At 28.4% G+C, this 71,724-nt stretch overlaps 11 protein-coding genes and 3 pseudogenes across 11 annotated transcripts; 3 read left to right on the top strand and 11 right to left on the bottom strand.

Annotated features, from left to right (window-relative positions):
• Window positions 1-5,518: 5,518 nt before the first annotated feature.
• Window positions 5,519-5,932, top strand: LOC145828755 (histone H3.3A-like). Its single transcript, XM_082936506.1, has one exon. The coding sequence runs from the start codon at window positions 5,519-5,521 to the stop codon at window positions 5,930-5,932; it is 414 nt and encodes a 137-aa protein (XP_082792632.1).
• Window positions 5,933-11,580: 5,648 nt separating this feature from the next.
• Window positions 11,581-11,937, top strand: LOC145828754 (histone H2B 7-like). Its single transcript, XM_082936505.1, has one exon. The coding sequence runs from the start codon at window positions 11,581-11,583 to the stop codon at window positions 11,935-11,937; it is 357 nt and encodes a 118-aa protein (XP_082792631.1).
• Window positions 11,938-12,360: 423 nt separating this feature from the next.
• Window positions 12,361-12,715, top strand: LOC145849669 (histone H2A-like; annotated as a pseudogene).
• A 6,707-nt stretch (window positions 12,716-19,422) lies between these two features.
• Window positions 19,423-19,836, bottom strand: LOC145828752 (histone H3.3A-like). Its single transcript, XM_082936504.1, has one exon. The coding sequence runs from the start codon at window positions 19,834-19,836 to the stop codon at window positions 19,423-19,425; it is 414 nt and encodes a 137-aa protein (XP_082792630.1).
• Window positions 19,837-25,076: 5,240 nt separating this feature from the next.
• On the bottom strand, window positions 25,077-26,765 carry LOC145828751 (histone H3.3A-like). The gene is made up of 2 exons (XM_082936503.1): window positions 26,675-26,765; window positions 25,077-25,447 (listed from the first exon to the last, which is right to left on the bottom strand). The coding sequence occupies exons 1-2, from the start codon at window positions 26,763-26,765 to the stop codon at window positions 25,077-25,079; spliced, it is 462 nt and encodes a 153-aa protein (XP_082792629.1).
• Window positions 26,766-28,244: 1,479 nt separating this feature from the next.
• On the bottom strand, window positions 28,245-28,655 carry LOC145849665 (histone H3, embryonic-like). Its single transcript, XM_082954674.1, has one exon. It carries the CDS (start codon window positions 28,653-28,655, stop codon window positions 28,245-28,247), a length of 411 nt encoding a protein of 136 aa, XP_082810800.1.
• A 4,626-nt stretch (window positions 28,656-33,281) lies between these two features.
• LOC145828750 (histone H3.3A-like) lies at window positions 33,282-33,695 on the bottom strand. The gene has a single exon (XM_082936502.1). It carries the CDS (start codon window positions 33,693-33,695, stop codon window positions 33,282-33,284), a length of 414 nt encoding a protein of 137 aa, XP_082792628.1.
• Window positions 33,696-39,456: 5,761 nt separating this feature from the next.
• On the bottom strand, window positions 39,457-39,870 carry LOC145828749 (histone H3.3A-like). Its single transcript, XM_082936501.1, has one exon. It carries the CDS (start codon window positions 39,868-39,870, stop codon window positions 39,457-39,459), a length of 414 nt encoding a protein of 137 aa, XP_082792627.1.
• A 5,228-nt stretch (window positions 39,871-45,098) lies between these two features.
• Window positions 45,099-46,703, bottom strand: LOC145828748 (histone H3.3A-like; annotated as a pseudogene).
• Window positions 46,704-48,180: 1,477 nt separating this feature from the next.
• On the bottom strand, window positions 48,181-48,591 carry LOC145849666 (histone H3, embryonic-like). The gene has a single exon (XM_082954675.1). It carries the CDS (start codon window positions 48,589-48,591, stop codon window positions 48,181-48,183), a length of 411 nt encoding a protein of 136 aa, XP_082810801.1.
• Window positions 48,592-53,189: 4,598 nt separating this feature from the next.
• LOC145828747 (histone H3.3A-like) lies at window positions 53,190-53,603 on the bottom strand. The gene has a single exon (XM_082936500.1). It carries the CDS (start codon window positions 53,601-53,603, stop codon window positions 53,190-53,192), a length of 414 nt encoding a protein of 137 aa, XP_082792626.1.
• A 3,885-nt stretch (window positions 53,604-57,488) lies between these two features.
• Window positions 57,489-57,902, bottom strand: LOC145828746 (histone H3.3A-like). The gene has a single exon (XM_082936499.1). It carries the CDS (start codon window positions 57,900-57,902, stop codon window positions 57,489-57,491), a length of 414 nt encoding a protein of 137 aa, XP_082792625.1.
• A 5,217-nt stretch (window positions 57,903-63,119) lies between these two features.
• LOC145828745 (histone H3.3A-like) lies at window positions 63,120-63,533 on the bottom strand. The gene has a single exon (XM_082936497.1). It carries the CDS (start codon window positions 63,531-63,533, stop codon window positions 63,120-63,122), a length of 414 nt encoding a protein of 137 aa, XP_082792623.1.
• Window positions 63,534-66,426: 2,893 nt separating this feature from the next.
• LOC145828744 (histone H3.3 type 1-like) lies at window positions 66,427-67,692 on the bottom strand (annotated as a pseudogene).
• Window positions 67,693-71,724: the final 4,032 nt, after the last annotated feature.

The raw sequence follows: 71,724 nt of genomic DNA, 5'->3' as shown, positions 1-71,724 counted from the left end.
TTTAGGGCAACCTATTTAAAAGTAATAGTTTTTGACTGTGCATTGTAATTTCAAAATCACCTTATACAGCTCTACTTTACATTTAGTTTGAAATGTTTTTTCACATACTTTACTAAAAAACTTTATTGTAGTTTAAAAAAGCTGTTTAAAAAAGTTCTTTGTAATATACTTATCTAGGTAACATATTTGTTATATTTTAAGTACTTAATAATTTGTGTCACTCTTTTTAAATTAAAACAATCATTTGATTTAATAGAAGAGAAGGTTTACAATTGTGAATTAGTAGTAATGATTTACAAATGCTTTTAAAAGAAAACATACCTAAAAGTATTTAATATAATGACCATATAATTTATAACTTTTAATTAACGTCTAACTTTGTAATAATAGATATATTTATTTCATACGTTTTTAACTAAAAGAAAAAGAGCAGCGAAAAAAATTAATTTGAGTTATATAAGTTTATATAAAACTAAAAGATAGTAAATAGAATAATGTATTTGATTAAATAAGGTAGCTTCAAAATAAATTTTTATTTAAGTTTGTCGTTTGGAAAAACACTGTATTAATAAAAAAATGTTCATCATTTTGAAATATATTTTTAACCGTACTAAACTCACTTGCAAATATTTTTTTAAGTTAATTACAGAAATGTGAAAAGTATATTGTTATGAAAAGCATTAGTTCAGACAAAAATTAATTTAATTTATTTTAACAAACTTGAATTGCTACTACTTATTACAAATTATTTAAGTAAAAAAATTAAAATTAAAAATTAAATTATTTTAGAAAACTAATTCTTTCAAACTTTCTTCTTATTATAGTTGTAAAAAATTCTAAAAGATATTGTTTATAATTTTACATTTTCAAAATCATGAATAAAAAGAGTTATAATAATTTTATACTCAGTTTTAGCAAAGGTTTTAATTTAATAAGTTTAACTTTTTGTTCTGTTGTTCTTTTAAATTTTGGAGCAATTTTACCTACAAATTCCTACGCTAGAAAATTTATCAATAGTTAGTTTTATAAAAACCAAACAGTTTCTAAACGAATAAATGTGTAAAATTTTCTTCTAAAAAGAATTTGACTATAAAATTTTTTGTTGATAGTTCTGAAAAGGGTAAACATTTTCATAGTGAATTTAATCCATAGAACAAAAGTTTATTAGACTAATATTTTTTACATAGCATTTTAAAGTAATTTTCTTATGTGCTGCTAACTAGTTACAGCATTTATTTAACTAAGGAAAATTTTATAAACTCTTTAGAATAGGTTAGATTAATACTTTTGTATTTTATATTTAATCTCTAATGGTTTGACACATACCACGTGGTGGCGCATGCATTATTGGGTCGATAACGTCCGTAACGGTAAAAATTTTGTAAACGCTTTTTTAAAACTATATATTAAATATTATTAGTCAGAACTAGCAAGATGGTAGACACAAAGAAATCCGCCCCAGCAAAACCTGAACACTCAACCTACAAGGTGATGATCGTCGCAACTGTCACAGTTTCGCAGGGGAGTTTCAGCCTAAGCCATGGCAAAGCAGTTTCGTTTACTTTATTTTACTTTGAGAAGTTAAGTTTTATGTCAGGTTATTAAAAATTCGGAGATCTACTATTCAACTGATAGATACTTTGAGGTTAGTCTGACTTGAATATTTGCTGAGTCAGCAAATAAAAAAAAGTTTTTTAGTTTTTTAAAAAGTTATACCCTTATCTATAAGCCACCTTACCTTAGCATACTAAAAAGTAATCAAAAACTAAAGTTCTAAGCTTTAAAATCAAAAATAATGTGAAAAAATGCTTATTTTTTGCTGACTCATCAAATATAAAAATCAGACTGACCTTTAAGTACAACTAGCTCTATTCTTTATTACTTGGTAATACATGAAATATAAATATATAAACACATACTTGAGTAAAAAGAAATACAATATATGACAAGACTGCTTTGTGGGTATGATAATTCAATTTTAATCAACATAAAAATAAAAATGCAACACTCATTGCTAACTAAAAAAATATTTTAAAAGAAAAACTCTGTAAAATATAAAATTTAAATGTTAAAACTAAGAGCAGGATTGGAAACAATTTTGTTTAGAATTTGGTAACAAACAACGTTATTAAAAAAGTTTTTAATAGTAATTCCGCTGACTTTATTCAGTGTTAAAGACAAAAAGGCTTACTTTTCAAAATTAAAACACTTTCAGTTAAAAAATCTTCCACAACAATTTTATTTCGTTTTAAAAAATTCCACTAACTCAGCTTATTTTTTATAATCGCATAATACAATTTAAGAATATTTCATAAGATATTGATACTTAATTTTACACATTTTTGAAATTAATTTATTAATGAAAAAAGGATAAGTTATACAAGTTAAAAAGTTTAAGCTAGCTAAGGCTTATATTTAACCATTTTTACAATGTTAATTAACTATTAAAGATTAGCCAACGTTTAATTTTTATACTGTACACTTAGCTTAATAATACAAATATTTCGCTGTATAGATTTTGTAATTTTTTCTTAATAAGTAAACTTATGTCAAATCAAAGTGTCATAAAACAAAATTTAAAAAAAATAATTGATTATATTTTTAATTTTCTGTATTAAAAGCTTTAATTAGAGTACTTAAAATAAAAAAACTTTAAGGACAAAATTTGTTCTCTGTTGAAATTACCCCATGTTAAGTTTAGGCGCTTAAAAGTTTCTTTATATCAATTTAAAGCGATGAAATTGCCTAAAAACTTTTTTAATTTGTAATAATGGATTTACTTGTTTCCTAGTTTTTGTAGCTAAACAAAAAAAAAGAGCAGTTAAACAATTTATTAAAAACTTGTAAGTTTATATGAGACAAAGATAGTAAAAATAATAATGATTTTGATTAAGTAAGTAAGCTTCAAAATAAGTTTCTTTTTAAGTTTGTCGTTTAGATGAACATTATATTAGTAAAAAATGTTCATCGTTTTAAAATTATTTTTACCGTTTTTAACTAATTTGAAAATCTTTTTCAAGTTAAACATAGAAATTTAAAAAAGTATATACTTACGAAAAGCATTTTTTAATGACGAAATTTACTTTTTTTCTTAAAACAACTTTTTATTTACTCTATTACGTTTCACCAATTATTAAAAGTAAAAAACTAAGTCTTTTAGAGCATTAATTCTTTTAAAGTTTATTTTCATTATATTTTTAAAAAGTTTGGACAGACAATTCGATGGTTTTTTATATAATTTCTAAAATTCATAAATTATAAAAGTTTTAACAATTTTATAATCAGTTTTAGCAAAAGTTTAAATTTAGTTAGTTTAAGTTTGTTGTTCTGTTACCCAATTAAACTTTAGATTAATTTTTCTTAAAACTTTCAATAGCCAGAAATGTATTAAAAGTTAATTCTATTAAAAACAAAACAGTTTCTAAACGCCGCATCCGTGATGAACGTGCCTAGAGCACATAGATTCTGGTGTTAAAACACCGCCCCGGTTCTTTTAAGGGCTACCTATTAATAAAAAACAGTTATTTACTATTCATTGTAGTTTCATTAGAACGTTTTACAGCTCTACTTTATATTCTGTTAAAAATGTTTATTCACATATTGTACTACTAAGTAAGTAACTGTTTTAATGTTTGTAACTCGTTAAGGATTAATTAACAAGAGGCAGCTAAAGATAATTTTTGTTAAAGATTCTTTATTAGTTAAAGTTTGAATCAAAATCACAAAACAAAGCTTTATTTAGACTAAAACAAATAAAAAAACCTTGTATAACTTAACTTTTTAAAATTATAACGTACTTAAAAAAACTTACTTAAACTGCGACTGGTTTGTAGAGAAGAAACTAAACTAACATAATTTCTGCAAAGTTATAAAAATGTATATATTAAAAAATTATTAACAAATTATAATAGTTGTTGTAAATTATATCAACAAGATGTATATAAACATAGTTTGTTGAACGACAAAAAATACACTCAATTTATTTGATCCTTTAACCTTGTGCACAAAGAACCTTTTGGTTACCGAATCCTACAGCACTCAGATACTTTTTAAAGTCTTGTCTAGTTAGATAAGTTTATTGAACACGAAAAAATATAATATAATCAAGGACCTTGTGTATAGGAAGATATTACGGTTATTAAGCTACCCAACATTTGTTGTTAACCCATACTTATTTACTAACCCATGTCCATCCAGTGGCATTAGCTTCTTTTGTTCATATTTTATTTCAACGCAGTGAATATAAAATATACATGCCCTTAGTTTTTTGATATTGTTACTTTAAATGTACGCAAGCTATACACAAAACGATTAAATATTTTTCTCAAAGTAATTTGTTACATTCTTAACATTTTCAAAGAATCTATATTGCTTGGCCTCTTTTCTGATTTAAATAATTAAAAGTTTGTTCATATTCTTATTTAAGATTTTATTTAAAGCACTAAATTTTTGGGTTAAACTAAACAAAATTGATGAAACGTTAACAATGAAAGTTTTACTTAAACTTATATAATAGTTACAGTCGGTACATAGATAAAGTATGCACTACACCTCGACTTAAATGGAATAAATAATTCTTTAAAGTAAAGGTTTTATTGTTTTTAATCTCACTAGAAAAATTATTGAATGCTTTTTTAGGTGATAGAATTTTAATAAACTGAATCAAAATATCAATGTTGTTGAAAAAAAACTTAACACTTAATATAGTATAAACTAAAAAGATCGTACTAACAAAAAATTCAAAAGGGAGTTACTAGCTAAAATACTGTTAGGAAAAAAGTAAAATTTGTTTTAAAATTTCAAAGTATGCATCTTTCGAATTATGATGAATTGTATACTTTTTATACAGATAATATAAGAACAGCTTTAGAAAACTACACCAGCTTTCATAGAGCCAACTCAAAGGACTTAATTTGCATGATTAGATGTACTGTTTTTTTTTTAACTTGAAAATATTTAACAAACTTTATATTAAATATACAAATTTCACCCAAATTTGTTTAATTATTCTTTTTAAAATCAAGTGTATTTACATCTTAAAAGGCAAGTGTTTATATTTTCGTAAACAATCTTTTTTGTAATAAACAATAAAACATAGAATTTTATGCACAATTTAAAATTATCAGTATTTCTCACAAAAAAATAAGTTGTTCTTTATAATAGTTAAAAAATCAACTTAAATCTAATACAGTAATAAAATTGTGTTTAAACCCTAATATGAAACTTAAACTCACTTATACATGAAAGACAGACATTTTTTTTATTCATTCTTTATTTATTTTAAAAGTATATGCACGCTAAAATCAAGACTTTTGTTAAAACTTATAAAAATAGTTGAAAAACATGAACACTTGAAAAACAAACTCCAATTTTTCTCAGCCCTCGTTATTATGTTATTAACTAAAGCTATGAACTTTGAATAAAAAAAAGTACTAAAATGGTCTTTTCCACGTCCGTAACGCATGTACTTTAAACGTTATACAAATCAGTTTTAAGTGTACCTACATAACAATCAACAATGGCCCGCACAAAACAAACCGCCCGCAAATCCACTGGAGGAAAAGCACCTCGCAAGCGAATTGCCACCAAGTCTGCACGCAAGAGTGCACCAAACACCGGAGGCGTCAAGAAGCCACATCGTTACCGTCCAGGTACCGTGGCTCTTCGTGAGATCCGTCGCTACCAGAAGTCCACCGAGCTTTTGATCCGCAAGCTGCCATTCCAACGTCTTGTGCGTGAAATCGCTCAAGATTACAAGACTGACTTGCGTTTCCAGAGTGCAGCTATCGGCGCTTTGCAAGAAGCTTCCGAAGCTTACTTGGTCGGACTCTTCGAGGATACCAACCTGTGCGCCATCCATGCCAAAAGAGTGACCATCATGCCAAAGGATATCCAATTGGCTCGCCGCATCCGCGGTGAACGTGGTGCTTAGAGCACACAAACTCTAGTGTTAAAACAACGCCCCACTCGGCCCTTTTAAGGGCCACCTATTAATAAATAATAACTGTTGAATATGAATTGTTTAATTCATTAGAACCTTATACAGCTCTGTTTTATATTTGGTCAAAAGATGTTTGTTCAAATACTTAACTACATAACTTTATTGTAGTTTAATTAGTAATTCATAAAATATTTTGTAATGTACTAATCTAGGTTGTATACTTAGTGTAATGAAAATTTTAGATTTTAAACTCTTGCCCCTTTACTAGCCAACTGGTTTGTCAGTCAATTAGAGAGAGAGCTGCCTAACAAAACTGCAAGGCCTAAAATGTATTGCAGATATGTTGATGACATTTTCCTCATTTTCAAAAATAAAGATCAAATACATCAGTTTGATAAAAAACTCAACAATATGCATAAAGACATAAAATTTGTTATCCAGACTTGCCAAGAAGATGAACTACCATATCTCGATACACAGGTGACAATAAAAATAACAAGTTTATAACATCAATCTTCAGCAAACAAACAAGCACGGGCGTGCTCATGAACTTTAACTCGTGTGTACCGCAGTCGTGGAAGAGAAATTTAGTAAAAAACCTGAATTGAAGAATCAAAAATCTCGTCTTAGAAGATCTACAAAATGACTAGTGGCAAAAGGTAAAAGAGCTTTTGATAAAAAACTCATTTCCGGCCAAGTTTATCGATGAACAGATACAAAAGAAAGACAACTTTGAGACAGAATTCATTGAAAATAAAGATGTTAAGAAACAATACATTACAATACCATATGTTAAAAAGACGTCAGAGAAATTCTCCAGGAACATAAAAGCAGTACTTGAAGGCATCGGGGTAAAAGTACGTATTGCTTATAGATCAGAAAACTTTAGATAATTTTTTCTTAAAACTTTCAATAGCCAGAAATATATCAATAGTTAATTATATTAAAAACAAAACAGTTTCTAAACGAATAAATGTATACAATTATCTTTCAAAAAGGTTAATAGTGTATAAATTTTATTGATGGTTCTGAAAAAGGATAAAAAAAATTCAGAGTGAATTAAACCCATAGAACAGACGTTTATTAAATTAGTATTTTTTACACAGCATTTTAAGGTATTTTCTTTTTTGCGACAAAATAGGTACATCATTTATTTAGCTAAAACAAATTATATAAACTCTTTAAAAAAGGTTAAATTATAGTTTGTGTATTTTATCTACAACCTCTAATAATTTGACGCATACCACGTGGTGGCGCATGCATATTTACATCGATAACGTCTGTAACACTAAGAATTTGTATAAAGTTTTTTAAAACTGTCTATTACATTATTATCAGTCAAAACTAAAAAAAATGGTAGCCGACAAGAAACCCGCCCCAGCAAAACCTGAACACCCAATCTACAAGGTTCTGATCATCGCAGCTGTCTATGAATTGAAGTCTCGTAAGGGAGTTTCAGCTTAAGCAATGGCCAAGCACGCTGGAGCCAACTTCAAAGATGGCTTTAAAATCAACTTGAAAGTCGCATTAAAGAAACTTGTTGACGATGGTACCGTGTGTCATAATGAGTGGTGTTGGTGCATCTGGTTCTTTGAAACTTGGAAAGGTTGAGGCAGCAAAAATGCAGCACCAAAGAAGGCCGCACCCAAAAAGAAAGCAGTAGCTAAAGAACCTGCCAAGATAAAAGCAGCTAGAAAGGTTGCACCAATCAATTTTTATAAAGATTTATCCTACCATAAGAGTGACCATCATGCCTAAGGATATCCAATTGGCTCGCCGCATCAGTGATGAACGTGCCTAGAGCACATAGATTCTGGTGTTAAAACACCGCCCAGGTTCTTTTAAGGGCTACCTATCAATAAAAAATAGTTATTTACTATTCATTATAGTTTCATTAGAACGTTTTACAGCTCTACTTTATATTCCGTTAAAAATGTTTATTCACATACTGTACTACTAAGTAAGTAATTATTTTAATGTTTGTATCTCGTTACGAATTAATTAACAAGAGGCAACTAAAGATAATTTTTATTAAAGATTCTTTATTAGTTAAAGTTTGAAACAAAATCACAAAACAAAGCTTTATATAGACTAAAACAAATAAAAAAACCTTGTATAACTTAACTTTTTAAAATTATAACGTACTTAAAAAAACTTACTTAAACTGCGACTGATTTGTAGAGAAGAAACTAAACTAACATAATTTCTGCAAAGTTATAAAATTGTCTATATTAAAAAATTATTAACAAATTATAACAGTTGTTGTAAATTATATCAACAAGATATATATAAATATAGTTTGTTGAACGACAAACAATACACTCAATTTATTTAGTCCTAGGACCTCGTGCACAAAGAACCTTTTGGTTACCGAATCCTACAGCACTCAGATACTTTTTAAAGTCTTGTCTAGATAGATAAGTTTATTGAACACGAAAAAATATAGTTTAATCAAGGACCTTGTGTATAGAAAGATATTTTGGTTGTTTAGCTACCCAACATTTATTGTTAAGACATACCTATTTTTTAATCCATGTCCATCCAGTGGCATTAGCTTCTTTTGTTCATATTTCGTTTCAACGTAGTGAATATAAAATATACATGCCCTTACTTTTTTAACATTGTTACTTTAAATATACGCAAGCTATACACAAAGATTAAATATTATTCTCAAAGTAATTTGTTACATTCTTAACATTTTCAAAGAATCTATATTTCTTGGCCTCTTTTCTGATTTAAATAATTAAAAGTTTGTTCATTTTCTTATTTAAGATTTTGTTTAAAGCACTAAATTTTTGGGTTAAACTAAACAAAATTGATGAAACGTTAACAATGAAAGTTTTACTTAAACTTATATAATAATTACAGTCGGTACATCGATAAGGTATGCACTACACCTCGACTTAAATGGAATAAATAATTCTTAAAAGTAAAAGTTTTATTGTTTTTAATCTCACTAGAAAAATTATTGAATGCTTTATTAGGGGATAGAATTTTAATAAACTGAATTATAATATCAATGTTGTTGAAAAAAAACTTAACTCTTATTCTAAAAAATATACTTACTTAATATAGCATAAACTAAAGAGATCGTACTAACAAAAAATTCAAAAAGGAGTTAGTAGCTAAAATACTGTTAGGAAAAAGTAAAATTTGTTTTAAAATTTCAAAGTATGCACCTTTCGAGTTTTGATGAATTGTATACTTTTTATATATAAAATACAAGTCAAAACTAGGATAATGGTAGCCGACAAGAAACCCGCCCCAGAAAAACCTGAATATCCAACCTACAAGGTGATGATCATCGCAGCTGTCACTGAATTTAAATCTTGCAGGGGAGTTTCAGCCAAAGCCATGACCAAGCACGTCGAAGCAAACAACATAGTCAAAGATGTCTTCAAAACCCACTTCAAAGTTTCATTGAAAAACTTGTTGCCGACGGTACCGTCGTCAGAATGAGTGGTGTTGGTGCATCTAGTTCTTTCAAACTTGGAAAGGTTCAGGCAGCACAAAAGAAAGCAGTAGCTTAAAAAGCTGCTAAAAAGGCTGCAACAAAGAAGATGGTAGCCAAGAAGGTTGTGAAGAAGCCAGCAGTAAAAAAAGCCGCCCAAAGGTAAATTAGTTATATACTAACGTCTGATTTAAACATATTTAAGGATATAGATGCTTATTAAAACAAGGTTTATTATTTTCATTTTTATACGTAATTAAGAAAGCCGTAAGTAAAACAAAAGTATATGCCTGTTTGTAAACAAGGACAACCTCTAACCAAGAAGCACTTAAGTTTCTGTAAGTATATGTTTTAAAATAACGGAATCGGTTTTAGCTGTGAAGGTTAAATAATTTAATTGTACGTTATACATTGCTACCGATCTTATAAAAGCAATAACAACTAAAATAAAAAAGGCTTGAAATTGTAAAAAAAAGTCTTCATTAAGGCTATAGAAAAACCATAAATATAAATCAACTTTTATATAAAAATCTTAACCAAATTTTTAACTTAATTTTTCATTACATACAACTTAAATATTTTGAAACAAAAACAAACAAAAGCATCTAAATATAGTTCAATTCTAAAACAAAGATAAGTATAACTAAGCTGAACTATTTTTATTTCTATTAAACATCAACATCTTTTAAGCATTGAAATTATTATAATATCGATAATTATTTTAGAAAACCAAAAAATAATAAGTCTAAAGTTAGCAAAACTTTCAACATTCTTTAAATAACATTTTTATTTTTCAGCTGATTAAATTCAAATTTATTTTTACTCATTAAAATATTTGAGTAATTATACTTTTTTGTTGTTGTTTATAATGCGACTAAGTAACTAATTGCATTTAAACCAAGCTGTTTTTAAAATAAAAAAAAGTTTAAATTACAATAAAAAAGCATTAGTATACTTTGTTTTAGGATTATTGACGAGAGTTATCAAATTTTAATTAAAAGTAAAGTTTAATCTATAGACTTTTAAAAAGGTTTCAATACAATTTTAATGACAAAGCGTGTAATGTGCTGTTTAAAGGAGACTTTAAAAATGTACAGAACCTAATATATTAGTTTTTGAGTTTTATATGTATTGATGAAATCACAGTTAGTATAAGTATTTTGTTTTAATTAGATTATATTTTTCAAAAATACATTTTAAGCTTTACTTTGAAATTTATTTATTCGAAATTACACCTAATTGTATTTAAGACAAAAGAATAAAACTTTTAAACATGACAAAATACATTTTAATTATTAATTATTACTTTTCGAAGTCAGTTTTTAGAATAAAAGCTAAATGGTACGTACATAAATAAAACTTAAACAAACATCTATAAGAACCGTAAATTTTGAGATATACAAGCTTAACTGAAAAAAAATGCTATATTTTAGTATTAGTGGGTCGTTGTTTTGTAATATAAAGATTTATGCAAAAGTGGAAAAAGGAAAAGAGAAAAAGTGAGTTTATTTTGTTCACAGAGTTTTTGCCTTTTTCTGAAGTTAACTTATAAACTTGTGTGCTTAAGTTGAAAGCATTCTTAAACTTTGTTTTTTGAAAGTAATTCAGCAAATGTTTACTACTATTGCAGGAAATATAGGAATTTATTTTAGTTGTTAAATAGTATATAAACAAACATTTATTTTATAACCATTTTTGTAACTACTGTTTAAAACTGTTTGATTTTAATTTAAGTAAATAAAAGAACAAAACACATTTTTGATAACTAAACTTTTTTTTTGAGTTTTAATTGACGTTTTGTTTTCTTAATAAAGACGAAAATAAATATCAACAAGTAAAGTTTTTTCAAAAAATAGTTATAAAAATTTAAATAAAGTTAGTATAATGAAAAATAAAAATAAAAAAATTGTTGATATTTTACAAATCTGAATACTTTTTATTTTAATTATTAAAAATGTTATTGAAATAAGTATAATATATATTTTGCTTAGTAAGTTTTTTATACTTCTTTTTCTATTTCAAAATTTAAGCATAAAAAAAAGAGATTAGTTATAGATAAAAAAAGCTGCATAAAAAAAAAATGAGAGAACTGAAAAAATTCACTAGTGGGCGTTATAATTTACCGTTAGCCGAAGTTCGTAACTATGTAATATATTAAGAAACTTCACGTTAACTATATTCATTCACCATGGCTGCATCCAAAGGCAGTAAGAAAGCAGTAAAGAACGTCCCAGCTGACGGTAAGAAGAAGCGCAGGGCTCGCCGCAAGGAAAGCTTCAGCATCTACGTGTACAAAGTGCTCAAGCAAGTACACCCCGACACTGGAATTTCCAGCAAGGCCATGAGCATCATGAACTCTTTCGTCAACGACATTTTCGAGCGCATTGCCGCTGAAGCTTCACGTTTGGCTCACTACAGCAAGCGTTCAACCATCAGCAGTCGCGAAATTCAAACTGCTGTTCGTCTGTTGTTGCCCGGTGAGTTGGCTAAACACGCCGTCTCTGAAGGTACCAAAGCAGTCACCAAGTACACCAGCTCAAAATAAACGGTTTGATTCAAACCAGGCTCTTTTAAGAGCCACCTAACAATATTATTTAAATATGTTCAACGAATAAAATTTGGTACTTGTATTAGAATTTTTATAACAAAAAAAATTTAATAGTAAAATGATTTCTGTTAAGAAATAAAGAATTAAAATTTGAGAATTTCTTTTTGTAAAAAACTTGTATAGTGTCAATGAAAATTGTTCTTTATTTATAATTTATTAAATTGCGCTTTATTTTTTCTGCATTGTTCAACTTTTGCAAAGTAAACCTAATAAAGTACCTTTATAAATAGAATTTTTTGAAAATCTATTAAACACAGTATTAACCACTTGTGGGCGATAAAGCAATTACATTAGCCGAGGTTCGTAACTACTAGTATTTATAAAAATTTTTCCTGCAAGTTTATCATTCAACATAGCATCATGTCAGGACGCAGAAAGGGAGCAAAATCTAAATCTAAGCCAAAGAGCCGTTCATCGCGCGCTTCAGATTCCAGTCGGTCGTATTCACCGTCTGCTGAGAAACGGTAACTACAGCGAACGTGTTGGAGCCGGAGCACCAGTCTACTTGTCCGCAGTATTGGAATACTCGAGTGCTGAAGGAAATGCTGCGCGTGACAACAAGAAGTCTCGTATCATTCCCCGTCACCTTCAACTTGCCATCCGCAACGACGAAGAGTTGAACAAACTGTTGGGAGGAGTTACAATCGCTCAAGGAGGTGTGTTGCCAAACATCAAATCTGTCCTCTTGCCACAGAAGACCGGAAAGAAAGCATAAGTTAGTCAAAAACACCAGGTCCATATAAGGGCCACTCTGAAAATTATACATTGAAACAGACTTATAAATCGCTGTACAGTGACCACTCGCTTATTTACGCACATTGTGTCAACAGAAAAATGCGTAAAGATACGAGAGATCGTAAAGATACGGGAGGTATCAAATATACTTATTATAATGGCTGTTTTTGATATTGCTTATAGTTAAAATCATACTAGAAACTTTCCACTTTAAACAATTTGTTTACTTCATGTAAAAATATAAAAACAAAAGATAAAACTATACAAATATAAAAAAAAAGGATTTAGATTTATATAAAAACTTTAAAATTTAAAAAAAGATTTTATCTCCATCTTTATTTATATGTGACTTATTTGATACTAAACATTTATAATCTATTCTACTTTGCAAATTCAATTTATAATTAAGCATTTGTTTACAATTAAGAAATGGTGTGGTGTTTATATTGAAATTAGTTTCTATAGCCTTTTACAAAAATATGCATTTTGTGCTGTAACGGATTTCTTCTTTGGAGCAAAAATATATGATTTATAACAAAATATTTAAGAATTTTAATTTAATTTCTTGTTGTTAATTAAATTTTTGATATACTGAGGTAAAATTTTTATCAACTAGTTAAGGAATATAAGTTTACAAAGTCTTAAGATATAGAGAGGTGAGTTAGCATTTAAAAAACACACTTTGAATTAAAAGTATACAACAAACCTAATTTGTGCAATATTAAAATAAAATATAGTTTTAATTTTTTAGAATTCTCAAATGCGTGATTAAACGAGAGTACGTAACGTCATGAGTATGTAAATATGCGAGAGGTTACTGTATTGTAGTGATGATTTTTCAATGAATCTTTGAAGTGGGTTTTGAAGACATCTTTGACTATGTTGTTTGCTTCGACGTGCTTGGCCATGGCTTTGGCTGAAACTCCCTTGCAAGATATTAATTCAGTGACAGCTGCGATGATCATAACCTTGTAGGTTTGATGTTCAGATTTCGCTTGGGCGGGTTTCTAGTCGGCTACCAATTTTCTAGTTTTGACTGATAATAAATTAATAGACAGTTTTAAAAAATTTTATACAAATTCTTAGTGTTACGGACGTTATCGATGTAAATATGCATGCACCACCATGTGGTATGTGTCAGTTCATTAGAGGTTGTAGATAAAATACACAAACTATAACTTAACCTTTTTTAAAGGGTTTATAAAATTTGTTTTAGATAAATAAATGATGTACCTAGTTTGTCGCAAAAAAGAAAATACTTTAAAATGCTGTGAAAAAATACTAATTTAATAAATGTATGTTCTAAGGGTTTAATTCACTCTGAAATTTTTTTATCCTTTTTCAGAACCAACAACAAAATTTTATATACTATTAACCTTTTTAAAAGATAATTATATACATTTATTCGTGTAGAAACTGTTTTTTTTTAATAGAATTAATTAATGATACTTTTCTAACTATTGAAAAATTAAGAAAAAAATATCTAAAGTTTTCTGATCTATAAGCAATACGTACTTTTACCCCGATGCCTTCAAGTACTGCTTTTATGTTCCTGAAGAATTTTTCTGACGTCTTTTTAACATATGGTATTGTAATGTATTGTTTTTTAACATCTTTATTTTCAATTAATTCTGTCTCAAAGTTGTCTTTCTTTTGTATTTGTTCATCGATAAACTTGGCCGGAAATGAGTTTTTTATCAAAAGCTCTTTTACCTTTTGCCACTTGTCATTTTGTAGATCTTCTAAGACGAGATTTTTGATTCTGCAATTAAGGTTTTTTACTAAATTTCTCTTACACGACTGCGGTACACACGAGTTAAAGTTCATGAGCACGCCCGTGCTTGTTGGTTTCTGAAAATTGATGTTATAAACGTGTTGCTTTTTATTGTCACCTGTGTATCGAGATATGGTAGTTTATCTTCTTGGCAAGTCTGGATAACAAATTTTATGTTTTTATGCATATTGTTAAGTTTTTTATCAAACTGATGTATTTGATCTTTATTTTGGAAAATGAGGAAAATGTCCTCAACATGTCTGCAATACATTTTAGGCCTTGCAGTTTTGTTAAGCAGCTCTCTCTCTAATTGACTGACAAACCAGTTGGCTAGTAAAGGGGCAAGAGTTTAAAATCTAAAATTTTCATTACAACAAGTATAAAACCTAGATTAGTACATTACAAAGTATTTTATGACAAACTAATTAAACTACAATAAAGTAGTGTAGTTAAGTATTTGAACAAACATCTTTTGACCAAATATAAAACATAGCTGTATAAGGTTCTAATGAATTAAACAATTCATATTCAACAATTATTATTTATTAACAGGTGGCCCTTAAAAGGGCCGAGTGGGGCGATGTTTTAACACCAGAGTTTGTGTGCTCTAAGCACCATGTTCACCGCGGATGCGGCGAGCCAATTGGATATCCTTTGGCATGATGGTCACTCTTTTGGCATGGATGGCGCACAGGTTGGTATCCTCGAAGAGTCCGACCAAGTAAGCTTCGGAAGCTTCTTGCAAAGCGCCGATAGCTGCACTCTGGAAACGCAAGTCGGTCTTGTAATCTTGAGCGATTTCACGCACAAGACGTTGGAATGGCAGCTTGCGGATCAAAAGCTCGGTGGACTTCTGGTAACGACGGATCTCACGAAGAGCCACGGTACCTGGGCGGTAACGATGTGGCTTCTTGACGCCTCCGGTGTTTGGTGCACTCTTGCGTGCAGACTTGGTGGCAATTCGCTTGTGGGGAGCTTTTCCTCCAGTGGATTTGCGGGCGGTTTGTTTTGTGCGGGCCATTGTTGATTGTTATGTAGGTACACTTAAAACTGATTTGTATAACGTTTAAAGTACATGCGTTACGGACGTGGAAAAGACCATTTTAGTACTTTTTTTATTCAAAGTTCATAACTTTAGTTAATAACATAATAACGAGGGCTGAGAAAAATTGGAGTTTGTTTTTTAAGTATTCATGTTTTTCAATTATTTTTACAAGTTTTAACAAAAGTCGCGATTTTAGCATGCATATACTTTTAAAATAAATAAAGAATGAATTAAAAAAATGTCTGTCTTTCATATATAAGTGAGTTTAAGTTTCACATTAGGGTTTAAACATAACTTTATAACTGTTTTAGATTTAAGTTGTTTTTTTAAGTATTATAAAGAACAACTTATTTTATTGTGAGAAATACTGATAATTTTAAATTATGCATAAAATTCTATGTTTTATTGTTTATTACAAAAAAGATTGTTTACGAAAATATAAACACTTGCCTTTTAAGATGCAAATACACTTGATTTTAAAAAGAAGAGTTAAACAAATTTGGGTGAAATTTGTATATTTAATATAAAGTTTGTTAAACATTTTCAAGTTAAAAAAAAACAGTACATCTAATCATGCAAATTAAGTCCTTTGAGTTGGCTCTATGAAAGCTGATGTAGTTTTCTAAAGCTATTTTTATATTTTATATATAAAAAGTATACAATTCATCAAAACTCGAAAGGTGCATACTTTAAAACTTTAAAAACCAATTTTACTTTTACCTAACAGTATTTTAGCTAGTAACTCCTTTTTAAATTTTTTGTTAGTACGATCTTTTTAGTTTATACTATATTAAGTAAGTATATTTTTTAGAACAAGTGTTAAGTTTTTTTTCAACAACATTGATATTTTGATTCAGTTTATTAAAATTCTATCCCCTAATAAAGCATTCAATAATTTTTATAGTGAGATTAAAAACAATAAAACTTTTACTTTTAAGAACTATTTATTCCATTCAAATCGAGGTGTAGTGCATACCTTATCGATGTACCGACTGTAATTGTTATATAAGTTTAAGTAAAACTTTCATTGTTAACGTTTTATAAATTTTGTTTAGTTTAATCCAAAAATTTAGTGCTCTAAATAAAATCTTAAATAAGAAAGTGAACAAATTTTTAATTATTCAAATCAGAAAAGCAGCCAAGCAATATAGATTCTTTGAAAATGTTAAGAATGTAACAATTTACTTTGAGAAAAATATTTAATCGTTTTGTGTATAGCTTGCGTATATTTAAAGTAACAATGTTAAAAAAGTAAGGGCATGTATATTTTATATTCACTACACTGAAAAGAAATATGAACAAAATAAGCTAAAGCCACTGGATGGACATGGGTTTAAAAATAAGTATGTGTTAACAATAAATGTTGGGTAGCTAAAAAACCAAAATATCTTTCTATACACAAGGTCCTTAATTAAACTATATTTTTTAGTGTTCAATAAACTTATCTATCTAGACAAGACTTTAAAAAGTATCTGAGTGCTGTAGGATTCGGTAACCAAAAGGTTCTTTGTGCACAAGGTCCTAGGACCAAATAAATTGAGTGTATTTTTTGTCGTTCAACAAACTATGTTATATATATCTTGTTGATGTAATTTACAACAACTATTATAGTTTGTTAACAATTTTTTAATATATACATTTTTATAACTTTGCAGAAATTATGTTAGTTTAGTTTCTTCTCTACAAACCAGTCGCAGTTTAAGTAAGTTTTTTTAAGTACGTTATAATTTTAAAAAGTTAAGTTATACAAGGTTTTTTTATTTGTTTTAGTCTATATAAAGCTTTGTTTTGTAATTTTGTTTCAAATTTTAACTAATAAAGAATCTTTAATAAAAATTATCATTAGTTGCCTCTTGTTTATTAATCCGTAACGAGATACAAACATTAAAACAGTTACTTACTTAGTAGTACAGTATGTGAATAAACATTTTTAACGGAATATAAAGTAGAGCTGTAAAACGTTCTAATGAAACTACAATAAACAGTAAAAAACTATTATTTTCAATAGGTAGCCCTTAAAAGAACCTGGGCGGTGTTTTAACACAAGAATCTATGTGCTCTAGGCACGTTCACCACGGAAGCGGCGAGCCAATTGGATATCCTTTGGCATGATGGTCACTCTTATGGTAGGATAAACTTTTATAAAAATTAATTGGTGCAACCTTTCTAGCAGCTTTTTTCTTGGCAGGTTCTTTAGCTACTGCTTTCTTTTTGGGTGCGGCCTACTTTGGTACAACGTTTTTGCTGCCTCAAACTTTCCAAGTTTGAAGGAACCAGATGCACCAACACCACTCATTCTGACACACGGTACCGTCGTCAACAAGTTTCTTTAATGCGACTTTCAAGTTGGATTTGAAGCCATCTTTGAAGTTGGCTCCAACGTGCTTGGCCATTGCTTAAGCTTAAACTTCTTTACGAGACTTCAATTCATAGACAGCTGCGATGATCATCACCTTGTAGGTTGGGTGTTCAGGTTTTGCTGGGGCGGGTTTCTTGTCGGCTACCATTTTTTCTAGTTTTGACTGATAATAATGTAATAGACATTTTTTTAAAACTTTATACAAATTCTTAGTGTTACGGACGTTATCGATGTAAATATGCATGCGCCACCACGTGGTATGCGTCAAATCATTAGAGGTTGTAGATAAAATACACAAACTATAATTTAATCTATTTCAAAGAGTTTATAAAATTTGTTTTAGCTAAATAAATGATGTACCTAGATTGTCGCAAAAAAGAAAATACTTTAAAATGCTGTGAAAAAATACTAATTTAATAAATGTATGTTCTAAGGGTTTAATTCACTCTGAAATTTTTTTATCCTTTTTCAGAACCAACAACAAAATTTTATATACTATTAACCTTTTTAAAAGATAATTATATACATTTATTCGTGTAGAAACTGTTTTTTTTTAATAGAATTAATTATTGATACTTTTCTAACTATTGAAAAATTAGGAAAAAATTATCTAAAGTTTTCTGATCTATATGCAATACATACTTTTACCCCGATGCCTTCAAGTACTGCTTTTATGTTCCTGAAGAATTTTTCTGACGTCTTTTTAACATATGGTATTGTAATGTATTGTTTTTTAACATCTTTATTTTCAATTAATTCTGTCTCAAAGTTGTCTTTCTTTTGTATTTGTTCATCGATAAACTTGGCCGGAAATGAGTTTTTTATCAAAAGCTCTTTTACCTTTTGCCACTTGTCATTTTGTAGATCTTCTAAGACGAGATTTTTGATTCTGCAATTAAGGTTTTTTACTAAATTTCTCTTACACGACTGCGGTACACACGAGTTAAAGTTCATGAGCACGCCCGTGCTTGTTGGTTTTCTGAAGATTGATGTTATAAACGTGTTGCTTTTTATTGTCACCTGTGTATCGAGATATGGTAGTTTATCTTCTTGGCAAGTCTGGATAACAAATTTTATGTTTTTATGCATATTGTTAAGTTTTTTATCAAACTGATGTATTTGATCTTTATTTTGGAAAATGAGGAAAATGTCCTCAACATGTCTGCAATACATTTTAGGCCTTGCAGTTTTGTTAAGCAGCTCTCTCTCTAATTGACTGACAAACCAGTTGGCTAGTAAAGGGGCAAGAGTTTAAAATCTAAAATTTTCATTACAACAAGTATAAAACCTAGATTAGTACATTACAAAGTATTTTATGACAAACTAATTAAACTACAATAAAGTAGTGTAGTTAAGTATTTGAACAAACATCTTTTGACCAAATATAAAACATAGCTGTATAAGGTTCTAATGAATTAAACAATTCATATTCAACAATTATTATTTATTAACAGGTGGCCCTTAAAAGGGCCGAGTGGGGCGATGTTTTAACACCAGAGTTTGTGTGCTCTAAGCACCACGTTCACCGCGGATGCGGCGAGCCAATTGGATATCCTTTGGCATGATGGTCACTCTTTTGGCATGGATGGCGCACAGGTTGGTATCCTCGAAGAGTCCGACCAAGTAAGCTTCGGAAGCTTCTTGCAAAGCGCCGATAGCTGCACTCTGGAAACGCAAGTCGGTCTTGTAATCTTGAGCGATTTCACGCACAAGACGTTGGAATGGCAGCTTGCGGATCAAAAGCTCGGTGGACTTCTGGTAACGACGGATCTCACGAAGAGCCACGGTACCTGGGCGGTAACGATGTGGCTTCTTGACGCCTCCGGTGTTTGGTGCACTCTTGCGTGCAGACTTGGTGGCAATTCGCTTGTGGGGAGCTTTTCCTCCAGTGGATTTGCGGGCGGTTTGTTTTGTGCGGGCCATTGTTGATTGTTATGTAGGTACACTTAAAACTGATTTGTATAACGTTTAAAGTACATGCGTTACGGACGTGGAAAAGACCATTTTAGTACTTTTTTTATTCAAAGTTCATAACTTTAGTTAATAACATAATAACGAGGGCTGAGAAAAATTGGAGTTTGTTTTTTAAGTATTCATGTTTTTCAATTATTTTTACAAGTTTTAACAAAAGTCTCGATTTTAGCATGCATATACTTTTAAAATAAATAAAGAATGAATTAAAAAAATGTCTGTCTTTCATATATAAGTGAGTTTAAGTTTCACATTAGGGTTTAAACATAACTTTATAACTGTTTTAGATTTAAGTTGTTTTTTTAAGTATTATAAAGAACAACTTATTTTATTGTGAGAAATACTGATAATTTTAAATTATGCATAAAATTCTATGTTTTATTGTTTATTACAAAAAAGATTGTTTACGAAAATATAAACACTTGCCTTTTAAGATGCAAATACACTTGATTTTAAAAAGAAGAGTTAAACAAATTTGGGTGAAATTTGTATATTTAATATAAAGTTTGTTAAACATTTTCAAGTTAAAAAAAAACAGTACATCTAATCATGCAAATTAAGTCCTTTGAGTTGGCTCTATGAAAGCTGATGTAGTTTTCTAAAGCTATTTTTATATTTTATATATAAAAAGTATACAATTCATCAAAACTCGAAAGGTGCATACTTTAAAACTTTAAAAACCAATTTTACTTTTACCTAACAGTATTTTAGCTAGTAACTCCTTTTTAAATTTTTTGTTAGTACGATCTTTTTAGTTTATACTATATTAAGTAAGTATATTTTTTAGAACAAGTGTTAAGTTTTTTTTCAACAACATTGATATTTTGATTCAGTTTATTAAAATTCTATCCCCTAATAAAGCATTCAATAATTTTTATAGTGAGATTAAAAACAATAAAACTTTTACTTTTAAGAACTATTTATTCCATTCAAATCGAGGTGTAGTGCATACCTTATCGATGTACCGACTGTAATTGTTATATAAGTTTAAGTAAAACTTTCATTGTTAACGTTTTATAAATTTTGTTTAGTTTAATCCAAAAATTTAGTGCTCTAAATAAAATCTTAAATAAGAAAGTGAACAAATTTTTAATTATTCAAATCAGAAAAGCAGCCAAGCAATATAGATTCTTTGAAAATGTTAAGAATGTAACAATTTACTTTGAGAAAAATATTTAATCGTTTTGTGTATAGCTTGCGTATATTTAAAGTAACAATGTTAAAAAAGTAAGGGCATGTATATTTTATATTCACTACACTGAAAAGAAATATGAACAAAATAAGCTAAAGCCACTGGATGGACATGGGTTTAAAAATAAGTATGTGTTAACAATAAATGTTGGGTAGCTAAAAAACCAAAATATCTTTCTATACACAAGGTCCTTAATTAAACTATATTTTTTAGTGTTCAATAAACTTATCTATCTAGACAAGACTTTAAAAAGTATCTGAGTGCTGTAGGATTCGGTAACCAAAAGGTTCTTTGTGCACAAGGTCCTAGGACCAAATAAATTGAGTGTATTTTTTGTCGTTCAACAAACTATGTTATATATATCTAGTTGATGTAATTTACAACAACTATTATAGTTTGTTAACAATTTTTTAATATATACATTTTTATAACTTTGCAGAAATTATGTTAGTTTAGTTTCTTCTCTACAAACCAGTCGCAGTTTAAGTAAGTTTTTTTAAGTACGTTATAATTTTAAAAAGTTAAGTTATACAAGGTTTTTTATTTGTTTTAGTCTATATAAAGCTTTGTTTTGTAATTTTGTTTCAAATTTTAACTAATAAAGAATCTTTAATAAAAATTATCATTAGTTGCCTCTTGTTTATTAATCCGTAACGAGATACAAACATTAAAACAGTTACTTACTTAGTAGTACAGTATGTGAATAAACATTTTTAACGGAATATAAAGTAGAGCTGTAAAACGTTCTAATGAAACTACAATAAACAGTAAAAAACTATTATTTTCAATAGGTAGCCCTTAAAAGAACCTGGGCGGTGTTTTAACACAAGAATCTATGTGCTCTAGGCACGTTCACCACGGAAGCGGCGAGCCAATTGGATATCCTTTGGCATGATGGTCACTCTTATGGTAGGATAAACTTTTATAAAAATTAATTGGTGCAACCTTTCTAGCAGCTTTTTTCTTGGCAGGTTCTTTAGCTACTGCTTTCTTTTTGGGTGCGGCCTTCTTTGGTACAACGTTTTTGCTGCCTCAAACTTTCCAAGTTTGAAGGAACCAGATGCACCAACACCACTCATTCTGACACACGGTACCGTCGTCAACAAGTTTCTTTAATGCGACTTTCAAGTTGGATTTGAAGCCATCTTTGAAGTTGGCTCCAACGTGCTTGGCCATTGCTTAAGCTTAAACTTCTTTACGAGACTTCAATTCATAGACAGCTGCGATGATCATCACCTTGTAGGTTGGGTGTTCAGGTTTTGCTGGGGCGGGTTTCTTGTCGGCTACCATTTTTTCTAGTTTTGACTGATAATAATGTAATAGACATTTTTTTAAAACTTTATACAAATTCTTAGTGTTACGGACGTTATCGATGTAAATATGCATGCGCCACCACGTGGTATGCGTCAAATCATTAGAGGTTGTAGATAAAATACACAAACTATAATTTAATCTATTTTAAAGAGTTTATAAAATTTGTTTTAGCTAAATAAATGATGTACCTAGATTGTCGCAAAAAAAAATACTTTAAATGCTGTGTAAAAAATACTTATTTAATAAACGTCTGTTCTATGGGTTTAATTCACTCTGAAATTATTTTATCCTTTTTCAGAACCATCAATAAAATTTATACACTATTAACCTTTTTGAAAGATAATTATATACATTTATTCGTTTAGAAACTGTTTTGTTTTTAATAGAATTAACTATTGATACATTTCTGGCTATTGAAAGTTTTAAGAAAAATTAATCTAAAGTTTAAGTGGGTAACAGAACAACAAACTTAAACTCACTAGATTTAAATTATTGCTAAAACTGATTATAAAACTGTTAAAACTTTTTTTAATTTATGAATTTTAGAAATTATATAAAAAACCATCGAATTGTCTGTCCAAACATTTTAAAAATATAATGAAAATAACCTTTGAAAGAATTAATGTTCTAAAAGACTTAGTTTTTTACTTTTAATAATTGGTGAAAAGTAATAGAGTAAATAAAAATTTGTTTTAAGAAATAAAATAAACTTGTTCATTAAAAAAATACTTTTCGTAAGTATATACTTTTTTAAATTTCTATGTTTAACTTGAAAAAGATTTTCAAATTAGTTAAAAACGGTAAAAATAATTTTAAAACGATGAACATTTTTTACTAATATAATGTTTATCTAAACGACAAACTTAAAAAGAAATTTATTTTGAAGCTTACTTACTTAATCAAAATCATTACTATTTTTATTATCTTTGTCACATATAAACTTACAAGTTTTAAATAAATTGTTTAACTGCTCTTTTTTTTTGTTTAGCTACAAAAACTAGGTAACAAGTAAATCCGTTATAATAAATTAAAATAGTTTTTAGGCAATTTCATCGCTTTAAATTAATATAAAGAAACTTTTAAGCGCCTAAAGTTAACATGGGGAAAAATCAACAGAGAACAAATTTTGTCCTTAAAGTTTTTTTATTTAAAGTACTCTAATTAAAGCTTTTAATACAGAATAAAAAAACCATAATCAACTATTTTTTTTAAATTTTGGTCAATGATACTTTGATTGACATACGTTTAGTTATTAAGAAGAAATGACAAAATCTACACAGCTAAGTATTTTTATTATTAAGCTAAGTGTAAACTATAAAAATTAAACGTTGGCTTATCTTTAATAGTTATTTAACATTGTAAAAATGCTAGCTTAAACTTTTTAATTTGTATAACTTATCCTTTTTTCATTAATAAGTTATTTTCAAAAATGTGTAAAATTAAGTATCAATATCCTATGAAATATTCTGAAATTGTATTATGCGATTATAAAATATAAGCTGAGTTAGTGGAATTCTTTAAAACAAAATAAAATTGTTGTGGAAAGTTTTTCTAACTAAAAGCTTTTTATTTTGAAAAGTAAGCCCTATTGTGTTAAACACTGAATAAAGTCAGCGGTTTTACGTTTAAAAACTTTTTTAATTACGTTGTTTGTTATTAAATTCAAAACAAAACTGCTTTCAATCGTGCTCTTAGTTTTAACTTTTAAATATTAAATTTTACAAAGTTTTTCTTCTAAAATATTTTTTTAATTAGCAATGAGTGTTGAACTTTTATTTTTATGTTGATTAAAATTGATTAGCTATTAATAATAGTTTATTAAAAAGTTTTTTTTTTTCATTAATAAATCATCCATGTTGACTTTTTAAATGACAAATACTTTTATGTTGCATCGAAAAAACAGTGTAAAAAATTAGGATTATAATTAATATAATAAAAAATAGTTTATTTTCCCAAACAACTGCAACCTTTTCTCAATTTGTTTTGAAGTAAGCACAAATTAGCACAAGAAACATGTTCAGTTGAAACATCAATAGGGTATGCAATTTAAGCCAAGGTAAAAGTGTTTTACAAAAATGTGCAACTTACAATTTTTGAGTAAATTATATTTTTTCTATCATTATCTTGGCTAATATCTACTTTGTAAATCTTTTCATAAGCCTAATCTTTTTAGCTTATTTTAAGTAAATACATTTTTTAGAAAAAAAAGTTTAAAGTTTGTTTCATTAATATGAATATTATACTTCTGTTCATTTAAATTCATTATAGTAAAAACTATTATATCATATCATTACTATCAATTCACAATTGAAAACCTTTTTTTTTATTCAATTAAAAAACTGTTTTAATATAAAATCAGTAACAAAAATAATAATACAAATGTATAAGTATTATTATCTTAAATATTTAACAGATTACAAGTATACAACCTAAATTAGTACATTACAAAGAAATTTATGAATAACTGATTCAACTACAATAAAGTTTTGTAGTAAAGTGTTTGAATAAACATCTTTTAACCAAATACAAAACAGAGCTGTATAAGGTTCTAATGAATTATACAATTCATATTCAACAATTATTATTTATTAATAGGTGGCCCTTAAAAGGGCCGAGTGGGGCGTTGTTTTAACACCAGAATTTGTGTGCTCTAAGCACCACGTTCACTGCGGATGCGGCGAGCCAACTAAATATCCTTTTGCATGATGGTCACTCTTTTGGCATGGATGGCGCACAGGTTGGTATCCTCGAAGAGTCCGACCAAGTAGGCTTCGGAAGCTTCTTGCAAAGCTCCGATAGCTGCACTCTGGAAACGCAAGTCGGTCTTGTAATCTTGAGCGATTTCACGCACAAGACGTTGGAATGGCAGCTTGCGGATCAAAAGCTCAGTGGACTTCTGGTAACGACGGATCTCACGAAGAGCCACGGTACCTGGGCGGTAACGATGTGGCTTCTTGACGCCTCCGGTGTTTGGTGCACTCTTGCGTGCTGCCTTGGTGGCAATTTGCTTGTGGGGAGCTTTTCCTCCAGTTGATTTGCGGGCAATTGTTGATTGTTCTGTAGGTTCTCATGAAACTGATTTGTATAAAGTTTAAAATACATGTGTTACGGACGTGGAAAAGACACATTTTAGCACTTTTTTGATTCAAAGTTCTTAACCTTAGTTAATAATTTTTTAACAAGGCTAAGAAAAGTTAGAGTTGTTTTTCAAGTATTCATGTTTTACAACTTTTTTAACTAGTTTTATAAGTTTTAGCCAAAGATTTAACAAAAGTATTAGTTTTGGCGTCCTCATAAATTAAAAAAAAAAATAGAGAGTGAATTAAAAATAGTTGTCTATCTACATCAGGGTTTCCCAAAGTCGGCCAAGTGGTTCCCTTGGAGGCCATAGGCTTCAAAGGGGTCAAGGAAGGGGGGTATGACTAGTAAATGGGCCAAAAGGTCTTTTTAATATTTTGAAAGTCATCGAAAATTACCTGAGGTTTTTGCAACATCAGGTTTACAATATGGATTTCGCCCTAAATTATATAAAAAATGCGTTTTGTTTCTATAAAAACGTTTTGTGCTTAGGTAAGATACTTTTAATTGAATTAAAAATTCTGCTAAATTAAAAAAAACTTAATGTTTACATAAGTTCACATGTATTTTGTGCTAAAAAAACTTCTTTTTAATTAATATAAGAAACGTTCGTACATCTAAAAATTTTATTTAAAATAAAGTTAAGCATCAGCTTCTTAGTTTTTAAATTTGAAAAAGCTCAACTTTTAAGGTATTGTGAATATTAACTTTATACAGAAACCTTATATTTTTATCAAAATTGCAACTCCTTTTTGAATTATCATGCCAACAAAGCATTCTTGTCATATATTGTATTTCTTTTTACTCAAGTATGTGTTTATATATTTATATTTCATGTATTACCAAGTAATAAAGAGTAGAGCTAATTGTACTTAAAGGTCAGTCTGATTTTTATATTTGATGAATCAGCAAAAAATAAGCTTTTTTTCATATTATTTTTGATTTTAAAACTTAGAACTTTAATTTCTGATTACTTTTTAGTATGCTTAGATAAGTTGGGTTAGAGATAAGGGTATGATTTTAAAAAAAAAACTAAAACAACTTTTTTTAAGTTGCTGACTCAGCAAATACTCAAGTCGGACTAACCTCAAAGTATCTATCAATTGAATAGTAGATCTCCGAATTTTTAATAACCTGACACAAAACTTAACTTCTCAAATTAAAATAACGTAAACAAAACTGCCTTGCCATGGCTTAGGCTGAAACTCCCTTGCGAAACTGTGACAGTTGCGACGATCATCGCCTTGTAGGTTGAGTGTTCAGGTTTTGCTGGGGCGGATTTCTTTGTGTCTACCATCTTGCTAGTTCTGACTAATAATAGTTAATATATAGTTTTAAAAAAACGTTTACAAAATTTTTACCGTTACGGACGTTATCGACTCAAAATTGCATGCGCCACCACGTGGTATGTGTCAAACCATTAGAGATTAAATATAAAATACAAAAGTATTAATCTAACCTATTCTAAAGAGTTTATAAAATTTGCCTTAGTTAATTAAATGCTGTAACTAGTTAGCAGCACATAAGAAAACTACTTTAAAATGCTATGTAAAAAATATTAGTCTAATAAACTTTTGTTCTATGGATTAAATTCACTATGAAAATGTTTACCCTTTTTCAGAACTATCAACAAAAAGTTTTATAGTCAAATTCTTTTAAGAAGAACATTTTACACATTTATTCGTTTAGAAACTGTTTGGTTTTTTTAAAACTAACTATTGATAAATTTTCTAGCGTAGGAATTTTTAGGCAAAGTTGCTCCAAAATTTAAAAGGTCAACAGAACAAAAAATTAAACTTATTAAATTTAAACCTTTGCTAAAACTGAGTATAAAATTAATAAAACTCTTTTCATTCATGATTTTGAAAATGTAAAATTATAAACAATATCTGTTAGAACTTTTTATAACTATACTAAGAAAAAAGTTTGAAAGAATTAGTTTTGTAAAATATTTAGTTTATTACATTTAATTTTTTTACTTAGATTATTTATAATACGTAGTAGCAATCCAAATTTGTTATAAGATATAAAATTAATTTTTGTCTGAACAAATGCTTCTCATAACTATATACTTTTTCACATTTTTGGAATTAACTAAAAAAAATATTTGCAAGTGAGTTTATTACGGTTAAAAATAAGTATCAAAATGATGCACATTTTTTACAAACATAGTGTTTACCTAAACGACAAACTTAAATAGAAATTTATTTGGAAGCTACCTTATTTAATCAAAAACATTATTCTTTTTACTATTTTTTAGTTTCATAAAAACTTATATAACTCAAATTAATTTTTATAACTGTTCAATTTTTTGTTTAGTTAAAAAAAAGTATGACATAAATATATCTATTATTACAAATTTAGACGTTAATTAAAAGTTATAAATTCTATGGCCATTATATTGAATAGTTTTAGGTATATTTTCTTTCAAAAGCAGTTGTCAATCATTACTACTAATTCAAAATTGTAAACCTTGTCTTCTATTTAATTATACGATTGTTTTATTTTAGAAATAGTGACAAAAAATTTTAAAAACTTAGAATATTACAAGTATATGATCTAGATAAGTATATTAGAAAAAAACCTTTTTAAACAGCTTTTTTAAACTACAATAAAGTTTTGTAGTAAAGTATGTGAATAAACATTTTTAAACTTAATGTAAAGTAGAGCTGTATAAGGTGATTTTGAAATTACAATGCACAGTCAAAAATTATAACTTATTAATAGGTGGCCATCAAAAGGGCCGGTGTTTGAAACACCATAAGTTATGTGCTTTTTAAGCACGTTCACCACGGATGCGGCAAGCCAGCTGGATATCTTTTGGTGTGATGGTCACTCTCTTGGCATGGATGGCGCACAGGTTGGTGTCCTCGAAGAGTTTAACCAAGTAGGCTTCGGATGCTTCTTGAAGTGCCATGACTGCACTGCTTTGAAAACGCAAGCCAATCTTGTAATATTGAGCGATCTCACGCACAAAACGTTGAAATGGCAGTTTGCGGATCAAAAGCTTAGTGGACTTCTGGTAACGACGGATATCACGAAGAGCAACGGTGCCTGGTCGGTAACGATGGGGCTTCTTGATACCTACACTTACTGGTACAGTCCTGCGTGCAGTTTTGTAGTCAGGTTGCTCGCGGGGACCTTTTCCTCCAGTTGATTTGCGGGCGGTTGGTTTTGTGCGGGCCATTGTTGATTGTTCTGACGATTGTTCTTGAATGTCTATTGAGTGTTCTTAAAACTGATTTGTTTAACGTTTAAAGTACATGCGTTACGGACGTGGAGAAGACCATTTTAGCACTGTTTTGATTCAAAGTTCATAACTTTAGTTCATAATTTTTTAACAAGGGCTGAGAAAAGTTTGAGTTGTTTTTAAAGTGTTCGTTTTTTACAACATTTTTAAATAGATTTATAAGTTCCATCCATAGATTTAACTAAACTTTTAATTTAAGCGGGCACATACTTTTGAAACAAACAAAGAATGAATAAAAAAAAGTTGTCTATCTACATCAGGGTTTTTCAAAAAGGTCAAGTGGTTTTTTTGGAGGTCAAAGGCTTCAAAGTTGTCAAAGAAGGGGGCATGACTAGTAAAGAGGCCATAAGGCCTTTTTAATATTTTGGAAGTCATCAAAAGTTACGTAAGATTTTTGCAACATCAGGTTTACAATTTTAATTTTGCCCTAGACTTATATTAAAAATGCGTTTTGATTCTAAAAAAACGTTTAGTGCTTAGGTAAGACTTTTTATATAATTTATATTTTATATTATGTATTATTATTTTGTATTATACTTATTTGGTATATTGTTTCACTTTTTACTCAAGTATATGTGTTTATATATTTATTTTTCATGTATTACCAAGTAATAAAGAATAGTGCTAGTTCTACTTAAAGGTCAGTCTAATATCCATATTTGATGAGTAAGCAAAAAAAAAAAGCTTTTTTTCATGTTATTTTTGATTTTAAATATTAGAACTTTAATTTTTGATTACTTTTTATCATTAAAATTGTTATTTAAAGAATAATGAAAGTTTCGCTGACTTTAGACTTGTTATTTTTTAGTGTTCTAAAGTAACAATCGATATTTAGTAGTTTAAATGTTTTAAAGACGTTGATGTTTAATAAAAAACAAAAATAGTTAAGCTTGGCTACTATACTTATTTATGTTTTAGAATTGAACTATTTTTAGATGCTTTTGTTTGGTTTTGTTTCGAAATATTCAAATTATATGTAATAAAAATTTAAGTTAAAAGTTTGATTAAGATTTTTATATAAAAGTCGATTTCATATTTATCATTTTTCTTTAGTTTTCTATGACCTTAATGAAGAATTATCTTTACAATTTCAAGCCTTTTTTATTTTAGTTATTATTGCTTCTATAAGATCGGTAGTAATGTATGACTAACAATAAGATTATTTAATCTTCACAGCTAAAACTAATTTCATTATTTTAAAACATATACTTACAGAAACTTAAGTGCTTCTTGGTTAAAGGTTGTCCTTGTTTACAAACAGGCATATACTTTTGTTTTTCTTTCGGCTTTCTTAATAACGTATAAGAATGCAATTAATAAACCTCGTTTTAATAAGCATCTAGATCATTAAATATCTTTGAAGCAGACGATCGATTTATGTTGTAAAGTGGCATTAAAAAATTCCTGTTAGTAGATGACTAATTTATTATTTCTTTTGGGCGGCTTTCTTTATTGCTAGCTTCTTTACAACCTTCTTGGCTTTGTCAGGAAACTTCTTGGCTACCTTCTTCTTTGCTGCAACCTTTCTAGCAGCTGTTTTCTAGGCAGGTATCTTAGCTACTGCTTTCTTTTTAGGTGCGGCCTTCTTTAGTGCTGCATTTTTGCTGTTTCAACCTTTCCATATTTGAAGGAACCAGATGCACCAACACCACTCATTCTGACGACTGTACCGTCGTCAACAAGTTTCTTTAATGCGACTTTTAAGTGGGTTTTGAAGCCATCTTTGAAGTTGGCTCCAACGTGCTTGGCCATTGCTTAAGCTTAAACTCCCTTGCGAGACTTCAACTCAGTGATAGCTGCGATGATCATCACCTTGTAGGTTGGGTGTTCAGGTTTTACTCAGGCGGGTATCTTGTCGGCTACCATTTTCCTAGTTTTGACTGATAATAATGTAATAGACAGTTTTAAAAAACTTTATACAAATTCTTAGTGTTACGGACGTTATCGATGTAAATATGCTAGCACCACCACGTGGTATGTGTCAGTTCATTAGAGGTTGTAAATTAAATACATAACATTTAATTTAACCTTTTTTAAAGGGTTTATAAAATTTGTTTTAGCTAAATAAATGATGTACCTAGATTGTCGCAAAAAAGAAAATACCTTAAAATGCTGTGTAAAAATATTAATTTATCAAATTTTTGAATATGGATTAAATTCACTATGAAATCTTTTAACCTTTTTTCGAACCATCAACAAAATTTTATATACTATTAACCTTTTTAAAAGATAATTATATACATTTATTCGTTTAGAAACTGTTTTGTTTTTAATAGAATTAACTATTGATACATTTTCTAGATATAGAAAGTTTTAAGAACAATTAATCTAAAGTTTAAATGGTTAACAGAATAACAAACTTAAACTCACTAAATTTAAACTTTTGCTAAAACTGAGTATAAAATTATTAAAACGTTTTTAATATATGAATTTTAGAAATTATATAAAAAAACATCGAATTGTCTGTAAAAACTTTTTAAAGATAGAAAAAAAAAAAACTATAATAAGAATAAAGTTTTAAAGAATTAATGCTCTCAAAGACTTAGTTTTTTACTTTTAATAATTGGTGAAAAGTAATAGAGTAAATAAAAATTTGTTTTAAGTAATAAAATAAATTTTGTCATTAAAAATTGCTTTTTGTAAGTATATACTTTTTTAAACTTCTATGTTTAATTTAAAAAGATTTTCAATCAAGTTAAAAACGGTTAAAAATAATTTTAAAACGATAATTATTTTTACTAATATAATGTTTATCTATACAACAAACTTAAAAAGAGTTTTATTTTGAAGCTTACTTACTTATTTAAAATCATTATTATTTTTACTATTTTTGTCTCATATAAACTTACAAGTTTCAAAAAAAATTTTTAACTTCTTTTTTTATTTTTAACTATAAAAACTAGGAAACAAGTAAATCCATTATAACAAATTAAACATAGTTTTTAGGTAATATCATCGCTTTAAATTAATATAAAGAAACTTTTAATCGCCTAAAATAAACATGGGGTAAAATCAACAGAAAACAAATTTTGTCCTTAAAGTGTTATTATTTTAAGTACTCTAATTAAAGCTTTTAATACAGAAAATTAAAAATATTATCAAATATTTTATTTTTATTTTGGTCAATGACACTTTGATTTGACAAAAGTTTACTAATTTAGAAAAAATGACAAAATCTATACAGAGAGTATTTTTATTCTTAAGCTAAGTGTAAAGTATAAAAATTAAACGTTGGCTAATCTTTAATAGTTAATTAACATTGTAAAAATGGTTAAATATAAGCCTAAGCTAGCTTAAAACTTTTAACTTGTATAACTTATCCCTTTTTCATTAATAAATAAATTTCAAAAATGTATAAAATTAAGTATCAATATCATATGAAATATTCTGAAATTGTATTATGCGATCATAAAATATAAGCTCAGTTAGTGGAATTGTTTAAAACGAAATAAAATTGTTGTGAATTTTTTTTTAACTAAAAGTGTTTTTATCTTGAGTTGTAAGCCCTTTTGTGTTAAACACTGAATAAAGTCAGCGGTTTTACGTTTAAAAATATTTTAAATAACGTTGTTTGTTACCAAATTCTAAACAAAATTGGTTTTAATTGTGCTCTTAGTTTTAACATTTAAATTTTACAGAGTTTTCTTTTTAAATAATTTTTTTAAGTTGCAATAAGTGTTGAATTTTTATTTTTAGGTTGATTAAGATTGTTTAGCTATTAATAATAGTTTATTAAAACGTTTTGTTTTCATTAATAAATTAACCATGTTAAAATTTTGAATAACAAATACCTTTATGTTGCATCGAAAAAACAGTGTAAAAATTTAGTATTATAACTAGTCTAGTAAAAAATAGTTTATTTACCTAAACAAGTGCAACCTTTTCTCAATTTGTTTTTAAGTAAGCACAAATTAGCACAAGAAACATGTTCAGTTGAAACATTGTTAGGCTATTCGATTTAAGCCGAGGTAAAAGTGTTTTACGAAAAATGCGCACCTTACATTTTCGGAGTAAATTATATTTTTTCCTATCAGTATCTTGGCTAATATCTACTTTGTAAATTTTTTATCAGCAAAATATTTTTAGCTTGTTTTAAGTAAGTAGATTTTTTAGAAAAAAATTTTCAAGTTTGTTTCATTAATATAATTATTGTACTTCTGTTCATTTAAGTTCATTATAGTTATAACTATTATATTATACCATTAATATTTTTTGACAATTGAAAACCTTCATTTTTATTCAATTGAAAAACTTTTTTTAATTAAAAATTAGTAACATAAATAATAATACACCTAAATAAGTACTATTATCGTAATTACTTAACACATTACAAGTATACAACCTTGATTAGTGCATTACAAAGAATTTTATGAATAACTAATTCAACTACAATAAAGTTGTGTAGTAAAGTGTTTGAATAAACATATTTTAACCAAATATAAAACAGAGCTGTATAAGGTTCTAATGAATTATACAATTCATATTTTACAATTATTATTTATTAATAGGTGGTCCTTAAAAGGGCCGAGTGGGGCGTTGTTTTAACACCAGAGTTTGTGTGCTCTAAGCACCACGTTCACCACGGATGCGGCGAGCCAATTGGATATCCTTTGGCATGATGGTCACTCTTTTGGCATGGATGGCGCACAGGTTGGTATCCTCGAAGAGTCCGACCAAGTAAGCTTCGGAAGCTTCTTGCAAAGCTCCGATAGCTGCACTCTGGAAACGCAAGTCGGTCTTGTAATCTTGAGCGATTTCACGCACAAGACGTTGGAATGGCAGCTTGCGGATCAAAAGCTCAGTGGACTTCTGGTAACGACGGATCTCACGAAGAGCAACGGTACCTGGGCGGTAAAGATGTGGCTTCTTGACACCTCCGGTGTTTGGTGCAATTTTGCGTGCAGACTTGGTGGCAATTCGCTTGTGGGGAGCTTTTCCTCCAGTGGATTTGCGGGCGGTTTGTTTTATGCGGGCCATTGTTGATTGTTATGTAGGTTTACTTAAAACTGATTTGTATAACGTTTAAAGTACATGCGTTACGGACCTGGAAAAGACTATTTTAGGAATTTTTTTATTCAAAGTTCATAACTTTAGTTAATAACATAATAACGAGGGCTGAGAAAAATTGGAGTTTGTTTTTTAAGTATTCATGTTTTTCAATTATTTTTACAAGTTTTAACAAAAGTCTTAATTTTAGTGTGCATATACTTTTAAAATAAATAAAGAATGAATAAAAAAAATGTCTGTCTTACATGTATAAGTGAGTTAGTTTTTCAAATTAGGGTTTAAACATAACTTTATAACTGTTTTAAATTTAAGTGTTTTTTTTTAAGTATTATAAAGAAAAACTTAATTTTTTTGTGAAAAATACTGATGATTTTAACTTTGCATAAAATTATATGTTTTATTGTTTATTACAAAAAAGATTGTTTACGAAAATATAAACACTTACCTTTTAAGATGCAAACACACATGATTTAAAAAAGAATAACTAAAAACATTTGGGTGAATTTTGTATATTTAGATATAAAGTTTATTAAATGTTTTCAAGTTAAAAAAATAACAATACGTCTGATCATACAAATTAAGCCCTTTGAGATGGCTTTATAAAAGCTGATATAGTTTTCTAAAGCTGTTTTTATATTTTATATATAAAAAGTATACAATTCATCAAAACTCGAAAGGTGCATACTTTACAATTTTGAAACAAATTTTACTTTTTTTCCCAACTGTATTTTAGCTAGGAACTCCTTTTTAAATTTTTTGTTAGTACGATTTTTTCAGTTTATACTATATAAAGTAAGTATATTTTTTAGAATAAGTGTTAAATTTATTTTCGACAACATTGATATTATAATTCAGTTTATTAAAATTCTGTCCCCTAATAAAGCATTCAATAACTTTTCTAGTGAGATTAAAAACAATAAAACTTTTACTTTAAAGAATTATTTATTCCAATCAAATCGAGGTGTAGTGCATACCTTATCGATGTACGAACAGTAATTATTATATAAGTTTAATCAAAACTTTCATTGTAAACGTTTTATAAATTTTGTTTAGTTTTATCCAAAAGTTTAGTGCTTTAGATAAAATCTTAAATAAGAAAGTAAACAAACTTTTAATTATTCAAATCGGAAAAGAAGCTATTCAATATAGATTCTTTAAAAATGTTAAATATGTGACAATTTACTTTCATAAAAATCTTTATTCATTTTATGTATAGCTTGCGTAAATTTAAAGTAACAATGTTAAAAAACTAAGGGCATGTATATCTTAAATTCACTACGTTGAAAAGAATATGCACAAAATAAGCTACTGCCACTGGATGGACATGGGTTAAAAAATAAGTATGTGTTAACAACAAATATTGGGTAGCTTGACAACCAAAATATCTTCCTATACACAAGGTCTTTGATTAAATTACATTTTTTCGTGTTCAATAAACTTGTCCTTCTAGACAAGACTTTAAAAAGTATCCGAGTGGTGTACGACTCGGTAACCAAAAGGTTCTTTGTGCACGATGTCCTAGGACCAAATAATTGAGTGTATTTTTTGTCGTTCAACAAACTGTGTTATATATATCTTGTTGATTTAATTTACAACAACTATTATAGTTTGTTAACAATTTTTTTATATTTATATTTTTATAATTTTGCAGAAATTATGTTAGTTTAGTTTCTTCTCTACAAACCAGTCGTAGTTTAAGTATGTTTTTTCAAGTACGTTATAATTTTAAAAAGTTAAGTAATACAAAGTTTTTTTATTTGTTATAGTCTATATAAAGCTTTGTTTTGTGATTTTGTTTCAAACTTTAACTAATAAAGAATCTTTAATAAAAATTATCATTAGTTGCCTCTTGTTAATTAATCCGTAACGAGATACAAACATTAAAACAGTTACTTACTTAGTAGTACAGTATGTGAATAAACATTTTAACGGAATATAAAGTAGAGCTGTAAAACGTTCTAATGAAACTACAATGAATAGTAAATAACTATTTTTTATTGATAGGTGGCCCTTAAAAGAACCTGGGCGGTGTTTTAACACCAGAATCTAAGAGCTCTAGCCACGTTCATCACGGATGCGGCGAGCCAATTGGATATCCTTTGGCATGATGGTCGCTCTTATGGTAGGATAAATCTTTATAAAAATTGTTTGATGCAACCTTTCTAGCAGCTTTTTTCTTGGCAGGTTCTTTAGCTACTGCTTTTTTTTTGGGTGCGGCCTTCTTTGGTGCTGCATTTTTGCTGCCTAAACCTTTCCAAGTTTCAAAGAACCAGATGCACCAACACCACTCATTCTGACACACGGTACCATCGTCAACAAGTTTCTTTAATGCGACTTTCAAGTTGATTTTGAAGCCATCTTTGAAGTTGGCTCCAACGTGCTTGGCCATTGCTTAAGCTAAAACTCCCTTACGAGACTTCAATTCATAGACAGCTGCGATGATCATCACCTTGTAGGTTGGGTGTTCAGGTTTTGCTTGGGCGGGTTTCTTGTCGGTTACCAACAGACAGGGTAATAGACAGTTTTAAAAAACTTTATACAAATTCTTAGTGTTACGGACGTTATCGATGTAAATATACATGCGCCGACACGTGGTATGCGTCAAATCATTAGAGGTTGTAGATAAAATACACAAACTATAATTTAACCTTTTTTAAAGATTTTCTAAAATTTGTTTTATCTAAATAAATGATGTACCTAGATTGTTGGAAAAAAGAAAATACCTTAAAATGCTGTGTAAAAAATACCAATTTAATAAAAAATCTGTTCTATGGGTTAAATTCACTGTGAAAAATTTTTACGCTTTTTCAGAACCATCAACAAAATCATCAACAAGATTCCTGAGTGCAGCTATCGGCGCTTTGCAAGAAGCTTCCGAAGCTTACTTGGTTGGACTTTTCGAGGATACCAACCTGTGCGCCATTCATGCTAAAAGAGTGACCATCATGCCAAAGGATATCCAATTGGCTCGCCGCATCCGCGGTGAACGTGGTGCTTAGAGCACACAAACTCTGGTGTTAAAACACCGCCCCACTCGGCCCTTTTAAGGGCCACCTATTAATAAATAATAATTGTTGAATATGAATTGTATAATTCATTAAAACCTTATACAGCTCTGTTTTATATTTGGTCTAAAGATGTTTATTCAAATACTTAACTACACAACTTTATTGTAGTTGAATTAGTTATTCATAAAATACTTTATAATGTACTAATCTAGGTTTTATACTTGTTGTAATGAAAGTTCTAAATTTTAAACTACTGCTCCTTTACTAGCCAACTGGTTTGTCAGTCAATTAGAGACAGAGCTGCTTAACAAAACTGCAAGGCCTAAAATGTATTGCAGATATGTTGACGACATTTTCCTCATTTTCCAAAATAAAGAACAAATACCCAGTTTGATGAAAAACTCAACAATATGCATAAAGACATAAAATTTGTTATCCAGACTCGCCAAGAAGGTAAACTACCATAACTCGATACACAGGTGACAATAAAAAACAACAAGTTTATAACCTCAATATTCAGAAAACCAACAAGCACGGGCGTGCTCATGAATTTTAACTCGTGTGTACCGCAGTCATGGAAGAGAAATTTAGTAAAAAACCTTAGTTACAGAATCAAAAATCACGTCTCAGAAGATCTACAAAATGAAGAGTGGCAAAAGGTAAAAGAGCTGATGATGAAAAACTCATTTCCGGCCAAGTTTATCGATGAACAAATACAAAAAAAATACAACTTTGAGACAGAATTAATTGAAAATAAAGATGATAAGAAACAATTCATTACAATGCCATATGTTAAAAAGATGTCAGAGAAATTCTCCAGGAACATAAAAACAGTATTTGAAGGCATCGGGGTAAAAGTACGTATTGCTTATAGGTCAGAAAAAGTAGGGAAATATTTCTCACCAAGGATTCAATAAGTCGCTTGTATCAAAACTGTATAGCCTATAAATTTACGTGTCCAGGTGATCTGAACAACCAGTATAATGGTGAGACAGAAAGACAACTTTTCGTAAGAATTAAAGAACATGTAACTCAAACAAACAGTGCGGTATTTAAAAATATTGAAAATTGTGTATTTTGTACTAATTGTAAAAACATTTATAATTATTTTGAAGTTATTAAAACGTGCAGTTCGTATAATGAATTATTATCTTCAGAAGCTCTACTAATTAAAAAACTCCAGCCAAGTTTAAATAATCAGCTTGGTCCTGATAAAGGATCAAGAGTAACTATTAATATACTTAAATAATCTATTTTGTCTTAATTGTTTATAAAAATACATTTTTGTTAATTACTTTTCGTTTTAATTAGTTTTGTTTTTTACAAATAATTTAATTTCACTCTATTTATTTTGTGTTTGTTTAGCTAGGGAGTGTATAAAATTTTTGATAAGGGAATTTGGATATTCCGAAAGCGCTTAAGTTTTTAATAAAGTTTATAATGAAAATATTTGTTTGTTTTATTGTAATATGGTACTTAATTACATTGAAAGGTCTTAATATATCTGTATTATATTATACCATTAATATTTATTCACAATTGAAAACCTTCTTTTTTATTCAATTAGAAAACTGTTTTGATTAATAATTAGTAACGAAAATAATAATACAAATATATAAGTACAGTAGACTACCGCTTAAGTACGCAAATTGAACCCGACCAAAAAGTGCGTACTTAGCACGGGTAGTGCGTACTTTTTGACGACATGGTATAAAATGAAATTTAGTTGTTTGTTTTCTTTCTTACAACTAGCCACCAAATAATTAAGCCAAATAAACAAGTCTTTTTATTTTAAATAACATTTAATACATAATTCTAATCTGCAAAACCTTTTAATAGATTTTAAAATGATTTTTTTTCTATAAAAAATTTTTATATAATTAATAAATATATTTATTATATATTTTTTAATAGTTAAAAAGTGTTTGATTTTTGTTTTATTTGAAAGAAAAACGTTTCAGGACTGTTTTTGTAAGAAAGTTTATACCAGTAGAAACATTTATAGTATAAGTGCACAATGAAAAGATGCTCATTAATTTTTTTTTTAACTTTAGTTTTTTATTGTTGTTGTTGTTTCTTTTTGTATGTTTGTTTTGACTTTGTAATATTTGTTACTAGTTTTTGTGGTTAAGTAATTTTATATTATGTCACATTAAAATTAGCCTTTCTTTGCAGATATTCTAAAAGTTTTTGAATGAAAAAAAATTTAGAAATTTTAGTAAAATTAAGAGAAATTTATATAAATGGATGGAATACGTCATAACTATGGAACAAGTTTAAGGATAAAGGTAAAGTTGCTCCACCAAATCCAACATATGTCTCCCGTTATAATATGAGGGAAATTCTTAGGATTTTCAATACTGAAATGAGAACAGATTCTCGATTTTGTCTTTCTTGATAAGTGCGTACTTAAAGCGTGGTGCGTACCAAAAAAAGCGCGTACTTAAGCGGTAGTCTACTGTATTATTATCTTAAATATTTAACACATTACAAGTATACAACCTAGATTAGTACATTACAAAGAAGTTTATGAATAACTAATTCAACTACAATAAAGTTGTGTAGTAAAGTATTTGAAAAAACATCTTTTAACCAAATATAAAACAAAGCTGTATGAGGTTCTAATGAATTATACGACTTATATTCAACAATTATTATTTATTAATAGGTGGCCCTTAAAAGGGCCGAGTGGGGCGGTGTTTTAACACCAGAGTTTGTGTGCTCTAAGCACCACGTTCACCACGGATGCGGCGAGCCAATTGGATATCCTTTGGCATGATGGTCACTCTTTTGGCATGGATGGCGCACAGGTTGGTATCCTCGAAGAGTCCGACCAAGTAAGCTTCGGAAGCTTCTTGCAAAGCGCCGATAGCTGCACTCTGGAAACGCAAGTCGGTCTTGTAATCTTGAGCGATTTCACGCACAAGACGTTGGAATGGAAGCTTGCGGATCAAAAGCTCGGTGGACTTCTGGTAGCGACGGATCTCACGAAGAGCCACGGTACCTGGGCGGTAACGATGTGGCTTCTTGACGCCTCCGGTGTTTGGTGCACTCTTGCGTGCAGACTTGGTGGCAATTCGCTTGTGGGGAGCTTTTCCTCCAGTGGATTTGCGGGCGGTTTGTTTGGTGCGGGCCATTGTTGATTGTTATGTAGGTTTACTTAAAACTGATTTGTATAACGGTTAAAGTACATGCGTTACGGACGTGGAAAAGACCATTTTAGCACTTTTTTTTATTCAAAGTTCATAACTTTAGTTAATAACATAATAACGAGGGCTGAGAAAAATTGGAGTTTGTTTTTTAAGTATTCATGTTTTTCAATTATTTTTACAAGTTTTAACAAAAGTCTTAATTTTAGTGTGCATATACTTTTAAAATAAATAAAGAATGAATAAAAAAATGTCTGTCTTACATGTATAAGTGAGTTAGATTTTCAAATTAGGGTTTAAACATAACTTTATAACTGTTTTAAATTTAAGTGTTTTTTTTAAGTATTATAAAGAAAAACTTAATTTTTTTGTGAAAAATACTGATGATTTTAATTATGCATAAAATTATATGTTTTATTGTTTATTACAAAAAAGAGTGTTTACGAAAATATAAACACTTGCCTTTTAAGATGCAAATACACTTGATTTTAAAAAAAACAATTAAACAAATTTGGGTAAAATTTGTATATTTAATATAAAGTTTGTTAAATATTTTCAAGTAAAAAAAAAAAAACAGTACATCTAATCATACAAATTAAGTCCTTTGAGTTGGCTCAATGTAGGCTGGTGCTGTTTTGGTATTTTGTATATAAAAAAATATACAATTCATCAAAACTCGAAAGGTGCATACCTTACAATTTTAAAACAAATTTTACTTTTTTTCCTAACAGTATTTTAGCTATGACTCCTTTTTAAATTTTTTGTTAGTACGATCTTTTTAGTTTATACTATATTAAGTAAGTATATTTTTTAGAATAAGTGTTAAGTTTTTTTCAACAACATTGATATTATAATTCAGTTTATTGAAATTCTTTCACTTAATAAAGCATTTAATAATTTTTCTAGTGAGATTAAAAACAATAAAACTTTTACTTTAAAGAATTATTTATTCCATTCAAATCGAGGTGTAGTGCATACCTTATCGATGTACCAACAGTAATTATTATATAAATTTAATCAAAACTTTAATTGTAAACGTTTTATAAATTTTGTTTAGTTTAATCCAAAAATTTAGTGCTTTAGATAAAATCTTAAATAAGAAAGTAAACAAACTTTTAATTATTCAAATCGGAAAAGAAGCTATTCAATATAGATTCTTTGAAAATGTTAAGAATGTGACAGTTTACTTTCATAAAAATATTTGTTCATTTTATATATAGCTTGCGTATATTTAAAGTAACAATGTTAAAAAACTAAGGGCATGTATATTTTATATTCACTACGTTGAAAAGAATATGCACAAAATAAGCTAATGCCACTGGATGGACATGGGTTAAAAAATAAGTATGTGTTAACAACAAATATTGGGTAGCTTGACAACCAAAATATCTTCCTATACACAAGGTCCTTGATTAAATTACATTTTTTCGTGTTCAATAAACTTGTCCTTCTAGACAAGATTTTGAAAAGTATCCGAGTGGTGTACGACTCGGTAACCAAAAGGTTCTTTGTGCACAAGGTCCTAGGACCATTAAATTGAGTGTATTTTTTGTCGTTCAACAAACTATGTTATATATATCTTGTTGATTTAATTTACAACATCTATTATAGTTTGTTAACAATTTTTTAATATATATATTTTAATAATTTTGCAGAAATTATGTTAGTTTAGTTTCTTCTTTAAAAACCAGTCGTGGTTTAAGTAAGTTTTTACAAGTACGTTAAAATTTTAAAAAGTTAAGTAATACAAGGTTTTTTTATTAGTTTTAGTCTATATAAAGCTTTGTTTTGTGATTTTGTTTCAAACTTTAACTAATAAAGAGTCTTTAATAAAAATTATCATTAGTTGCCTCTTGTTAATTAATCCGTAACGAGATACAAACATAAAAACAGTTACTTACTTAGTAGTACAGTATGTGAATAAACATTTTAACGGAATATAAAGTAGAGCTGTAAAACGTTCTAATGAAACTACAATGAATAGTAAATAATTATTTTTTATTGATAGTCAGCCCTTAAAAGAACCTGGGCGGTGTTTTAACACCAGAATCTAAGAGCTCTAGGCACGTTCATCACGGAAGCTGCGAGCCAATTGGACATCCTTTGGCATAATGGTCACTCTTATGGTAGGATGAATCATTATAAAAATTGATTGATGCAACCTTTCTAGCAGCTTTTTTCTTGGCAGGTTCGTTAGCTACTGCTTTTTTTTTGGGTGCTGCCTTCTTTAGTGCTGCATTTTTTCTGCCTCAACCTTTCCAAGTTTCAAAGAACCAGATGCACCAACACCACTCATTATGACACACGGTACCATCGTCAACAAGTTTCTTTAATGCGACTTTCAAGTTGGTTTTGAAGCTATCTTTGAAGTTGGATCCAACGTGCTTGGCCATTGCTTAAGCTGAAACTCCTTTACGAGACTTCAATTCATAGACAGCTGCGATGATCATCACCTTGTAGGTTAGGTGTTCAGGTTTTGCTGGGGCGGGTTTCTTGTCGGCTACCATTTTTTCTAGTTTTGACTGATAATAATGTAATAGACATTTTTTGAAAACTTTATACAAATTCTTAGTGTTACGGACGTTATCGATGTAAATATACATGCGCCACCACGTGGTATGCGTCAAATCATTAGAGGTTGTAGATAAAATACACAAACTATAATTTAACCTTTTTTAAAGAGTTTATAAAATTTGTTTTAGCTAAATAAATGATGTACCTAGATTGTCGCAAAATAAAAATACTTTAAATGCTGTGTAAAAAATACTTATTTAATAAACGTCTGTTCTATGGGTTTAATTCACTCTGAAATTATTTTATCCTTTTTCAGAACCATCAATAAAATTTATACACTATTAACCATTTTGAAAGATAATTATATACATTTATTCGTTTAGAAACTGTTTTGTTTTTAATAGAATTAACTATTGATACATTTCTGGCTATTGAAAGTTTTAAGAAAAATTAATCTAAAGTTTAAGTGGGTAACAGAACAACAAATTTAAACTCACTAAATTTAAACTTTTGCTAAAACTGATTATAAAATTGTTAAAACTTTTTTTAATCTATGAATTTTAGAAATTATATAAAAAACCATCGAATTGTCTGTCCAAACATTTTAAAAATATAATGAAAATAACCTTTGAAAGAATTAATGTTCTAAAAGACTTAGTTTTTTACTTTTAATATTTTGTGAAAAGTAATAGAGTAAATAAAAATTTGTTTTAAGAAATAAAATAAACTTCTTCATTAAAAAATGCTTTTCGTAAGTATATACTTTTTGAAATTTCTATGTTTAACTTGAAAAAGATTTTCAAATTAGTTAAAAACGGTAAAAATAATTTTAAAACGATGAACATTTTTTACTAATATAATGTTTATCTAAACGACAAACTTAAAAAGAAATTTATTTTGAAGCTTACTTACTTAATCAATATCATTACTGTTTTTATTATCTTTGTCTCATATAAACTTACAAGTTTTAAATAATTTTTTTAACTGCTCTTTTTTTTTGTTTAGCTACAAAAACTAGGTAACAAGTAAATCCGTTATAATAAATTAAAATAGTTTTTAGGCAATTTCATCGCTTTAAATTAATATAAAGAAACTTTTAAGCGCCTAAAGTTAACATGGGGTAAAATCAACAGAAAACAAATTTTGTCCTTAAAGTGTTTTTATTTTAAGTACTCTAATTAAAGCTTTTAATACAGAAAATAAAAACCATAATCAACTATTTTTTTTAAATTTTGGTCAATGATACTTTGATTGACATAAGTTTAGTTATTAAGAAGAAATGACAAAATCTACACAGCTAAGTATTTTTATTATTAAGCTAAGTGTAAACTATAAAAATTAAACGTTGGCTTATCTTTAATAGTTATTTAACATTGTAAAAATGCTAGCTTAAACTTTTTAATTTGTATAACTTATCCTTTTTTCATTAATAAGTTATTTTCAAAAATGTGTAAAATTAAGTATCAATATCCTATGAAATATTCTGAAATTGTATTATGCGATTCTAAAATATAAGCTGAGTTAGTGGAATTCTTTAAAACAAAATAAAATTGTTGTGGAAAGTTTTTCTAACTAAAAGCTTTTTATTTTGAAAAGTAAGCCCTATTGTGTTAAACACTGAATAAAGTCAGCGGTTTTACGTTTAAAAACTTTTTTAATTACGTTGTTTCTTATTAAATTCAAAACAAAACTGCTTTCAATCGTGCTCTTAGTTTTAACTTTTAAATATTAAATTTTACAAAGTTTTTCTTTTAAAATATTTTTTTAATTAGCAATGAGTGTTGAACTTTTTTTTTTATGTTGATTAAAATTGATTAGCTATTAATAATAGTTTACTAAAAAGTTTTTTTTTTTCATTAATAAATCATCCATGTTGACTTTTTAAATGACAAATACTTTTATGTTGCATCGAAAAAACAGTGTAAAAAATTAGGATTATAATTAATATAATAAAAAATAGTTTATTTTCCCAAACAACTGCAACCTTTTCTCAATTTGTTTTGAAGTAAGCACAAATTAGCACAAGAAACATGTTCAGTTGAAACATCAATAGGGTATGCAATTTAAGCCAAGGTAAAAGTGTTTTACAAAAATGTGCAACTTACAATTTTTGAGTAAATTATATTTTTTCTATCATTATCTTGGCTAATATCTACTTTGTAAATCTTTTCATAAGCCTAATCTTTTTAGCTTATTTTAAGTAAATACATTTTTTAGAAAAAAAGTTTAAAGTTTGTTTCATTAATATGAATATTATACTTCTGTTCATTTAAATTCATTATAGTAAAAATTATTATATCATATCATTACTATCAATTCACAATTGAAAACCTTTTTTTTTATTCAATTAAAAAACTGTTTTAATAAAAAATCAGTAACAAAAATAATAATACAAATGTATAAGTATTATTATCTTAAATATTTAACAGATTACAAGTATACAACCTAAATTAGTACATTACAAAGAAATTTATGAATAACTGATTCAACTACAATAAAGTTTTGTAGTAAAGTGTTTGAATAAACATCTTTTAACCAAATACAAAACAGAGCTGTATAAGGTTCTAATGAATTATACAATTCATATTCAACAATTATTATTTATTAATAGGTGGCCCTTAAAAGGGCCGAGTGGGGCGTTGTTTTAACACCAGAATTTGTGTGCTCTAAGCACCACGTTCACCGCGGATGCGGCGAGCCAACTAAATATCCTTTTGCATGATGGTCACTCTTTTGGCATGGATGGCGCACAGGTTGATATCCTCGAAGAGTCCGACCAAGTAGGCTTCGGAAGCTTCTTGCAAAGCGCCGATAGCTGCACTCTGGAAACTTCTGGTAACGACGGATCTCACGAAGAGCAACGGTACCTGGGCAGTAAAGATGTGGCTTCTTGACGCCTCCGGTGTTTGGTGCAATTTTGCGTGCTGCCTTGGTGGCAATTTGCTTGTGGGGAGCTTTTCCTCCAGTGGATTTGCGGGCAATTGTTGATTCTTCTGTAGGTTCTCATGAAACTGATTTGTATAAAGTTTAAAACACATGTGTTACGGACGTGGAAAAGACACATTTTAGCACTTTTTTGATTCAAAGTTCTTAACCTTAGTTAATAATTTTTTAACAAGGCTAAGAAAAGTTAGAGTTGTTTTTCAAGTATTCATGTTTTACAACTTTTTTAACTAGTTTTATAAGTTTTAGCCAAAGGTTTAACAAAAGTATTAATTTTAGCGTGCTCATAAATTTTAAACAAATAAAGAGTGAATAAAAAAAAGTTTCCTATCTACATCAGGGTTTCCCAAAGTCGGCCAAGTGGTTTACTTGGAGGTCATAGGCTTCAAAGGGGTCAAGGGAGGGGGGCATGACTAGTAAATGGGTCATAAGGCCTTTTTAATATTTTGGAAGTCATCAAAAGTTACGTAATGTTTTTGCAACATCAGGTTTACAATTTGGATTTCGCCCTAAATTATATAAAAAATGCGTTTTGTTTCTATAAAAACGTTTTGTGCTTAGGTAAAATACTTTTAATTGAATTAAAAATTCTGCTAAATTTATAAAAACTTAATGTTTACATAAGTTCACATGTATTTCGTGCTAAAAAAACTTCTTTTTAATTAATATAAGAAACGTTCGTACATCTAAAAATTTTATTTAAAATAAAGTTAAGCATCAGCTTCTTAGTTTTTAAATTTGAAAAAGCTCAACTTTTAAGGTATTGTGAATATTAACTTTATACAGAAACCTTATATTTTTATCAAAATTGCAACTCCTTTTTGAATTATCATGCCAACAAAGCATTCTTGTCATATATTGTATTTCTTTTTACTCAAGTATGTGTTTATATATTTATATTTCATGTATTACCAAGTAATAAAGAGTAGAGCTAATTGTACTTAAAGGTCAGTCTGATTTTTATATTTGATGAGTCAGCAAAAAATAAGCTTTTTTTCATATAATTTTTGATTTTAAAACTTAGAACTTTAATTTCTGATTACTTTTTAGTATGCTTAGATAAGTTGGGTTAGAGATAAGGGTATAAATTTAAAAAAAACTAAAACAACTTTTTTTAAGTTGCTGACTCAGCAAATACTCAAGTCGGACTAACCTCAAAGTATCTATCAATTGAATAGTAGATCTCCGAATTTTTAATAACCTGACATAAAACTTAACTTCTCAAAGTAAAATAAAGTAAACGAAACTGCTTTGCCATGGCTTAGGCTGAAACTCCCCTGCGAAACTGTGACAGTTGCGACGATCATCACCTTGTAGGTTGAGTGTTCAGGTTTTGCTGGGGCGGATTTCTTTGTGTCTACCATCTTGCTAGTTCTGACTAATAATATTTAATATATAGTTTTAAAAAAGCGTTTACAAAATTTTTACCGTTACGGACGTTATCGACTCAAAATTGCATGCGCCACCACGTGGTATGTGTCAAACCATTAGAGATTAAATATAAAATACAAAAGTATTAATCTAACCTATTCTAAAGAGTTATAAAATTTGCCTTAGTTAAATAAATGCTGTAACTAGTTAGCAGCACATAAGAAAGCTACTTTAAAATGCTATGTAAAAAATATTAGTCTAATAAACTTTTGTTCTATGGATTAAATTCACTATGAAAATGTTTACCCTTTTTCAGAACTATCAACAAAAAGTTTTATAGTCAAATTCTTTTAAGAAGAACATTTTACACATTTATTCGTTTAGAAACTGTTTGGTTTTTATAAAACTAGCTATTGATAAAATTTCTAGCGTAGGAATTTTTAGGCAAAATTGCTCCAAAATTTAAAAGGTCAACAGAACAAAAAATTAAACTTATTAAATTTAAACCTTTGCTAAAACTAAGTATAAAATTAATAAAACTCTTTTTATTCATGATTTTGAAAATGTAAAATTATAAACAATATCTGTTAGAACTTTTTATAACTATAATAAGAAAAAAGTTTGAAAGAATTAGTTTTGTAAAATATTTAGTTTTTTACATTTAATTTTTTTACTTAGATTATTTATAATACGTAGTAGCAATCCAAATTTGTTATAAGATATAAAATTAATTTTTGTCTGAACAAATGCTTCTCATAACTATATACTTTTTCACATTTTTGGAATTAACTAAAAAAAATATTTGCAAGTGAGTTTATTACGGTTAAAAATAAGTTTCAAAATGATGCACATTTTTTACAAACATAGTGTTTACCTAAACGACAAACTTAAATAGAAATTTATTTGGAAGCTACCTTATTTAATCAAAAACATTATTCTTTTTACTATTTTTTAGTTTCATAAAAACTTATATAACTCAAATTAATTTTTATAACTACTCAATTTTTTGTTTAATTAAAAAAAGTATGACATAAATATATCTATTATTACAAATTTAGACGTTAATTAAAAGTTATAAATTCTATGGCCATTATATTAAATAGTTTTAGGTATATTTTCTATAAAAAGCAGTTGTAAATCATTACTACTAATTCAAAATTGTAAACCTTGTCTTCTATTTAATTATACGATTGTTTTATTTTAGAAATAGTGACAAAAACTTTTTAAAACTTAGAATATTACAAGTATATGATCTAGATAAGTATATTAGAAAAAAACCTTTTTAAACAGCTTTTTTAAACTACAATAAAGTTTTGTAGTAAAGTATGTGAATAAACATTTTTAAACTTAATGTAAAGTAAAGCTGTATAAGGTGATTTTGAAATTACAATGCACAGTCAAAAATTATAACTTATTAATAGGTGGCCCTCAAAAGGGCCGGTGTTTGAAACACCAGAAGTTATGTGCTTCTTAAGCACGTTCACCACGGATGCGGCAAGCCAGCTGGATATCTTTTGGTGTGATGGTCACTCTCTTGGCATGGATGGCGCACAGGTTGGTATCCTCGAAGAGTTTAACCAAGTAGGCTTCGGATGCTTCTTGAAGTGCCATGACTGCACTGCTTTGAAAACGCAAGCCAATCTTGTAATATTGAGCGATCTCACGCACAAAACGTTGAAATGGCAGTTTGCGGATCAAAAGCTTAGTGGACTTCTGGTAACGACGGATATCACGAAGAGCAACGGTGCCTGGTCGGTAACGATGGGGCTTCTTGATACCTACACTTACTGGTACAGTCCTGCGTGCAGTTTTGTAGTCAGGTTGCTCGCGGGGACCTTTTCCTCCAGTTGATTTGCGGGCGGTTTGTTTTGTGCGAGCCATTGTTGATTGTTCTGACGATTGTTCTTGAATGTCTATTGAGTGTTCTTAAAACTGATTTGTTTAACGTTTAAAGTACATGCGTTACGGACGTGGAGAAGACCATTTTAGCACTGTTTTGATTCAAAGTTCATAACTTTAGTTCATAATTTTTTAACAAGGGCTGAGAAAAGTTTGAGTTGTTTTTAAAGTGTTCGTTTTTTACAACATTTTTAAATAGATTTGTAAGTTTCATCCATAGATTTAACTAAACTTTTAATTTAAGCGTGCACATACTTTTGAAACAAACAAAGAATGAATAAAAAAAAGTTGTCTATCTACATCAGGGTTTTTCAAAAAGGTCAAGTGGTTTTTTTGGAGGTCATAGGCTTCAAAGTTGTCAAGGAAGGGGGCATGACTAGTAAAGAGGCCATAAGGCCTTTTTAATATTTTGGAAGTCATCAAAAGTTACGTAAGATTTTTGCAACATCAGGTTTACAATTTTAATTTTGCCCTAGACTTATATTAAAAATGCATTTTGATTCTAAAAAAACGTTTTGTGCTTAGGTAAGACTTTTTATATAATTTATATTTTATATTATGTATTATTATTTTGTAGTATACTTATTTGGTATATTGTTTTTCTTTTTACTCAAGTATATGTGTTTATATATTTATTTTTCATGTATTACCAAGTAATAAAGAATAGTGCTAGTTCTACTTAAAGGTCAGTCTAATATCCATATTTGATGAGTAAGCAAAAAAAAAAAGCTTTTTTTCATGTTATTTTTGATTTTAAATATTAGAACTTTAATTTTTGATTACTTTTTATCATTAAAATTGTTATTTAAAGAATAATGAAAGTTTCGCTGACTTTAGACTTGTTATTTTTTAGTGTTCTAAAGTAACAATCGATATTTAGTAGTTTAAATGTTTTAAAGACGTTGATGTTTAATAAAAAACAAAAATAGTTAAGCTTGGCTACTATACTTATTTATGTTTTAGAATTGAACTATTTTTAGATGCTTTTGTTTGGTTTTGTTTCGAAATATTCAAATAATATGTAATAAAAATTTAAGTTAAAAGTTTGATTAAGATTTTTATATAAAAGTCGATTTCATATTTATCATTTTTCTTTAGTTTTCTATGACCTTAATGAAGAATTATCTTTACAATTTCAAGCCTTTTTTATTTTAGTTATTATTGCTTCTATAAGATCGGTAGTAATGTATGACTAACAATAAGATTATTTAATCTTCACAGCTAAAACTAATTTCATTATTTTAAAACATATACTTACAGAAACTTAAGTGCTTCTTGGTTAAAGGTTGTCCTTGTTTACAAACAGGCATATACTTTTGTTTTTCTTTCGGCTTTCTTAATAACGTATAAGAATGCAATTAATAAACCTCGTTTTAATAAGCATCTAGATCATTAAATATCTTTGAAGCAGACGATCGATTTATGTTGTAAAGTGGCATTAAAAAATTCCTGTTAGTAGATGACTAATTTATTATTTCTTTTGGGCGGCTTTCTTTATTGCTAGCTTCTTTACAACCTTCTTGGCTTTGTCAGGAAACTTCTTGGCTACCTTCTTCTTTGCTGCAACCTTTCTAGCAGCTGTTTTCTAGGCAGGTATCTTAGCTACTGCTTTCTTTTTAGGTGCGGCCTTCTTTAGTGCTGCATTTTTGCTGTTTCAACCTTTCCATATTTGAAGGAACCAGATGCACCAACACCACTCATTCTGACGACTGTACCGTCGTCAACAAGTTTCTCTAATGCGACTTGTGGGTTTTGAAGCCATCTTTGAAGTTGGCTCGAACGTGCTTGGTCATTGCTTAAGCTTAAACTCCCTTGCGAGACTTCAACTCAGTGATAGCTGCTATGATCATCACATTGTAGGTTGGGTATTCAGGTTTTACTCAGGCGGGTATCTTTTCGGCTACCATTTTTTCTAGTTTTGACTGATGATAATGTAATAGACAGTTTTAAAAAACTTTATACAAATTCTTAGTGTTACGGACGTTATCGATGTAAATATGCATGCGCCACCACGTGGTATGTGTCAGTTCATTAGAAGTTGTAAATTAAATACATAACATTTAATTTAACCTCTTTTAAAGGGTTTATAAAATTTGTTTTAGCTAAATAAATGATGTACCTAGATTGTCGCAAAAAAGAAAATACCTTAAAATGCTGTGTAAAAATATTAATTTTATAAATTTTTGAATATGGATTAAATTCACTATGAAATCTTTTAACCTTTTTTCGAACCATCAATAAAATTTATACACTATTAAACTTTTTGAAAAATAATTATATACATTTATTCGTTTAGAAACTGTTTGATTTTAATAGAATTAAGTTTTGATACATTTCTGGCTATTGAAACTTTTAAGAAAAATTAATCTAAAGTTTAAGTGGGTAACAGAACAACAAACTTAAACTCACTAAATTTAAACTTTTGCTAAAACTGATTTTATAACTATTAAAACTGTTTTAATTCATGAATTTTAAAAATTATATAAAAAACTATCGAATTGTCTGTCCAAACTTTTTAAAACTATAATTAAAATAAACTTTGAAAGAATTAATGCTCTCAAAGACTTAGTTTTTTACTTTTAATATTTTGTGAAAGTAATAGAGTAAGTAAAAAGTTGTTTTAAGAAATAAAATAAATTTCGTCATTAAAAAATGCTTTTCGTAAGTAAATACTTTTTTAAATTTCTATGTTTGACTTGAAAAAGATTTTCAAATAAGTTAAAAACGGTAAAAAATAATTTTAAAACGATGAACATTTTTTACTAATATAATGTTTATCTAAACGACAAACTTAAAAAGAAATTTATTTTGAAGCTTACTTACTTAATAAAAATCATTACTTATCTTTGTCTCATATAAACTTACAAGTTTTAAATAAACTGTTTGACTGCTCTTTTTTTTGTTTAGCTACAAAATCTAGGAAACAAGTAAATCCATTATAACAAATTAAAATAGTTTTTAGGCAATTTCATCGCTTTAAATTAATATAAAGAAACTTTTAAGCGCCTAAAGTTAACATGGGGTAAAATTAAAAGAGAAAAAATTTTGTCCTTAAAGTTTTTTTATTTTAAGTACTCTTATTAAAGCTTTTAATACAGAAAATGAAAAATATAATCAATTATTTTTTTTTATTTTGTTCAATGACACTTTGATTTGACATAAGTTTACTTATTTAGAAAAAATTACAAAATCTATACAGCGAAATATTTTTATTATTAAGCTAAGTGTAAAGTATAAAAATTAAACGTTGGCTAATCTTTAATAGTTAATTAACATTGTAAAAATGGTTAAATATAAGCCTAAGCTAGCTTAAAACTTTTAACTTGTATAACTTATCCCTTTTTCATTAATAAATAAATTTCAAAAATGTATAAAATTAAGTATCAATATCATATGAAATATTCTGAAGTTGTATTATGCGATCATAAAAAATAAGCTCAGTTAGTGGAATTGTTTAAAACGAAATAAAATTGTTGTGGATTTTTTTTAACTAAAAGTGTTTTTATTTTGAATTGTAAGCCCTTTTGTGTTAAACACTGAATAAAGTCAGCGGTTTTACGGTTAAAAACTTTTTTAATAACGTTTTTTGTTACCAAATTCTAAACAAAACTGTTTCCAATCGTGATCTTAGTTTTAACATTTAAATTTTACAGAATATTTCTTTTAAAATATATTTTTAAGTAGCAATGAGTGACGAATTGTTATTTCTATGTTGATTAAAATTGATTAGCTATTAATAATAGTTTATTAAAAAGTTTTTTTTTTCATTAATAAATCAACCATGTTGAATTTTTAAATGGCAAATACCTTTATGTTGCATCGAAAAAACAGTGTAAAAATTAAGTATTATAACTAGTCTAGTAAAAAATAGTTTATTTTCCTAAACAAGTGCAACCTTTTCTCAACTTGTTTTTAAGTAAGCACAAATTAGCACAAGAAACATGTTCAGTTGAAACATTGTTAGGCTATGCGATTTAAGCCGAGGTAAAAGTGTTTTACGCAAAATGCGCACCTTACAATTTTGGAGTAAATTATATTTTTTCCTATCAGTATCTTGGCTAATATCTACTTTGTAAATTTTTTTGTCGGCACAATATTTTTAGCTTGTTTTAAGTAACTAGATTTTTTAGAAAAAAATTTTCAAGTTTGTTTCATTAATATAATTATTGTACTTCTGTTCATTTAAGTTCATTATAGTTATAACTATTATATTATACCATTAATATTTTTTCACAATTGAAAACCTTTTTTTTTATTCAATTAAAAAACTTTTTTCAATTAAAAATTAGTAACAAAAATAATAATACTAATATATATGTATTATTATCGTAAATACTTAGCACATTACAAGTATACAACCTAGATTAGTACATTACAAGGAATTTTATGAATAACTAATTTAACTACAATAAAGTTGTGTAGTTAAGTATTTGAATAAACATCTTTTAACCAAATATAAAACAGAGCTGTATAAGGTTCTAATGAATTATACAATTCATATTCAACAATTATTATTTATTAATAGGTGGCCCTTAAAAGGGCCGAGTGGGGCGGTGTTTTAACACCAGAATTTGTGTGCTCTAAGCACCACGTTCACCACGGATGCGGCGAGCCAACTGGATATCCTTTGGCATGATGGTCACTCTTTTGGCATGGATGGCGCACAGGTTGGTATCCTCGAAGAGTCCGACCAAGTAAGCTTCGGAAGCTTCTTGCAAAGCGCCGATAGCTGCACTCTGGAAACGCAAGTCGGTCTTGTAATCTTGAGCGATTTCACGCACAAGACGTTGGAATGGCAGCTTGCGGATCAAAAGCTCGGTGGACTTCTGGTAGCGACGGATCTCACGAAGAGCCACGGTACCTTGACGGTAACGATGTGGCTTCTTGACGCCTCCGGTGTTTGGTGCACTCTTGCGTGCAGACTTGGTGGCAATTCGCTTGTGGGGAGCTTTTCCTCCAGTGGATTTGCGGGCGGTTTGTTTTGTGCGGGCCATTGTTGATTGTTATGTAGATACACTTAAAACTGATTTGTATACCGTTTAAAGTACATACGTTACGGACGTGGAAAAGACCATTTTAGCACTTTTTTTTATTCAAAGTTCATAACTTTAGTTAATAGCATAATAACGAGGGCTGAGAAAAATTGGAGTTTGTTTTTCAAGTATTCATGTTTTTCAACTATTTTTATAAGTTTTAACAAAAGTTTTGATTTTAGCGTGCATATACTTTTAAAATAAATAAAGAATAAATTAAAAAAATGTCTGTCTTTCATGTATAAGTGAGTTTAAGTTTCACATTAGGGTTTAAACACAACTTTATAACTGTTTTAGATTTAAGTTGTTTTTTTAAGTATTATAAAGAACAACTTATTTTTTTGTGAGAAATACTGATAATTTTAAATTATGCATAAAATTCTATGTTTTATTGTTTATTATAAAAAATATTGTTTACGAAAATATAAACACTTGCCTTTTAAGATGCAAATACACTTGATTTTAAAAAGAATAATTAAACAAATTTGGGTGAAATTTGTATATTTGATATAAAGTTTGTTAAATATTTTCAAGTTAAAAAAAAAAAACAGTACATCTAATCATGCAAATTAAGTCCTTTGAGATGGCTCTATGAAAGCTGGTGTAGTTTTCTGAAGCTGTTTTAGTATTTTGTATATAAAAAAGAATACAATTCATCAAAATTCGAAAGGTGCATACTTTAAATTTTAAAACAAATTTTACTTTTTTTCCTAACAGTATTTTAGCTAGTAACTACTTTTTAAATTTTTTGTTAGTACGATCTTTTTAGTTTATACTATTTTAAGTAAGTATATTTTTAGAATAAGAGTTAAGTTTTTTTCAACATACATTGATATTTTGATTCAGTTTATTAAAATTCTATCACCTAATAAAGCATTCAATAATTTTTCTAGTGAGATTAAAAACAATAAAACTTTTACTTTTAAGAATTGTTTATTCCATTCAAATCGAGGTGTAGTGCATACCTTATCGATGTACCGACTGTAAATATTATATAAGTTTAATCAAAACTTTCATTGTTAACGTTTTATAAATTTTGTTTAGTTTAATCCAAAAATTTAGTGCTTTAAATAAAATCTTAAATAAGAAAATGAAAAAACTTTTAATTATTCAAATCAGAAAAGAAGCCAAACAATATAGATTCTTTGAAAATGTTAAGAATGTAACAATTTACTATGAGAAAAATATTTAATCGTTTTGTGTATAGCTTGCATATATTTAAAGTAACAATGTTAAAAAACTAAGGGCATGTATATTTTATATTCACTACACTGAAAAAAATATGAAGAAAATAAGCTAAAGCCACTGGATGGACATGGGTTAAAAAATAAGTATGTCTTAACAATAAATGTTGGGTAGCTAAACAACCAAAATATCTTTCTATACACAAGGTCCTTAATTAAACTATATTTTTTAGTGTTCAATAAACTTATCTATCTATACATGACTTTAAAAACTATCTGAGTGCTGTAGGATTCGGTAACCAAAAGGTTCTTTTTGCACGAGGTCCTAGGACTAAATAAATTGAGTGTATTTTTTGTCGTTCAACAAACTATGTTTATATATATCTTGTTGATTTAATTTACAACAACTATTGTAGTTTGTTAACAATTTTTTAATATATATATTTTTATAACTTTGCAGAAATTATTTTAGTTTAGTTTCTTCTCTACAAACTAGTTGCAGTTTAAGGAAGTTTTTTAAAGTACGTTATGATTTTAAAAAGTTAAGTTATACAAGGTTTTTTTATTTGTTTTAGTCTATATAAAGCTTTGTTTTATGATTTTGTTTCAAACTTTAACTAATAAACTATCTTTAACAAAAATTATCTTTAGTTGCCTCTTGTTAATTAATCCGTAACGAGATACAAACATTAAAATAGTTACTTACTTAGTAGTACAGTAGGTGAATAAACATTTTTAACGGAATATAAAGTAGAGGTGTAAAACGCTCTAATGAAACTACAATGAATAGTAAATAACTATTATTTATTGATCGGTAGCCCTTAACAGAACCGGGGCGGTGTTTTAACACCAGAATCTATGTGCTCTAGGCACGTTCACCACGGAAACGGCAAGCCAATTGGATATCCTTTGGCATGATGGTCACTCTTATGGTAAGATGAATCTTTATAAAAATTGATTGGTGCAACCTTTCTAGCAGCTTTTTTCTTGGCAGGTTCTTTAGCTACTGCTTTCTTTTTGGGTGAGGCCTTCTTTAGTGCTGCATTTTTGCTGCCTCAACCTTTCCAAATTTCAAAGAACCAGATGCATCAACACCACTCATTCTGACACACGGTACCATCGTCAACAAGTTTCTTTAATGCGACTTTCAAGTTGGTTTTGAAGAGATCTTTGAAGTTGGCTCCAACGTGCTTGACCATGGCTTAAGCTGAAACTCCCTTGCGAGACTTTAATTTAAGACAGCTGCGATGATCATCACCTTGTAGTTTGGGTGTTCAGGTTTTGCTGGGGCGGGCTACCATTTTTTCTAGTTTTGAATGATAATAATGTAATAGACAGTTTTTAAAAACTTTGTACAAATTCTTAGTGTTACGGACGTTATCGATGTAAATATACATGCGCCACCACGTGGTATGCGTCAAATCATTAGAGGTTGTAGATAAAATACACAAACTATAATTTAACCTTTTTTAAAGAGTTTATAAAATTTGTTTTAGCTAAATAAATGATGTACCTAGATTGTCGCAAAATAAAAATACTTAAAATGCTGTGTAAAAAATACTTATTTAATAAACGTCTGTTCAATGGGTTTAATTCACTCTGAAATTATTTTATCCTTTTTCAGAACCATCAACAAAATTTTTTATACTATTAACCTTTATAAAAGATAATTATATACATTTTTTCGTTTAGAAACTGTTTTGTTTTTAATAGAATTAACTATTGATACTTTTCTAACTATTGAAAGTTTAAAGAAAAAATTATCTAAAGTTTTCTGATCTATAAGCATCACGTACTTTTACCCCGATGCCTTCAAGTACTGCATTTATGTTCCTGAAGAATTTTTCTGACGTCTTTTTAACATATGGTATTGTAATGTATTGTTTCTTAACATCTTTATTTTCAATTAATTCTGTCTCAAAGTTGTCTTTCTTTTGTATTTGTTCATCGATAAACTTTGCCGGAAATGAGTTATTCATCAAAAGCTCTTTTACCTTTTGCCACTCGTCATTTTGTAGATCTTCTAAGACAAGTTTTTTGATTCTGTAATTTAGGTTTTTTACTAAATTTTTCTTCCACGACTGCGGTACACACGAGTTAAAGTTCATGAGCACGCCCGTGCTTGTTGGTTTTCTGAAGATTGATGTTATAAACTTGTTGTTTTTTATTGTCACCTGTGTATCGAGATATGATAGTATATCTTCTTGGCAAGTCTGGATAACAAATTTTATGTCTTTATGCATACTGTTGAGATTTTTATCAAACTGATGTATTTGATCTTTATTTTGGAAATTGAGGAAAATGTCATCAACATATCTGCAATACATTTTAGGCCTTGCAGTTTTATTAAGCAGCTCTGTCTCTAATTGACTGACAAACCAGTTGGTTAGTAAAGGGGCAAGAGTTTAAATCCTAAAATTTACATTACACTAAGTATACAACCTAGATTAGTACGTTAAAAAAAATTTTATGAATAACTAATTAAACTAAAATAAAGTTGTGTAGTTAAGTATTTGAACAACATCTTATGACCAAATATAAAACAGAGCTGTATAAGGTTCTAATGAATTAAACAATTCATATTCAACAATTATTATTTATTAATAGGTGGCCCTTAAAAGGGCCGAGTGGGGCGGTGTTTTAACACCAGAGTTTGTGTGCTCTAAGCACCACGTTCACCGCGGATGCGGCGAGCCAATTGGATATCCTTTGGCATGATGGTCACTCTTTTAGCATGGATGGCGCACAGGTTGGTATCCTCGAAAAGTCCGACCAGGTAAGCTTCGGAAGCTTCTTGCAAAGCGCCAACAGCTGCACTCTGGAAACGCAAGTCGGTCTTGTAATCTTGAGCGATTTCACGCACAAGACGTTGGAATGGCAGCTTGCGGATCAAAAGCTCGGTGGACTTCTGGTAACGACGGATCTCACGAAGAGCCACGGTACCTGGGCGGTAACGATGTGGCTTCTTGACGCCTCCGGTGTTTGGTGCACTCTTGCGTGCAGACTTGGTGGCAATTCGCTTGTGGGGAGCTTTTCCTCCAGTGGATTTGCGGGCGGTTTGTTTGGTGCGGGCCATTGTTGATTGTTATGTAGGTTTACTTAAAACTGATTTGTATAACGTTTAAAGTACATGCGTTACGGACCTGGAAAAGACTATTTTAGGAATTTTTTTATTCAAAGTTCATAACTTTAGTTAATAACATAATAACGAGGGCTGAGAAAAATTGGAGTTTGTTTTTTAAGTATTCATGTTTTTCAATTATTTTTACAAGTTTTAACAAAAGTCTTAATTTTAGTGTGCATATACTTTTAAAATAAATAAAGAATGAATAAATAAAATGTCTGTCTTTCATGATAAGTGAGTTTAATTTTCACATTAGGGTTTAAACACAACTTTATAACTGTTTTAGATTTAAGTTGTTTTTTTAAGTATTATAAAGAACAACTTATTTTTTTGTGAGAAATACTGATAATTTTAAATTATGCATAAAATTCTATGTTTTATTGTTTATTATAAAAAATATTGTTTACGAAAATATAAACACTTGCCTTTTAAGATGCAAATACATTTGATTTTAAAAAGAATAATTAAACAAATTTGGGTGAAATTTGTATATTTAATATAAAGTTTGTTAAATATTTTCAAGTTAAAAAAAAACAGTACATCTAATAATGCAAATTAAGTTTTTTGAGTTGGCTCTATGAAAGCTGGTGTAGTTTTCCAAAGCTATTTTTATATTTTATATATAAAAAGTATACAATTCATCAAAATTCGAAAGGTGCATACTTTGAAATTTTAAAACAAATTTTACTTTTTTTCCTAACTGTATTTTAGCTATGAACTCCTTTTTTAATTTTTTGTTAGTACGATCTTTTTAGTTTATACTATATTAAGTAAGTATATTTTTTAGAATAAGTGTTAAGTTTATTTTCAACAGCATTGATATTATAATTCAATTTATTAAAATCCTTTCACTTAATAAAGCATTCAATAATTTTTCTAGTGAGATTAAAAACAATAAAACTTTTACTTTTAAGAATTGTTTATTCCATTCAAATCGAGGTGTAGTGCATACCTTATCGATGTACAAACTGTAATTATTATATAAGTTTAAGTAAAACTTTCATTGTTAACGTTTTATAAATTTTGTTTAGTTTAACCCTAAAATTTAGTGCTTTAAATAAAATCTTAAATAAGAAAGTGAACAAACTTTTAATTATTCAAATCAGAAAAGAAGCCAAGCAATATAGATTCTTTGAAAATGTTAAGAATGTAACAATTTACTTTGAGTTAATTTTTTAATCGTTTTGTGTATAGCTTGCGTATATTTAAAGTAACAATGTTAAAAAAGTAAGGGCATGTATATTTTATATTCACTACACTGAAAAAAAATATGAACAAAATAAGCTAAAGCCACTGGATGGACAGGGGTTAAAAAATAAGTATGTGTTAACTATAAATGTTGGGTAGGTAAACAACCAAAATATCTTTCTATACACAAGGTCCTTAATTAAACTATATTTTTTAGTGTTCAATAAACTTATCTATCTAGACATGACTTTAAAAAGTATCTGAGTGCTGTAGGATTCGGTAACCAAAAGGTTCTTTGAGCACGAGGTCCTAGGACCAAATAAATTGAGTGTATTTTTTGTCGTTCAATAAACTTTATTTATATATATGTTGTTGATATAATTTACAACAACTGTTATATTTTGTTAACAATTTTTAATATATACATTTTTATAACTTTGCAGAAATTATGTTAGTTTAGTTTCTTCTTTACAAACCAGTCGCAGTTTAAGTAAGTTTTTTTAAGTACGTTATAGTTTTAAAAAGTTAAGTTATACAAGGTTTTTTTATTTGTTTTAGTCTATATAAAGCTTTGTTTTGTGATTTTGTTTCAAACTTTAACTAATAAAGAATCTTTAACAAAAATTATCTTTTGTTGCCTCTTGTTAATCAATCCGTAACGAGATACAAACATTAAAATAGTTACTTACTTAGTAGTACAGTATGTGAATAAACATTTTTTAACGGAATATAAAGTAGAGCTGTAAAACGTTCTAATGAAACTACAATGAATAGTAAATAACTATTTTTATTGATAGGTAGCCCTTAAAAGAACCGGGGCGGTGTTTTAACACAAGAATCTAGGTGCTCTAGGCACGTTCATCACTGATGCGGCGAGCCAATTGGATATCCTTTGGCATGATGGTCACTCTTATGGTAGGATGAATCTTTATAAAAATTGTTTGGTGCAACCTTTCTAGCATCTTTTATCTTGGCAGGTTCTTTAGCTACTGCTTTATTTTTGGATGCGGTTTTTTTTGGTGCTGCATTTTTGCTGCCTCAACCTTTCCAAGTTTCAAAGAACCAGATGCACTAACACCACTTATTATGACACACGGTACCATCGTCAACAAGTTTCTTTAATGCGACTTTCAAGTTGGATTTGAAGCCATCTTTGAAGTTGGCTCCAACGTGCTTGGCCATTGCTTAAGCTGAAACTCCCTTGGGAGACTTCAATTCATAGACAGCTGCAATGATCATCACCTTGGAGGTTGGGTGTTCAGGTTTTGCTGGGGCGGGTTTCTTGTCGGCTACCATTTTTTCTAGTTTTGACTGATAATAATGTAATAGACAGTTTTAAAAAACTTTATACAAATTCTTAGTGTTACGGACGTTATCGATGTAAATATGCATGCGCCACCACGTGGTATGCGTCAAATCATTAGAGGTTGTAGATAAAATACACAAACTATAATTTAACCTATTTTAAAGAGTTTATAAAATTTGTTTTAGCTAAATAAATGATGTACCTAGATTGTCGCAAAAAAGAAAATACCTTAAAATGCTGTGTAAAAAATACTAATTTAATAAACGTCTGTTCTATGGGTTTAATTCACTCTGATTTTTTTTATCCTTTTTCAGAACCATCAATAAAATCTATACACTACTAACCTTTTTATATAATAATTATATACATTTATTCGTTTAGAAACTGTTTTGTTTTTAATAGAATTAACTATCGATACATTTCTGGCTATTTAAAGTTTTAAGAAAAATTAATCTAAAGTTTAAGTAGGTAACAGAACAACAAACTTAAACTCACTAAATTTAATCGTTTGCTAAAAATGAGTGTAACATTATTAAAATTTTTCAATTCATGATGTTTAGAAATTATATAAAAAACCATAGAATTTTCTTTTAAAACTTTTTAAAACTATAAAAAAAATAAAGTTTGAAAGAATTAATGCTCTCAAAGACTTAGTTTTTTACTTTTAATAATTGGTTAAAAGTAATAGAGTAAATAAAAATTTGTTTTAAGAAATAAAATAAGTTTCTGTCATTAAAAAATGCTTATTGTAAGTATATTTTTTATAAATTTTCATGTTTAATTTTAAAAAGAATTTTAAATAAGTTAAAAACGGTAAAAATAATTTTAAAACGATGAACATGTTTTACTAATATAATGTTTATCTAAACGACAAACTTTAACAGAAATTTATTTTGAAGCTTACTTACTTAATCAAAATCATTATTATTTTTACTATCTATGTCTCATATAAACTTACAGGTTTTAAATAAATTTTTAAACTTTTTTTTTTTGTTTAGCTTCAAAAACTAGGTAACAAGTAAATCCGTTATAATTAATTAAAATAGTTTTTAGGCAATTTCATCGCTTTAAATTAATATAAAGAACTCTTAAACGCCTAAAGTAAACATGGGGTAAAATCAACAGAGAACAATTTTTGTCCTTAATGTTTTTTAGTTTTAGATACTCTAATTAAATCTTTTAATACAGAAAATAAAAACCATAATCAACTATTTTTTTGCAATTTTTGTCAATGACACTTTGATTTGACATAAGTTTACTTATTTAGAAAAAATTACAAAATCTATACAGCGAAATATTTGTATTATTAAGCTAAGTGTACAGTATAAAAATTAAACGTTGGCTAATCTTTAATAGTTAATTGTAAAATTGGTTAAATATAAGCCTAAGCTAGCTTAAACTTTTTAACTTGTATAACTTATGCTTTTTTCAATAATAAATTAATTTCAAAAATGCGTAAAATTAAGTATCAATATCCTATGAAATATTCTGAAATTGTATTATGCGATCATAAAAAGTAAGCTGAGTTACTGGAATTGTTTAAAACGAAATAAAACTGTTCTGGAAAAATTCATTTACTAAAAGCTTTTTTATTTTGAAAAGTAAGCCCTTTTGTGTTAAACACTGAATAAAGTCAGCGGTTTTACGCTTAAAAAGATTTTTAATAACGTTGTTTGTTACCAAATTCTAAACAAAATTGTTTCCAATCGTGCTCTTAGTTTTAACATTTAAATTTTAAATTTTACAGAGTTTTTTTTAAATAATTTTTTTTTAAGTAGTAATGAGTGTTGCATTTTTATTTCTATGGTGATAAAGATTGATTAGCTAATAATAATAGTTAATTAAAACGTTTTTTTTTTCATGAGAAATCAACCATGTTGACTTTTTAAATAACAAATACCTTTATGTTGCATGGAAAAAACAGTGTAAAAATTTAGTATTATAACTAGTCTAGTAAAAAATAGTATATTTTCCTAAACAACTGGAACCTTTTCTCAATTTGTTTTTAAGTAAGCACAAATTAGCACAAGAAACATGTTCAGTTAAAACATTGTTAGGGTATGCGATTTAAGCCGAGGTAAAAGTGTTTTACGCAAAATGCGCACCTTACAATATTGGAGTATATTATATTTTTTCCTATCAGTATCTTGGCTAATATCTACTTTGTAAATTTTTTTTTCATTACAATATTTTTAGCTTGTTTTAAGTAAGTAGATTTTTTAGAAAAAAAAGTGTTAAGTTTCTTTCATTAATATAATTATTGTACTTCTGTTCATTTAAGTTCATTATAGTTATAACTATTATATTATACCATTGATATTTATTCACAATTTAAAACCTTCTTTGTTATTCAATTAAAAAAACTTTTTTCGATTAAAAATTAGTAACAAAAATAATAATACAAATATATAAGTATTATTATCGTAAATACTTAACACATTACAAGTATACAACCTTGATTATTACATTACAAAGTATTTTATGAATAACTAATTTAACTACAATAAAGTTTTGTAGTAAAGTGTTTGAATAAACATCTTTTAACCAAATATAAAACAGAGCTGTATAAGGTTCTAATGAATTAAACAATTCATATTCAACAATTATTATTTATTAATAGGTGGCCCTTAAAAGGGCCGAGTGGGGCGGTGTTTTAACACCAGAGTTTGTGTGCTCTAAGCACCACGTTCACCACGGATGCGGCGAGCCAACTGGATGTCCTTTGGCATTATGGTCACTCTTTTGGCATGGATGGCGCACAGGTTGGTATCCTCGAAGAGTTTGACCAAGTAAGCTTCGGAAGCTTCTTGCAAAGCGCCGATAGCTGCACTCTGGAAACGCAAGTCGGTCTTGTAATCTTGAGCGATTTCACGCACAAGACGTTGGAATGGCAGCTTGCGGATCAAAAGCTCGGTGGACTTCTGGTAGCGACGGATCTCACGAAGAGCAACGGTACCTGGGCGGTAACGATGTGGCTTCTTGACGCCTCCGGTGTTTGGTGCACTCTTGCGTGCAGACTTTGTGGCAATTCGCTTGTGGGGAGCTTTTCCTCCAGTGGATTTGCGGGTGGTTTGTTTTGTGCGGGCCATTGTTGATTGTTATGTAGATACACTTAAAACTGATTTGTATAACGTTTAAAGTACATGCGTTACGGACGTGGAAAAGACCATTTTAGCACTTTTTTTTTATTCAAAGTTCATAACTTTAGTTAATAACATAATAACGAGGGCTGAGAAAAATTGGAGTTTGTTTTTTAAGTATTCATGTTTTTCAATTATTTTTACAAGTTTTAACAAAAGTCTTAATTTTAGCGTGCATATACTTTTAACATAAATAAAGAATGAATAAAAAAAATGTCTGTCTTACATGTATAAGTGAGTTAGTTTTTCAAATTAGGGTTTAAACATAACTTTATAACTGTTTTAGATTTAAGTGTTTTTTTTAAGTATTGAAGAAAAACTGGATTTTTTGTGAAAAATATTGATGATTTTAAATTATGCATAAAATTCTATGTTTTATTGTTTATTACAAAAAAGAGTGTTTACGAAAGTATAAACACTTACCTTTAAAGATGCTAACACACCTGATTTAAAAAAGAATAACTAAAAACATTTGGGTGAATTTTGTATATTTAGATATAAAGTTTATTAAATGTTTTCAAGCTAAAAAAAAAAACAATACAACTTATCTTACAAATTAAGCCCTTTGAGATGGCTCTATAAAAGCTGATGTAGTTTTCTAAAGCTGTTTTTATATTTTATATAAAAAATATACAATTCATCAAAACTCGAAAGGTGCATACCTTACAATTTTGAAACAAATTTTACTTTTTTTCCCAACAGTATTTTAGCTAGAAACTCCTTTTTAAATTTTTTGTTAATATGATCTTTTTAGTTTATACTATATTAAGTAAGTATATTTTTTAGAATATGTGTTAAGTTTTTTTTCAACAACATTGATATTTTTAACCAGTTTATTTAAATTCTATCACCTAATAAAGCATTCAATAATTTTTCTAGTGAGATTAAATCAATAAAACTTTTGCTTTAAAGAATTATTTATTCCATTCAAATCGAGGTGTAGTGCATACCTTATCGATGTACCGACTGTAATTATTATATAAGTTTAATCAAAACTTTCATTGTTAACGTTTTGTAAATTTTGTTTAGTTTAATCCAAAAATTTAGTGCTTTAAATAAAATCTTAAACAAGAAAATGAACAAACTTTTAATTATTCAAATCAGAAAAGAACCCAAGCAATATAGATTCTTTGAAAATGTTAAGAATGTAACAATTTACTTTGAGAAAAATATTTAATCGTTTTCTGTATAGCTTGCGTATATTTAAAGTAACAATGTTAAAAAACTAAGGGCATGTATATTTTATATTCACTATGTTGAAAAGAATATGTACAAAATAAGCTAATGCCACTGGATGGACATGGGTTTAAAAATTAATTATGTCTTAACTATAATTGTTAGGTAGCTTGATAACCGTAATATCCTTCTATACTTAAGGTCCTTGACCAAATTACCTTTTTGCGAGTTAAATAAACTTGTCCTTCTAGACAAGACTTTAAAAAGTATGTGAGTGGTGTACGACTCGGTAACCAAAAGGTTCTTTGTGCACAAGGTCCTAGGACCGAATAAATTGAGTGTATTTTTTGTCGTTCAACAAACTATATTTAGATATATCTTCTTAATTTGATTTACAACAAATATTATAGTTTTTAAACAATTTTCTATTTACATATTTTCATAAGTTTGCAAAAATTATGTTAGTTTAGTTTCTTCTCTACAAACCAGTCGCAGTTTAATTAAGTTTTTTCAAGTAGATACGTTGTAATTTTATAAAGTTAAGTAATACAAGGATTTTTTATTTTGTTTTAGTCTATATATAGCTTTGTTTTGTGAGTTTGTTTCAAATTTTAACTAATAGAGAGTATTTAACAAAAATTGTCTTTAGTTTTCTCTTGTTAATTAATCTGTAACGAGATACAAACATTAAAATAGTTATGTTACTTAGTAGTACAGTTGTGGGCTACGGATGTTGGTGGCCCAACACCTAAAGCTTCAGTTGGGTCAGGTTGACTTCCTGTCGGCAGATTGTCATACTGACCTTTTTGTTCATACTTTTCCTGCAAGCGGGGTGACCTTCTAACAGGCTTATTTTCAGGACCCACAGCAGGCAATTTATCATTAATATTATCTAAGTTGAACATAATACTATAAACTAATTATAAGTGCTGACTTGTAAGTTATCAGTGAACGCTATATATAAAACACTTAATACTACTCTAGGCTACTTTATATAAATCAGACAGACAGTTTTAAATGAAGAATCTTTTATATAAAACACAACAAGAAATACTAGCATATACAAAGTTATAAATTAGTTTAATAAAGACTTTAGAAACTACAAGCTATTTAACTCTATTTCAAAAGACTTAAAACAACAAACTAAAAATTAAATAAAACTTTTAGTAAACAAGAAACTGTAAAAGGTTTAATAAACTATTAAATTATAAACCTGGTTTAAATATTTAAACAATTGAACACCAGTTGAAATGTTAACTTTAAAACAAAACAGTACTTACAATAATCATTCACAAAGCAAGTTCAAGATATTGCTTCCAGCTGCACACCAAACTAACTAATTGCTTACATGAAACTGCCTCATCATGTTTAATTGCATCAGCATTTAGTTGGAAACATTTCATCATTGTACAAATGTGGCCGTTTGTTGTCTGGCTGGTGCATTCAACCATATCAACTCTAACTACTCTCTTAAGCTGAACGTTTAAACAATGAAAAATGCAAGTATTCATTACACAGCATGTGAATAAACATTTTTTAACCGAATATAAAGTAGAGTTGTAAAAAGTTCTAATGAAATCACAATGAATAGTCAATAACTATTATTTATTGATAAGTAGCCCTTAAAAGGACCGGGACGGTGTTTTAACAACAGAATCTAAGAGCTCTAAGCACGTTCACCACGGATGCAGCGTGCCAATTGGATATCTTTTGGCATGATGGTCATTCTTTTGGTATGATTAGCGCACAAGTTAGTATCCTCGCAAAATCCGACCAAGTAGGCTTCGGAAGCTTCTTGCAAAGCGCCGATAGCTGAACTCTGGAAACGCAAGTCAGTCTTGTAATCTTGAGCGATTTCACGCACAAGACGTTGGAATGGCAGCTTGCGGATCAAAAGCTCACTGGACTTCTGTAGCGACGGATCTCACGAAGAGCAACGGTTCCTGGTGGGTAACGATGAGGCCGCTTGAAACCTCCGGTGGTTGGTGCACTATTGCGTGCTGCCTTGGTGGCGATTCGATTTTGGGGAGCTTTTCCTCCATATGATTTTCGGGCGGTTTGTTTTGTGCAATTGTTGATTGTTCTGTAGGTTTTCACGAAACTGATTTGAATAAAGTTTAAAGTACGTGTGTTAAGGACGTGGGAATAAAAAATTTAGGAATTTTTTGATTCAAAGTTCTTAACCTTAGTTAATAATTTTTTAACAAGGCTAAGAAAGATTAGAGTTGTTTTTTAAGTATTCATGTTTTACAATTTTTAAAACTAGTTTTATCAGTTTTATCCAAAGATTTAACAAAAGTATTAATTTTAGCATTATTATAGTTTTAAAACAAATAAAGAATGAATATAAAAAGGCTGTCTATCTAAATCAGGGTTTCCCAAAGTGGGCCAAGTGGTTCCCTTGGAGGCCATAGCCTTCAAAGGGTTCAAGGGAGGGGGGCATGACTAGTAAATGGGCCAGAATGCCTTTTTAATACTTTGGAAGTCATCAAAAGTTACGTAAGATTTTTGCAAAAACAGGTTTAACATTTTGATTTCGCCCTAAATTATATTTTTATAAAAATTGCAACTCCTTTTAAAATTATCATGCAAACCAGGCAGTCATATATTGTCATATATTGTATTTCTTTTTACTCAAGTATATGTGTTTATATATTTATATTTCATGTATTACCAAATGATAAAGAATATAGCTAATTGTACTTAAAGGTCAGTCTGATTTCCATATTTGATGAGTCAGCAAAAATAAGCTTTTTTTTCATATTATTTTTGATTTTAAATATTAGAAATTAAATTTTTTGATTACTTTGTATTTGTAGTATGCTTAGGTAGGGTGGATTAGAGATAAGGGTATAACTTATAAAAAAACTAAAACAACTTTTTTAAATTTGATGACTCAGCAGATATGTCAGACTGACCTCAAAGTATCCATCAATTGAATAGTAGACCTTCGAATTTTCAATAACCTGACATAAAGTTTAATTTTTCAAAGTAAAATAACGTAAACAAAACTGCTTTGCCATGGCTCAGGCTGAAAATCCCTTGCGAAATTGCGAAACTGTGACAGTTGCGACGATCATCACCTTGTATGTTGGGTGTTCAGGTTTTGCTGGGGCGGATTTCTTTGTGTCTACCATCTTGCTAGTACTGATTGATGATATTTAATAAATAGTTTTAAAAAGATAATTACAAAATTTTTACCGTTACGGACGTTATCGACTCAAAAGTGCATGCGCCACCACGTGGTATGTGTCAAACCATTAGAGATTAAATATGAAATACAAAAGTTTTAATCTAACCTATTCTAAAGAGTTTATAAAACTTTTCTTAGTTAAATAAATGCTGTAACTAGTTAGCAGCACATAAGAAAATTACTTTAAAATGCTATGTAGAAAATATTAGTCTAATATACTTTTGTTCTCTGGATTAAATTCACTATGAAAATGTTTACCCTTTTTTAGAACTATCAACAAAAAGTTTTATAGTCAAATTCTTTTGAGAAGAAAATTTTACATATTTATTCGTTTAGAAACTGTTTGGTTTTTATATAACTAACTATTGATAAATTTTCTAGCGTAGGAATTTTTAGGCAAAATAGCTCCAAAATTTAAAAGGTCAACAGAACAAAAAATTAAACTTATTAAATTTAAACCTTTGCTAAAACTGAGTATAAATTTAATATAACTCTTTTTATTCATGATTTTGAAAATGTAAAATTATAAACAATATCTGTTAGAACTTTTTATAACTATAAAAGAAAAAAGTTTGAAAGAATTAGTTTTCTAAAATAATTTAATTTTTAATTTTAATTTTTTTACTTAGATTATTTATAATACGAAGTAGCAATCCAAATTTGTTATAAGATATAAAATATTAATTTCAGTCTGAACAAATGCTTTTGAAAACAATATACTTTTTCACAATTCTGTAACTAGCCTTTTTGAAATAGCATGCAAACCAGGCAGTCTTCTCATATATTGTACTTTTTATACTCAAGTATATGTGTTTATATATTTATATTTCATGTATTACAAAATTATTAAGAATAGAGCTAGTTGTACTTAAAGGTCAGTCTGATTTTTATATTTGATTAGTCAGCAAAAAAATAAGTTTTTTTTTCATATTATTCTTGATTTTAAAAATTATAACTTTAATTTTTGATTACTTTATATTAATAAATTTGTTATTTAAAAATTATTGAAAGTTTCGCTATCTTTAGACTTTCTATTTTTTAGTGTTCTAAAGTAACTATCGATATTATAATAATTTTAATTAATTAAAGATGTTGATGTTTAACAAAAAACAAAAATAGTTGAGCTTGGCTTACTATACTTATCTTTGTTTTAGAATTGAACTATTTTTAGATGCTTTTGTTTGGTTTTGTTTCGAAATATTCAAATTATATCTAATAAAAATTTAAGTTAAAAGTTTGGTTAAGATTTTTATATAAAAGTTGATTTCATATTTATCATTTTTCTTTAGTTTTCCATGTACTTAATGAAGAATTTTCTTTACAATTTCAAGCCCTTTTTATTTTAGTTATTATTGCTTTTATAAGATCGGTAGTAATGTATGACTAACAATAAGATTATTTAATCTTCACAGCTAAAACTAATTTCATTATTTTAAAACATATACTTACAGAAACTTAAGTGCTTCTTGGTTAAAGGTTGTCCTTGTTTACAAACAGGCATATACTTTTGTTTTTCTTTCGGCTTTCTTAATAACGTATAAGAATGCAATTAATAAGCCTAGTTTTAATAAGCATCTAGATCCTTAAATATCTTTGAAGCAGACGATCGATTTATGTTGTAAAGTGGCATTAAAAAAATTCCTGTTAGTAGATAACTAGTTTATTATTTCTTTTGGGCGGCTTTCTTTATTGCTAGCTTCTTTACAACCTTCTTGGCTTTGTCAGGAAACTTCTTGGCTACCTTCTTCTTTGCTGCAACCTTTTTAGCAGCTGTTTTCTAGGCAGGTATCTTAGCTACTGCTTTCTTTTTAGGTGCAGCCTTCTTTAGTGCTGCATTTTTGCTGCTTCAACCTTTCCATATTTGAAGGAACCAGATGCACCAACACCACTCATTCTGACGACTGTACCGTTGTCAACAAGTTTCTCTAATGCGACTTTCAAGTTGGTTTTGAAGCCATCTTTGAAGTTGGCTCCAACGTGCTCGGCCATTGCTTAAGCTTTAACTCCCTTGCGAGACTTCATCTCAGTGATAGCTGCGATGATCATCACCTTGTAGGTTGGGTGTTCAGATTTTACTCAGGCGGGTATCTTGTCGGCTACCATTTTCCTAGTTTTGACTGATAATAATGTAATAGACAGTTTTAAAAAAGTTTATACAAATTCTTAGTGTTACGGACGTTATCGATGTAAATATGCATGCACCACCACGTGGTATGTGTCAGTTCATTAGAAGTTGTAGATAAAATACACAAACTATAACTTAACCTTTTTAAAGGGTTTATAAAATTTGTTTTAGCTAAATAAATGATGTACTTAGTTTGCCGCAAAAAAAAATACCTTAAAATGCTGTGTAAAAAGTATTAATTTATCAAATTTTTGAATATGGATTAAATTCACTATGAAATTTTTTTAACCTTTTTCAGAACCATCAACAAAATTTTGTATACTATTAACCTTTTTAAAAGATAATTATATACATTTATTCGTTTAGAAACTGTTTTGTTTTTAATAGAATTAACTATTGATACATTTTCTAGATATAGAAAGTTTTAAGAACAATTAATCTAGAGTTTAAATGGTTAACAGAACAACAAACTTAAACTTACTAAATTTAAACTTTTGCTAAAACTAAGTATAAATTTATTAAAGCGTTTTTAATATATGAATTTTAGAAATTATATAAAAAACCATCGAATTGTCTGTAAAATCTTTTTAAAACTATAATAAGAATAAAGTTTTAAAGAATTAATGCTCTCAAAGACTAAGTTTTTTACTTTTAATAATTGGTGAAAAGTAATAGAGTAAATAAAAATTTGTTTTAAGTAATAAAATAAATTTTGTCATTAAAAAATTCTTTTTGTAAGTATATACTTTTTTAAATTTCTATGTTTAACTTAAAAAAGATTTTCTATTAACTTCATATTACCTGTCTTTAATAATTGCAAAACAAGGGTTACCTCACACCATTGGTGAAAAAGTATTTATTCCAGCCATAAGAACAGTACTTGAAAAAGTTCTACATACCAAAAACATCAGCAATGTTCTACGCATAATCCCATTGAGTAACAACACAGTTAAACGACGCATTGATGAAATGGGAGAAAGTGTAGAAAAAAACCTAATTAGATTGATGTGTACCAACTTATTTTCCATACAAGTTGACGAGTCTACTTTGCCTGGAAATAAGTGTCTACTTCTTTTATGTGTACGAATGGTAGTTGGTGACAAAACCTATGAAGAATTAGCTATATCTCAGCTAATGGAAACCAACAGCACAGGTCAACTTGTTTTTAATAAGACCAAAAGCTATTTTGAATCTAATAAAATACTTTTAGAAAACATCATAGGTATTGCAACAGATGGTGCTCCCTCCATGGTTGGTAGGCATGTTGGGTTAATCACGTTTTTTAAAAAGGTTAATCCTAATTTATTTACAATTCATTGTGTAATCCATAGGCAACATATAGTTGCTAAGAAATTAAGTAATCATCTACACACCTCATTGAATTTAGTTATTAAAGCTGTGAACAAAATTAAAAGACATGGTTTGCAAACTCGTTTGTTTAAAGAGCTTTGCAATGTCAATGAGGAGGAGTTTGACAACTTATTCATACACACTGAAGTCCGATGGTTATCAAAAGGAAACTGCTTGGAAAGGTTCTTAGCAGTTTTTGATACAGTAATTGAATTTTTTTCCACAAAAAACAGTGAATTATCAATTAAACTGCAAGAAAGAAAAATTGACATAGCATACTTGTCTGACCTCTAAGG

This window comes from Thalia democratica, chromosome 2, assembly GCF_965202585.1.
Source record: "Thalia democratica chromosome 2, ktThaDemo2.hap1.1, whole genome shotgun sequence".
Classification (NCBI taxonomy): domain Eukaryota; kingdom Metazoa; phylum Chordata; class Thaliacea; order Salpida; family Salpidae; genus Thalia; species Thalia democratica.
This window is presented reverse-complemented; position numbering and strand designations above follow the sequence as displayed.

Excerpts from the sequence above, each read along its gene's own strand:
- LOC145828755 (XM_082936506.1), top strand. The coding sequence starts at position 5,519 with ATGGCCCGCACAAAACAAACCGCCCGCAAATCCACTGGAGGAAAAGCA.
- LOC145828754 (XM_082936505.1), top strand. The coding sequence starts at position 11,581 with ATGGCTGCATCCAAAGGCAGTAAGAAAGCAGTAAAGAACGTCCCAGCT.
- LOC145828752 (XM_082936504.1), bottom strand. The coding sequence starts at position 19,836 with ATGGCCCGCACAAAACAAACCGCCCGCAAATCCACTGGAGGAAAAGCT.
- LOC145828751 (XM_082936503.1), bottom strand. The coding sequence starts at position 26,765 with ATGGTAGACACAAAGAAATCCGCCCCAGCAAAACCTGAACACTCAACC. Across the intron at positions 25,448-26,674 it reads TGTCACAGTTTCGCAAGGGA|AACAATCAACAATTGCCCGC; the intron begins GTTTCAGCCTAA and ends GAGAACCTACAG.
- LOC145849665 (XM_082954674.1), bottom strand. The coding sequence starts at position 28,655 with ATGGCCCGCACAAAACCAACCGCCCGCAAATCAACTGGAGGAAAAGGT.
- LOC145828750 (XM_082936502.1), bottom strand. The coding sequence starts at position 33,695 with ATGGCCCGCATAAAACAAACCGCCCGCAAATCCACTGGAGGAAAAGCT.
- LOC145828749 (XM_082936501.1), bottom strand. The coding sequence starts at position 39,870 with ATGGCCCGCACCAAACAAACCGCCCGCAAATCCACTGGAGGAAAAGCT.
- LOC145849666 (XM_082954675.1), bottom strand. The coding sequence starts at position 48,591 with ATGGCTCGCACAAAACAAACCGCCCGCAAATCAACTGGAGGAAAAGGT.
- LOC145828747 (XM_082936500.1), bottom strand. The coding sequence starts at position 53,603 with ATGGCCCGCACAAAACAAACCGCCCGCAAATCCACTGGAGGAAAAGCT.
- LOC145828746 (XM_082936499.1), bottom strand. The coding sequence starts at position 57,902 with ATGGCCCGCACCAAACAAACCGCCCGCAAATCCACTGGAGGAAAAGCT.
- LOC145828745 (XM_082936497.1), bottom strand. The coding sequence starts at position 63,533 with ATGGCCCGCACAAAACAAACCACCCGCAAATCCACTGGAGGAAAAGCT.